The sequence below is a fragment of the Mya arenaria genome, chromosome 17 (assembly GCF_026914265.1).
Source record: "Mya arenaria isolate MELC-2E11 chromosome 17, ASM2691426v1".
NCBI lineage: Eukaryota > Metazoa > Mollusca > Bivalvia > Myida > Myidae > Mya > Mya arenaria.
In genome coordinates this window covers 6329431-6401519 of record NC_069138.1, presented here as the reverse complement: position 1 = coordinate 6401519, position 72089 = coordinate 6329431, and the positions used below count along the sequence as shown (strand labels likewise).

At 32.4% G+C, this 72089-nt stretch overlaps 2 protein-coding genes across 5 annotated transcripts in view; one reads left to right on the top strand and one right to left on the bottom strand.

Annotated features, from left to right (window-relative positions):
• Nucleotides 1-24890: 24890 nt before the first annotated feature.
• Nucleotides 24891-68318, bottom strand: LOC128222935 (uncharacterized). 4 transcript variants are annotated; one of them, XM_052932119.1, is made up of 20 exons: nucleotides 68252-68318; nucleotides 59848-59903; nucleotides 58484-58517; nucleotides 58286-58311; nucleotides 57280-57313; nucleotides 57080-57105; nucleotides 54147-54209; nucleotides 52633-52945; nucleotides 51361-51476; nucleotides 49540-49631; nucleotides 43917-43947; nucleotides 40748-40767; nucleotides 39770-39853; nucleotides 34961-35256; nucleotides 34035-34177; nucleotides 32960-33093; nucleotides 32553-32597; nucleotides 31908-31952; nucleotides 30540-30569; nucleotides 24891-27796 (listed from the first exon to the last, which is right to left on the bottom strand). In XM_052932119.1, exons 9-20 carry the CDS (start codon nucleotides 51369-51371, stop codon nucleotides 27708-27710), a joined length of 1020 nt encoding a protein of 339 aa, XP_052788079.1. In that variant the 5' UTR covers nucleotides 51372-51476; nucleotides 52633-52945; nucleotides 54147-54209; nucleotides 57080-57105; nucleotides 57280-57313; nucleotides 58286-58311; nucleotides 58484-58517; nucleotides 59848-59903; nucleotides 68252-68318; the 3' UTR covers nucleotides 24891-27707. The 4 variants fall into 4 exon arrangements, with proteins under 4 accessions (XP_052788079.1, XP_052788082.1, XP_052788080.1 ...); XM_052932122.1 differs by lacking the exon at nucleotides 30540-30569; XM_052932120.1 differs by lacking the exon at nucleotides 54147-54209.
• A 3621-nt stretch (nucleotides 68319-71939) lies between these two features.
• LOC128224401 (uncharacterized) overlaps nucleotides 71940-72089 on the top strand; it is a 1420-nt gene continuing 1270 nt past the window's right edge. The window contains exon 1 of the mRNA XM_052934226.1: nucleotides 71940-72089. This exon is cut by the window's right edge and continues 478 nt beyond it. Coding sequence (XP_052790186.1) covers nucleotides 71940-72089 — 150 coding nt within the window.

Sequence of the window (72089 nt, the reverse complement as noted above, 5' to 3'; positions counted from 1 at the left end):
TAATAGAATTAGGTACAGATAAAGAGTATTTCATAGAGTTGCCACACATTTCCAAGTGAAAAAGCGCCAAAATATCGCTAATATTGTTTTATTTTTAGTCAAATGCCTTTTTGGTTTTGATATTTAAAGTCGAATGAATTCAACAAGAGAATGGATATACATTTAGAGAAAAATGCATCAAGTTATTTAGTTCGACTTCATTGATTAATTGATATCATTCGAAATTATGCGATTAAATATGTCGCAACCTCGTGGTGCCTTTGTTTATGCAAACTTCAAACATAAGTGCTAATAATAATTGTCATGATTGTCAATCTCGATACTGTGTTGTTTATTGAAGTCGGTCGAAGTGAAGAACCAATAAACATAGCGTTCAGGCAATACAAAGTTCTCGAGAGTATGCGCAAGAAAATAATATATCCAAGCTAGGTAGACTTCTAACGGAAAACCTGAAGCTAAACTCAGTAATGTGTCACCATGCGGACGACGACCAAGGATAACACGATCAATATACATATTCTATGCTACGCATATACTTTGTCACTCTAGCAATAACATTCTCAAACATCGACCACGGCAAAGCGTTTTCATCTACACCAACATGATTATATAAGAACATGTATTACTAATAACAACAAACATTTACAATAGTGTGCGTGTAGACCCCACTTCATGAAACTATGTTTGATGAAATTCGAACATAATCACTTAAACTGTTATATAGTTTAAAAACCGTCTCATCGATAGTAGAATGACGAAAGTTGAATCAAATATTGTAACAAGGTAAATTTGTTGACAAACGTGTAGTAAATGTAAAGAGACCATTACATCAATAACATTGCAATTTAAATTTCAAGAAGCAGTAAACTTTCTCGTATCGCAAATGGGAGGGTAAAATATAGACTAAATAAACAATGATCAATATATCAACGGGTTTCTCGTTTCAAGATATACCAATGCAAGGCAGTATAATACATAAGATAATGCTATAAACATTATATTATTTTAGATTGCCTTTTATATGTCTGTGAATTAGAAGTGTTTGCACTTCAGAAATTCAAACATACGGTAAAATCGTCAACATGTCAGTTTAAGACCACTCGAATAACGTTTAAACTCAATATAAATCAGTTCTTGTATCACATTTACTAATGTCATGTATTGAAATGTATGAAAAAAATTACTATACTAAATGTATCAGAACATGTCATATTTTGGAAAACAAAAGAACAAAAAAGCGAAATAAAATTGAGTTCAGAAATATTTAAATATAACCTAACGTTTTTATTTTACGTTTTGTATGCATATTTGCAAATTGTCAGGAAACAAAGTGTAACTGAAACATGTTTGATTTAACTTTAAACATAGAATTTAATATAATTTAAAGAAAATACTAATCAGCGATGCATAATCATGTGTTAATGTCTACTCAAAGTATTCTTTGCTTCTTTAAAACAATTCTAACAAAACAATAAATAACGATTCAATATAATGTAACTAAGCACTGCTCAAAAGTTATTAATGGTTTTATTTTACGCACACGTAAACAAGAGTCTTTCTTAACCGGTTATTGGGATTTAATCGTTGAAGACTCGTAAAACCATCATTCGCTATTAACAATGTCTTTTCGTAACAAACAGTAGATTGGCTGGTATTCAATATCAGTCGTAAATGACTCTTAAAACGATGTGGCTAGTCGTATTACGTGTTACTTGTAACTTGGCAATAGAGTGAATGAAGTAAGTGATGTATGATCATACGATTTATTTAGTTGGCCATCATTGATACTGAAAATGCGATGGTCGTTTTAAGTATACCCATCAAGTGTTTTACTATCAGCAAAGAAACGATAAATTGTTTCGTGTTATGTCGATCCATATTTTGTTTTGTGGTGTATTGTTCATCTTACGTTTGTTAAACACATTCGGTTTTTTAAAACAAATCCAATATTTGAATCTTGACCAGGTTTAATACTATCAATTTATAGTTAACTTGGGATGCAGAGATAGAACATAATGGTACCTATTTATTGGATGCACCTATCACAAAAGATGAAATTAAAAAAAGCTATTGGCCAACTAGGTTCTAATAAGGCAGCCTCTATTGACAATGTTTTATACCAGTATTTTAAAGTATCAATTTCACTAATCTTTGGGTCATTATATTCTTTTTTTTAATAATATATTGGACATTAAGTCATTTCCAAGTTCTTTGGCATCTGATGTTATTATCCCAATCCATCATAAGGGTGATCAATCAGATCCAAATAATTATAGGTCATAACACTTTCTATATGTTTTTCAAAATTAATCACTGTTATTTTGAATGAAAGACTAAAATCGTGGGCGGAGGAAAACAGTATATTAACAGATGCGCAGTTTGGGTTTACAAATAAGTACAGTACTGTGGATCCTATTTTTAACTTGCCCTTATTGATTCAAAAGAAATAAGCTGTAGTTGTGTCCCTAGTAAGATAATTGTATAATGAGGTGAACCTATGTGTGAAACACTTGGAAACGTTATCGTTTTATCAATAGTGATATTGGCCTGCTTCAAGGAGAGATAACATCGCCGATTTGTTTTTCTCTTGTCTTTAATTATATTGAAATGCATTTAAGCAGAACACCTTGACGTCGGAATAAACATTGACCATAATTCAACTACATTTTGCCGACGATGCGGTAATTGTTTCAGAGACAAAGGCAGGATTACATAGTTCTCTCTATAGTTTACATTCTTACTGTCGCAATTGGAACCTCACTGTGAACATAAATAAAACTAAAGTAATGCTGTTCAGGAAGGGTAGAAGACTAGATAGTAATGATAAATGGTTTAATGAGAACAAGAAAGTGGAAATTGATAGCTCGTTTAAATATCTAGGAATTGTATTTAGTAGTCGCGGTGCATTTATGCAAGCTGCAAAACATTTAGCTGGAAAGGGATTGAGATCTCTTCACTCTTTGATGGCGCTAGTCCGTAATATTAAAGTTCCAAAAACTATAACATTTAATATTTTTTATGCATACCTATTATTAGTCCTTAACTATGGTTCTGAAGTCTGGGGTTATATTAATTCGGACGTGGTAGAAAGAGTTTTGTTACTGGGTATTAAATGTGAAACAGTCAACCAATACTTTGGCTTTGTATAGAGAGTTGGGTAGGTTTCCATTGTATATCGAAAGACATGTAAAAATGGTTAAGTATTTCTGAAAACTTCATTTAATCAAGCATGGTAATTGCATTCTAATTTTGTATTACAGGAACAATTTTATAGTGTTGAAAATCAATTTTCTACGAACTGGGCATCAACAGATAAGAAGATACTCCAATAATCTGGTCTTTATGAAGAATGGTTACACCCTGAGTCAACAAATAAATGTCATTTTTGTTCCCGTATTAAAAAGCAGACTCATAGATATTTATATCAGCAATTAGAGGTCGGGGTTAGACTTGTCTTCGTCTCTAGATATGTTCAAAGTAATTATGACAAATTTTGAACAATCCTAATATCTCAGTCTTGTTGAAAATACAAAATATAGACGTATTTTATCTAAATTACGCTTATCATACCATAAACTAAATATAGAATCAGGTCGACACAATAAGGTTCGTATAAATGAAAGAAAATGTACACTCTGTTATTGAAATGATAATGAGGACGAGTTCCATTTTGCCCTCAAATGTCCAGCAACTCTTTTGTACCATGTTGACAAGGGAATTGATAGCGTGCGGTATAGTTAAACAGTTTTGCATTAATCCGCACGCAAGTTTCTGAACAGTTAAGTTTCGCCTACTTGTTATCGCTCCGATATGGAAGTTAATATACATACTTAAACAACAGAAACATTCTCTAACATGGTGAAATATTTATATTATGATATAAGAATATTTCGAAAAAGCAGTAAATAATCTACTTAAATGTATATACGTTTACCCCTTTCAGTTATTTATCAATTTGGTACCTAGGTCATCATATTCATAAGGACAATTGGAAAAAGTTTAAATCGAAGATAAAGCAGTTTTTATTTGCACAAAACACACGTCTTTAAGTGTAAACCCATACATTGTCTGTAAGATGATGATGACTCATATGACCTTTTCATAGTTTACTACAAAGATGTGAACACTATTATTTCATTTGGTATTAACACCGTGTCATAAATCATTTTGAAACGATCAATAATTGCACGATAAGAAGTTCATAATCATTTTCAGTAAAACGCCGGAGGAATTGAGTAAACCCTTCAGAAGGGGAAATGTGTTTGCCCTTCGAGAGTTTTTCTATAACTTCAAAAAAGAGCTGATTATTATGCCGCTCTTTAGAATACAAATAGATTGTCATAAATCATTTTTAAATAATTTTCAGCCAAACTCTGGGGAGAATATTTATATCACTCCTCCAACGGAAAGGACGCAACGTCATTAGTCCAGGACTAGTCGCGAGGAACCCCATCTTTTTCCATAAAGGGTCACAAAATTTATATTGCACAAAAATGTCGTATATTTTTCAAGTCCGATGAATAAATGAAACTTTTGAACGTGTAAACTGGTTGTCGACGTGATATAGTCGTTACGGGGTAAGCAGGTGACCCGATATGGGATATAAAGAGCGCAGGAAACCTTGTTTTGGTTTGAGCTTCGCTCTCAACCGAAATGGTTTCCTTTGCCCCGTATATCCCATATCGGGTCGACTACTCACTCCGTAACATATATTACTCTTTAAGTGTTCAACTATCACTTCAAACATACCAAGAGCAGAGAAGTGTTCTGAACCTTAGAAAAATGTGACAATAATTTGTTTTGTGATAACGTTTTGTCGATCCATATTTTGTTTTGTGGTGTATTGTTTATCTTACGTTTGTTAAACATGTTCGGTTTTATAAACAAAAATATTATTTTAATCTTGACCAGGTCTCAATCTATACTAAGTTATAGTTAACTCTTTACAAAAAGTCTCCATTATGACTTAAATCCAGAAAAGCAAGTGCGTAAATGTAAATTTAAACACTACAAATTTACGTTTTCTCACATCGACTGCGTAAATGAAAGTAAAATTTTCGAATCATAGCAATATCTGCATTTTCACGCTTAAAAGTTACTATAAACATTTACAGTCTTGAGGCTCAAATCAGGCTTGGTACTGTGGTTTATCATTTCTCAAATTGGTGAAAAGTATTAATTTAGTAATAAGGGCAAACTGAAGAACAATATCCTTAATAGGTGATGTAATTCTTTGTCATAAAATGAGAATATAAATAAATGCAAAATTTGGTGAGTTATTACCAACAATGTGTTATACATATAAAATAGATGATGGTGTTATCAAACATGACAAAAGGTATAGCATGTAATACATTTAATTAACATGTACGTAAATCGGCCTTTGAGATTTATTTATTTTGTAAATTTGTGTTATAGAATCTAATATCTGTTTGAATGATCATGAATGTGTAACCCACTAATGTCATAAATATTAATTTAACTATTTACTGCGCTATTTACATAAAATGTGGCTTTAGAGTGCGGATATTTGCAACGCTTTTCATTGATGACGTCACGTTCAAAAATATTTCCCAGGTTATACATTATATAAATCATATAACGACGTTATTTCAGACGCGAATTCATTTATTAATAAAGAATATGATTGCTACGGGTTTAAGCCCAGAGACAGTTAACAGTAATGTTTAAAGGCTGAGTTTGCGATTGAGACTCAGAAATAGAAATATTCAAGCGTAAAATGCAAAAGGTTTATAACACTTCACCATAGTTGAATTTGTTAGATTTACATCATTGTTCGTTTTAAGTTCTTCAAAAATAATCTTCAATGTGACTAAATATTTGCACTGCAAGTAGAACACAACTATGAAGATAGCGTCCTTGTTTGTGTAAACGATATTACTTTTCTACCATATCAACACAGTGCTTACGTAATATATGATCATCAATACCAAATGGTAATAAAACATAAATAAGAAAAATATAATAAAATACTGAACATGTTCCGTCGTTTGAAAATATTAGCATCATGTTGTACATGTATTATGGCGTATGTCAGGATTACTCGTAATACCGATTTGATTTTAAAGCAAAACAATTGGAAAACACAAAGTTCAGATTTATCTGTTTAGTCACATGTTCTTGCGTTCCACAGTATTTGCGGTACTGACTGATTACACAGTCGGACACGTTTTAAATTAAAACGAATCTATTGATAGTGAAACCTTCAGAAGTAATATTTATAGTCATGCCCGTGAATATGCGTATCATGTTTAAAAGATAAGATTCAAAACAAATATAAGTGGTGTATATCATACATAGAAGCATACTACTTTTTATCTCTAGATCTGTTTACAACGAACATTTACAATTTATGAATAGCAATAAACACAAATCGCGACACAGACAGAAATACATGTAGGCATGATATTTCTATGGTGTAAATACCTCAAACGTTATCTTTATGGAATCTATTTACGATTTGAAACGGAACAGTTATTTATTGTGTTTTTTTATATAATGTCCTGTAGTTAGACTGAGGTTTTTGAAAGCAAACTTGTACATTGATGTTTCGGTCAATACCTAGGTTTTCCTACATTTCAGAAAGTATTTTTTTAACCCGGAGAGATATTTAACCATGATCATTCATGCCAAAAGATCGTTATCGTATTTCAATTGTTTAGCCATGTTATGCAGATTGATCAATGTCGACATGATAAAATTGATAGAGACGTTTATGTTACGTATTGATTATAGCGAGATGACAATCTTATAGAAGAGGAAGGCCACTTCTATACCCTTTCCATTGTATGGTGATATAAAACGAAAATACATGCGTACTAAAACAATCATAACTCTTTTCTTGTTCAATGAATTAGTATCAGATAACATTTGTTTAATGAAAACTTAATAATGTCAGTCTTGTGTTATTCGTTATGAATACATGTGCTACCGATATACAAAAGGGACTACTATATAATACATTTGTGATTATAATTTATATGGAGTGTATATGTCATCATTATTGTAGAAGTCATCTTGATCATCATCTTGGTAGGGAGGCTTTGCTCTACAATACACATTATGGAATAACATGGATCAACATTTAGCACAGGAGAATGAGGTTTTAAAAACAAAAACAAAACATACGTAGTTTTAAATCATGGCATACTGTTAAGCGAGACAATAAATTGAGATTAAAATGACTTGGCTATTTTCGTATTATTGGGATCTGGTACGACAGAGCTTATGTTGGGACGATGATGAATACTTAAGACTTGAAAAAACTAATATGCAGTGAAATATCATAAATAAAAACATTATAGTTTTTAAGCTAACGCCTCGGGTTACATTTTGCTATCGGGTTGACAATACCAATGTCACACATACTGTCATATGTTATCTATATAATATATTGAAATGTGCATATATGAACACCTCATTCTAACGTAAGGTATAAAAACCAACTCAGCATTAACCGAATAACTTCATTTGTTTGAAAAAGCTTATTTATTACCAAATGTGACATCTACCTACAGGGACACATGCTAATAAATGTTTCAATTTCAAAAAGGCAATACATTCTGTACTTGCGTACACTTATCTCCGTACACTGATTATGATATTATAGGGCAATATGGACCCGAACATTAACCCTGTCAAGGCAACACCGTTCATTAAAGCCTCAATGCTTAGGATCAATAAATTAGAAAAAATACAAGTTAGCATATAACTATGATTAAATCTCCTTATATCCTTATTTTATTATATCTCGTATTGTCTGATAATGAATATGATATGCTTTTTATGTAACATCTATCTGTAGTCATACTTAGATATTTCGTAATGTCTTAAATGATACGTGTTAGTATTTGTTGAGTGTACATGTAATAAGAAAATATGAACGCCTCGATTCATATCACCATTTTCGGGTTTACCTGTAATGCTATCATTCTCCGTGGGATATGATATTTATAGGATGTCATGAATACTTATTCTATTATTTACAGCGTTAAATGCATACGATGACGCTAAATAGTAAAACTAAAAACTAGAACATGACAGCGTTTAAAGACAACATATATCAAACATTTACAGAAAAGTCGTTATTGGTAACCGTTTTCGTTTTAACCCATCCTGTCAAGTATAGTTTGTCCAACGTTATCAACAATGTTATTGCACCATATCAGAAAGTGAACGTGTTCCATTAATTATGACACGTTTCGATCTCATTTGTCATTATGGTTTCTCTCTCCGGGAGTCCACTATATGCTAAAATTCAACAGACGATTAAGATGCGATGATGATGAGATGTTGAACTAAATGGAATATTCATCACTAATTTTGTCCAAGTCAGTAAGTCTATTTTTACATTGAAATAGTATTTAACAACACTAAACGAACGTCTTTTATGCAACACCCATAATCATCAATAATAATGGCCCTAGTTTCTATAGTTTACCGACTTACAATGTTCAACGACTTTCAGAATAATTATTAACAAAGATAATTATGATTTACTTTGTTGTAAAAAAAACACACAAAAACAAGTTATCATGGGGCAAAGAATGTGCAATTCAGATCACCAAATGATCTTAAATGGGCAGTTAAGGCATACGGATTTGTTAAATGTTTACGATTAATAATACTGATTTTTGTTTATAGTTATTACCAATTAGTACAGTCTTGAATTTTGTACTAAGTGTAATAGAACTTGAGAATATTTCTAAGAACCGAAACCTGACCGCAATGTGATAAAAAGATAACAACTTTGGTCAATCCTCAGACTCAATCTTAACGCATATATTTGATAAATATTTTATTTGGAAATTTAACTGTGGAGTAAAACTTGAACTTCAATAGATTTAATTACTTTTTGCAAGAGTTATTTAATACATGTTTGGCTGTGGAATATATTCTTAATGCATTGAAAACTGATGTTAACCAACACAATTAACAAGCAATTGTGCTTTCAAATGGGTAAAACATTACGAATTTAAAATGTAACAATGCTATAACGTGGGATATCGATATTAACTTAAAATACACTTGAGTAGTTTAGTGATTTAGGGGCTTCTTAAAGCTTGAGACGATGTTGAATACTTACGTCTGTGCAAAGCAAATACTCATCTTGATATATGATATGAGAGGTTTAAATATCAAATACGAAAGAGAACTAGACACCACTTTGCATGTAGTTTTATTGAAAATATAATCTTATAAATTATGATTCAGAAAGCTAGATGTAACGTGCGATAAATAATCTTAAATTCTATTTAACTAAGTACAGAAAAAGATTGTTAAACCCATAGATAGGTTGCCGCAAATGACCCAGACAAAAGCGCCAAAATATCGATACTATTGTATAACCTTAAGCTGTTCCAAAGGCCGTTTTGGTTTTTATCATTAAAGCCTAATTAATTAAACAAGATAATTAATATAAATTTAGAAAGAAAAGTATTTAGTTCGACTTAGTTGATTATTCGATTGAATGTGTCGCAAGCTCTGGGTGCCTAAGTTAATGGAAAAATCCAACATATTGTGCTTATAGACATCATAGTGATACGGGGTTGTTTATTCTAAGTCGGTCGAAGTTAGATGCCAATCAACAATTCAGACAATTCAAAGTTGTCGAGAGTGTCTACAAGAAAATAATATATCTAAATTTGGTAGTCACTAATGGAAAACCTGAAGCTATGGAGAACACGATCAATATATATAGTCTACGCTACGCTCTAGCAATTCTCAAATATCGACCACGGCAACCCTTTTTCATCTACATCAACATGATTATAAGAGAACATTTATTTAAAATAACAAACATTTACAATATTGTACGTGTAGACCCCGCTAGATTGAAACATGTTTGATGAAATTTAACATAATCACTTGAAATGTTATTTGGCTTTACAACCGTTTTATTGATAGTAGAATGGCAAAAAATATATCAAAATATTGTTAAAAGGTTAATCTGTTGACAAACTTGATGTAAATGTAAAGAGACGCATTACATCATTAACATTTCAATTTCAAAAAATCAGTTAATTACCTACTGGTATACTCGGACTGCAAATAGGAGGGTAAAATACAGACTAAAAAACAATGATTAATATATCAACGGGTTTTCTAAATGTCAAGATATACCATTGGAAGGTAACACAATACAGAGGTAAATACTATACACATTATATTTGTGTAAATTGTCTTTTATATTTATATGAAAAACTAGAGAAACACGCTCAGTAACCCCGTATAATGGCACAGGGTGAAAGCCAAAGGCATAGACCACAAAAACAAAACTCGACAAACTGCACAGTGAATACATAATGTATAAAACAAAGGCCAAATATTTTATGTACCGCCTTCGAACGGTCAGTAAAATGTAAATTGACTGGGGATTTAAACCTGTTTGAATGCACAACCTCACTCTTATCCCAACTCTCCTGTATAAAGTATAAACGTAAACGGTAAATATGATCAAACTATGCATTAATTTGAGAAAACTTAATACTAAAAATTAAAAAAATAATAATAAACTGATAGGTAAATCCCAAGTACTTCAATGATTAAAGATCCCACCTCTATCTTCAGACAAATAAAAACAATTCAGAGTTCCTAATGCAAAACCTTTTCAAAAATACGATGCACTTATTGTTTGAAAATATGAGCATCACACACAGTCTGACTTAACAAATAGAAAAAAGGTTCAAAACTGTGTGATCATAGAGTTTCATAATAAAAAGCATCAATGTATTTAATCTGGGAACAAACAAAATATACATTATTTAAATAATTACGAAATGCATTAGCTAAACATTTCTTCCAAATGATAACCTAGGTACGATTTTAAAAGAAATGGAAGTTACACACTTGAACATTCCTAGCCGGCCAAAATAGTTTGAACAATAATATGAAAATGCAAGATTTTCATAATATCAAAGCACTGAAAGTTAGTTATGTAAGGATGTCATATTCAACCTTATATTTTGTATGTAGAATTCATCATCAAAAACAATAAGGCTAGTATTCTTCATGTATTGACGTTGTATTCACGGTTTAAATACAATCCAATCAATTCATTGAGACTCTCAGCCCAAAAAGCTGCTGAAAACATTTTAAATTTACGAATTTTCTTTAAAACATCACCATAAAAACCGGGATGAGAAATACTATTAGCAATCAGCTATTTAAGACTACTATTGTACTTTGATATAGTATTATAATGACCATTAACAAATTTAGGGAAAGTTTTTCTTAATTGATGATATCTGAATCTCTGCTATAGAACTTTTTCCGCGAAAGGTTTACTGCGAGAGCAGAATTTTTTTGCTATCTGTACATATTCAAGCGAATCTTATCAAATGTGCAATAAACACCATAACACTAGGAACATCTAAATAAATAATATATCTTAACATTACATGTGTAATTTCACCTCTTTCGGAAAATGAAACTAGTGTTATATAAGTGTTTGCATTTCCGATATGAATCAGTACGGTATCATCGTCAACATATCTGTTTAAGACAATTCGAATGACGTTAAATCTCAAATAAATCAGTCTTTGATATCACATTTACAAATGTCATGTTTTGAAATGTCAGGAAAATTAACTATAATAAATGTATCATGGATATGTCGAAAAAAAGGAAGAAAAGCGAAACAAGTTGGTTTCAAATACATAAAAAATATATCGTTTCTACTATACGTTCATGCATTCATATAAGCATACTGTTAAGTATCAATATGTAACTCAAACTTTTCTATTTTAATTTCAAACATAGAATTGAACAAAATTCAAAAAAAATACTAATAAACGATGCATACTCATGTGTTAATGTCTACTCAACGTATTCTTTACTTTTTTAACAAAATTCAAACAAAACAGTAATTAACGATTCATGACAATGTATGAAGGTCTACTCAAAGGTATTCAATTGTTTTGATTTTATAAAATCATAAACGTATGAGGTATTCACGTTAACGAGAATCTTGCTTGCCCGGTAATTGGGATATTTACGATGACGACGCGTAGGGCCATTGTTCGTTATTAGCAATGTGTCTTGCATAATTGTTGAAACAAACAATTACTAAGCTGGTATGCAATATTAGTCTTAAATGGATCTAAGAACGATGTAGGTAATCGGATAACATGTTATTTATAACTGACAAATAACGTGAATGTAGTCAATGATGTATGACCATACGATATATTTAGTTTCCTATTAAATACCATCATTGATCCTAAAAATTGCGTTGGTCGATATATGTATACCCTTCAAGGGTTTACTATCAGTACAAATGTCATCAAGAGCTGAGGACTATTCATCGCCTTAGATAAACATACGATCAATTGCTTTTTAAAGATGTTCAATTTGTAAATCCGTTTTATTTGTGTGGTAAATTGATTTGTTTTACAAATAACATGGCACACACGCTGTTTTGATGAAATTAAAATCTGATTGTTGACCATGTTTAATTCAATTTAGGAAGAATATTGGTGGTCTGACTTTTAAAAAATGTTTATAAGATGTGGATTTTAAATACTATTTTATACAGTTCGACTAATTATGATTTTTTTAAGCATTCATCGTCAAGGTTAACAAAATGCTTTTCTACAATCAAGCACACATATTTTGTCAAAATTAGTTATATCATTATATCAAGTTTTTTTTTAAATATTTAAGAAAGAAATGTCCCGAGTTTGTAAGTCAGACTCAATACGTTAGTGAATACCAACATTATTTATATGTATTTCCAGTTATATTATACCATGTGGACAAGGCCAATAATTAAATACAAAGCGCGCAGTATATTAATTAACTTTGCATTTATCCGCATGAAAGTTTCTGAACAGTTAAATTCCGCATACTTGTTTCCGTTTCGATATCAGACTTAATGTAAAGACGAATACAACGGTAACACTCTCAATCATTGTACACTATTCAAAAAATAGATTTAACGAAAAACAATGTTAACAATATTTGGGGGTAATTTTAACCCGAACATTGAAAGACAAACACATAATTATATGGTTATAAGTATTTTTAATACGAATGTTTTTGGAGGTGACTTTTGCAAATATTCAATACACATGTACACTTTTACCACTTTCAGTAATTTATCAATATGGCCCTATTCGACTAGGACTGTTGTTACAACGTTTAAATCTAAGATAAATCAGTTTTAAATTACAAATAGCACACGCTTTAAAACGGAAAACTATGAAATGTCTCTAAGAAATAAATCGCATATGATTAACTCGTTTCCCTTTATTTCAAGTATATAATAGAACATAATATAACACAAAACAATGGTCATCGGTACATATTCATGTGCATATGTCTAAAAAATAATCCATGCTGTTTGTTTTATTTAATAATAACTAACTAGTGACTTTCTCGAATGTATTGGTTTAAATCGGTGACGACTCGAAAGGCCTTATTATAGTTGACTGTAAGCTTGTAAACAATATTATTTCATTTAAGGAATGAACTGCGGGGTTGATGCCATTATCGAGGTATGAACGCAATTGCGTTTATATCCCCGATAATGACATCAACCCCGCAATTCATTACTTAAATGTACACCAATAGTCCATTAGTTCATTCAATAAATGTTTAAAAAATACTTCATTTCATTTAAGAAATCTTTTCAGTAATCCTTTCTTACCCATTCTGTAAATAGAACGACCCGACTGAAACCGGAAACATTTTTATTTCAAATAACGTCACAATAACGCGGGAAAATATCAACCACTTGAAATCACTTTAAAAGGTAAAATTGAAACACTTATGGCAACAATACATGAAAAATGTTATACAATAACACTTTCTAAAATGTTTATTTATATTTTAAGGGACCTGCTGACACAATACAAACAATAACAAGATCAATAGTTTTCATGTATATTGTTATGCGATGAATTGCGATCCCAACATATCCGAAGATGTTGCGTTCATCGATTCATCAACGCAATTGCCGAAAGGCAGTTCATTTAAGGAATGGAAGTTTAAGTGTAAATATTTACTAATGCCTTGCCGGCGTGTCGTAAATCATTTTTTAAACGATCAATACTTGCAAAGGAAGACGATAGTCGACAAGTTCAGTCAAACGCCAGAGGAAATTATTATACCCTTCAAGTGTTTAACTATCACTTCAAAGATAACAAAATAAATTGTCTGCGCGTTAGAAAATCAAAAAACAAATGTGTTGTGAATATATATTAACGATCAGTATTTTGTTTTGTGGTTTATTGTTTTTCTAACTTTTGTTAAGCACGCTCGGTTTTTAAATCAAATCTAATATTCGAATCTTGAACAGGTTTAAAAAAGACAATCGTTAACTAGGGTTGCTGGACTTTATATAGCATGTGTTTTAATTTGTTACATTTTTTTGCTGTCATATGGTTAAAATAGATATGTACTGTTAAAATTTAACACAACTATCAAGATAGCGTCCTTAGTAAGTAATTGTAAGTAACAATTAAAAAACACATCATTTGTAAATTAATATGTATTTAACATTTTTTAATCACATGTTCTTGTATTTCACATCATTTGTTGCACTGACTGATTACACAGTCGAACACGTTTTAAATTGAAACGAAAGAATTTACAGAGACATTGTATTTGTAAGGCTTATAAGCCTGCTAGTGTGTCTACGATTCGTTTTTAAATGACGAGATTCAATTCAAGTAGAGGATGTATTCATCTTTTATATTTTCATAATATATCGTTTATCTTGAGAGTGGTTTAAAGTTGCACTTTTACAGATTAAGCTTTTTCGTGTCTTGGAACGAAACAGTATATGCGAACATGCAAGGAAACAAGTGATATAATACTACTGAAAAAAATTCGGATCACATATTTTCATATTGAAGTTCAAAAAATGATGTTTCATGCACTTTTCTTTAACAGTTAGTAACTTGTTTAGCCATTATTATTTTTTTTTGGAACGGAAATATAAAATCTGCTATCTGATATTTTGTCAGATGAATTCAATCACTGGTTTGCAGACATTTACGCAGAAAATGACTCATTCCAAGACAAAAAATAAAAAAGAAATGTCAAAACGGTAAATCTGTTGGAGTGCAGCTTTAAACGCTGTCTGATTACAACGACCTTAAATAATTTTCGTACAGCAATAAAAACAAACCGCGACATGGACAGAAATACATGTTGACATGTCTTTCTTATTGTGAACATTCCCGAAACCTTTCACTATCGTACTTATTTTCATTTCAAAACGGAGTTTTTATTAGATTTTCATAAAATGTCTTGTAGTGTGACTGAGGTTATTTAAAGCAAACATGTACATCCTGATAGATGTTTCGGTCAATTTCTACGTTCGGCCAACTTACAACACGTCGGCCATGTTACTCCTTAATAAACCAAACAGCAAAGTAGTGAAACATGTTTCAAATGCAGTCAAATGTAAATACGACGATATTCACAGTATATAGATGGACGTGGCACGTTATGGCGATATTTGTCAAAACGAAATGCAAATGAGGCAAGTGCCGTGAACTTGTTTTAACTAGGTATTTTAATTAGCATATTATTTATTCAAAATGAAACTTTAACGTTTGTCTTAATTTTCATAAGAACACTTCTGACCATTTCAATTTAAAGGTCACATAATACGTTATTAATGTCTATATAACGATATTATAGGCAGGAAAAGAAGAACATTAATATAATGGTCTGTATCAAAGAAAATAATACAACTAAATCCATCAGAAAATAAAAATGCATGTAAATAAAGAGTTTAATAATATGTTCTGCATTCGCAAGCCAAGCGTATTAATAATCCGCGCGATTGTATCATTTAAAGCATATTCCGTAGTAGGTAACGTCACGTGACTGTTTAGTACCTTGTTGACAGGGACAAGGATTCACTAAATAGCCTGCAATATGGTTGAATAACGTTGCATTTCCGTCTGCTAGTTAATGAACGTTAAAGCTACCGCTTACTTACTTTTTCGGTTACCGTTCCAATAAGGGAGTTAATGTATTGACAAAAACAATTCATTTCTTAACATTTTCAAACATGGTGCGAGTAGAGATCAATTTTCGCCGAAAATGGAGGGTTTTATTGAAATACTTAATATTGTTGAATACAATCTTACAGAAAGAAAGTAAGGTTCCTGAATTAAATCAGTAAAATAACATGGAAAGTCTATGGTCGTTTTTGGGCCAAAATGTCATGGCCACAATTTTAAATTATGTATATGTTATCGAGATAGTATGCCGAAACATATTCTATCCAAATATGGTAAAACTTGTTAAGTTATAATATTGAATATGTGACGACGCGGGTAACGACTCTGGAGAGCGCCATCCTACTAGTACACGCATATAATCTCTCTAGAAAAACATTCTAAAACATCGTCCATGCATAACACCTTTTTATAGACCCCATTACTCTTAAACTTAAACGTAATAATTTATTATCGACACCAAACACTCAAACATTGACTATACTCAGCCCCTTTTTTCATCGACACAAACAGTCTCAAACATCGACGATGGATATTAGTTTTAAATCGACAACAACATCCTCAAACAGCAATTAACATGTGTTCATCAACATCAACAAAATTCTTAGAAAAACACGAATTAAATGGAATAAAAGATACAAAGCAAAAGTATACATGGCGACCTCCTGTTATACGCTAATAGATATACAAAATACATACGCATTTCCTCTTTTCAGTGAATTAACTTCTGAAATGCATACGTATTGTATCTTGATCAGCCTATTTGTGTATGTATTTTGTAATAACGTATGAATTAAAACATTATAAAATCACAACAATGCACGAATTTTAGTTGAAATCATTAAATGTCGGTTTTACTTAACGTTTTTCTGAACATGTCCCATGAGTTGGCCAGATCACAGATCTCTAATATTTCGGAATAAAAGGAAACGAAACAGGATATATTGATATCGACTTTAACCTATAGTGTATACTTTACTTTAATTCATGCACATTTGATTATGAGATTAGCATACGTAAACCTGAAACTTTTCGCATGTGTTTCCAAGCATAAAATAAAACACAATTCAACACGAAACGATAACCTACGATATATGATGATGTAGTGATGTCGAATGTCTAGTAAAGTATAGTATGCTTATTTAATTTTACAAATCATTAAAATATATGAACACAACACCCGTACAGGTATTCAACGTTAGAAGTAATTTGGGATGAAATAGATAACGATTCCTACTTCCTAAACATAATGTACCTGCTAGAATGTAAGAATATAAATGCATTCGCTATAACTAGTGTGAATAAATCACTTATATTATATTCTGTACTTCCCAATCGTAACAATAATTGCTTTTTTTCACGCTAGGAAAAGAACATCAGGATTGGCACTGTTCGTTATCATGGTACCAGTTGGTGAATGATGAACAAAAGTTGAATATGATAATAAAATGATGAATTCATATTTGTATCGATGGTTAGTGAATATGTTCTTCCGTTTATGTTGTGTGTAGGGCACGGCAACAAATTCCATGAAGCGCGCATAAGAATGGTTTGATGAAATCAATTGGCATTATTAAGCAATTATTTCCCTCTTATGGTTTATATTGAAAACAAGTAATTTATTCAAATACATATTGATCATAAATCATGATAATAAAACCAAAAGGAAATCAAATGTTTGACATGTTCGAATATTACCAATTTAGTACGTGTAATACAGACACTAAAACGACGAAAACAAAATTACGGCCATTGTAATATCGAACCGTAAACAGGGTTGAGTATGTGATCAATTGAATAGAGTTGTATTCAAATCGCATGTGCGAGTATTTATTAAGTAAATGAAATATATTACGTATTGAAAAATAACGATTGTGATATTCTTATTGTATAGTTAATATTTGATTGTTTAAAGTGATACCATTTAAAGGGAAGGTATACAGCGCGTACGTTTTCAACACTTTTTATCAATGAAGTCACGTCAAATGTTATTACGCTAGATAAATATTGCAAAATATACACTGACATTATTTCAGGAAGGAGACGTCATTTCTGAATATAAAATGCTTAATGCGAGCAACAGGCACAAATTAACGTCGTGAGTTTAACAATTCTTCAACATTTTAGTTGTCTTAACTTATAAAAAACTTTCTTACGACGTATCCGAACATAATTTCTCAAATCTTGAACCTGTTCGTTTCGATTCTTTTTAAAAATGTATAATGGCATATGTCTTAATTAATACAGAGTTTATTCTAATCCATAAACATTGTATAGCACATAATATTAAATGTTAATAAATTAAATGTTTTTTTTTTAATTTATTACAAAATCACATAATCTTTACCTGTGTTTTATCACATGATATTGCCTTCACATTCATCGAGGTACTGACTGATAACACAGTTGAACAACTGTAACGTCTATTCATATCAAAAAGGGAAGTTTTTGCTATCGGAATGTTTTTGATTCACAAACGTAGTAGTCGTATATATCTTATATGTACATATCCTTTATTTCAGCCCGAGAGTAAGTTAAATGTTATCTGTTTGAAACGGCTATATAAAAATCGCAAAGGCATTACTATCAAATCATGAGACTTATTTAAGTTTATTGATGTGAACCAAAAAAAAACATTTGGACACAGATATAAAAAGATACAAAAAATGTTAATGCTATTTTGGCGCTTTTTATCTGGGGCCTTTTTTTTGTGTGGGGGGGGGGGGACACGTTGATAATCAAAAAAATATATAAAGGTTTATATTTTTTCATCTGTACAATGATACTTTCATTATTCGACTCACGAAAACATAAACCTTGTTTATAAGGGATAGGCATGAAACTTGTCTGTGAATGACTTTATCGTACCAATGAATAGCTAGCACTTTTGCTCCGGATTGATTCCTTCGTTACCATATGTTGTTGGTATTTGGACGTGGGGTTCTTAAACATAATGCATCAGTTTATACAATTCATGTGTTCTGTGTCAAAACTGAAACAGTATGTGTTGTCTGTTTCGGAGGTGAGGCGTTTGGCGGAAGAATATTGACGGAAACACACATGGTCTACGTTCAGTCCTATATAAAAAAAGGTTAAAAGCGTGGTTCGCCGCTCGATGCTTTTATTTGGCAGCGGTAACACTCAGTTATTTAGTCAGTATGTCTATACTCATACCCTTGTTGTTTTTAATTATTTGTATATCGAAATATGTTGTTTTGTTTTGTTTATATTAGGAACAAACACGTATAGGAAACTCTTATGGCAATAGTAAAAATCAATCCAATTGCTTTCTAATAATTGTAGTGCATAAGACTACCACACTAAGACCGTTGTCAATAGCAACCCAAAATCCTGGGTGTGTTGTAGTTAATGTTCAACAAGACTAATGTTAAGTTTATTGCGTAGGCAATTTTGGATAAGGACATGGTTATTTTACCTACGATTTTATCATTTTATACTTTGCTATAACATTCATTGTTTTCAAGTTGATTCGTGCTCTAATGAGGCATGTATATTTTGATTAATTATCATTGATACAAAGTTGGGCAAGGGTGGTGTTTTAGTCATGCTAAAACGTTTAAACCTCCAGGAGGTTCGAGCTCCAGTGAAATATTGATTCCAGGGTGGAATTTCTATCATTCGTTTTACAATCCTTTGAAGGGTAGGACTGTAAGAATTATCGTTAACAGCATGTATGTACGCGAGAATCATAATGCCACCATTGATAAGGTGTTTTTTTAAAGAAATTGTTTTGTCCTCCAAAACATGATCCTATTACGTCAGCAGTAGCGTCACAATGTTATATATTGTCAAAAGTGTCACTCGAGTTCCTTCGGACTCCACACACATTGACCAACCCAATTGCGTTCATACCCCGATAATGACATCAACCCCGCAATTCATTCCTTAATTAATTCCGTGGGCGAATGGAATGACACACTATCGGTTTAATGAAAATGAATAAAGTAGGGGACCCATCTTGTTACTATGACTTCGCATGTTGCAATTACATATACTAAAAGTAGCCTCCTTCACCTAGTGGAATTGACTACTAACAATGTTTGTACTATAAAGGGGAACCGGTTCAGTGCTGGCATTTTTCAACTGGATAGCATCTGGGACCCTGTGGAACCGATGAAACTGCCTGAATAACTATTAATAAATAAGAGATTTTCCCACGGTACACAACCAAACATAGCGTAGAAGTGTTTCGGGGATATCTAACGATGAAAGAAACTATACGATCAATTGGTATTCAGAAAATCACATATATCATTAAATTGTAACATCATTGCTCAATTGTGTTTAACATGTATCTGTTTCATAATTTAGTTATCACTTGAATCCGCGTATTATTTAGTGTTACAAACATCGGCTCATCCGGTAAATTCCTCCGTCTTGCCATATTAACTTTCTCAATAGTCTTACAACCACAACTCTATTATCTTGCAAAATATGGTCAAATTATTGTGAGACGTTAAGCTTGTGTTGCTTGCTTAGGGAAAACCTGCACCGGTGCTGCTTTCGTACTATATTTCGCTTAGTCTGTCGTTTTGCAACACACAAGTTGAACTGTGACATATGTTTCTGCTTACTGGAAATTGCCACAAATATGCCATGTCATGCGCAGCTGAAGCAGATTGATATCTCTAGTACTAGTGTAATAACATTTAAGAGAAATATTGTTTGCTTACTCAATAGAACCAAGGGGGTGGGGGTGCCGAACACGAACAGCTTAACACAAAAAAGAGACAAATGATCACGTACAGATGTTCTTTCAAAATTCAGGCCAGTTAGAACCAAAACCAGCAAATCATTAAAAGAGGCGACTATTATAACTAAGCCATAGCTAAATGATATAAAATATCTGAGAGTCTACTAAATCAGTGCTTAACCTTTTCAACTTTAGTTTCAAAATTTATTAAAAAGGAAATAACTCCTTGTTAAGTAATACGTTTAAGACATCCCAATTCAATTCATCCTACCAAACACTTCAACTGTGTTGGTATAAAGTGTGTGCCGAAAGGGCAGTGGTTTTGTACCGACTGCAGGATACTCAGCAATGTGAAGCGCACCAGACCCGGGACAAAACCTACTTGAAGTGTCCAAAGATCCAGCTGTTGATTTTGTTTAGTGTTGTTATGTTTAGGGATAAACTCACCATGTGTATGTCCTAGCGTGTATAATGGCAATATGCATTTCATTGATGTATTTTTTTTTCTGTTCTCTGTTATTATCAACACTAGAATGACTTACTGTGTCTGGCTGAACATACTTGTATACAACTTTCACCAAAGTTACGTCTGGTTAACCAGTATAGTATTTAACAACTCATACGCTTGTACGAGGGGTGATCGCGAAGTTCGTGTAAATTTTAAACATTTGTATTTTTATTCTTATGCATCTGAAACTGTATTATCCACATAATCAATTTATTTAGAGATAAAATATTGAGCGAACTTTTTAATCGACAAACAAAAGCAAAAATAAACGGTATCCGCAACGCAACAGGCGCTAGTTATGTATACGTTTTGTCATTTCTTTACCTAAAATAATGTTTGCAGTATGTTTACTAGTCTTTACATCAGATATCCGCGCAAATTTTGCACGTTCACTGTCAACGTCATGAGGTCATTTCCGTAAAATTCAACATCTATGAGGGTTATACTCATTAAGGTATGACACAGGCGGATGTAAAGTTTAATAAAAGTGTATCTTCATTTACTATTTACGGCAGTTTATATCATTGCTGCTATTTTTTGGAAGCAAGAAACTTATTAAGCGGGAATGAAAAAACCCAACTGCTTATCTCATTGAGATTCAGTTAAATAATATAATAGTTGCCAATATATTATTTATTGTAATAGTTTCACTTTGGACGCCAGGTTTGAAACATATCAGTTATATAGTTATAACAAACGAAACATTAATATAAACACATTAAGTATGCGACCGTTGAAATATGAAGACATCAAAAAGAGCGTTGTATAATACAATTATTGATTTTATTTTTTGAAAGCATTTTCGGGGATATGTTAGTATTGCAATGAATTATTTAACGCTATTATACAGTTAATTTACAGACAAGATAATTAAGTAGGCATTTGAAGGCAGGGGAAAAAACACAACGATTTTCTCAGATTTTACTTTGATTTTTTTATTCAACATTATTAAAAGCCTAGTTAGATATTTAAGAGTTTTGTATATATGAAGATCGTGACAATAATTTTAAACGACAAACTGGAAACCCCAAATTATTTAACAACTATTCCATATCCAAATTAACCTCATTTCAGTGTCTTTGTGTAACCGGAATGAGGCCATTGTTTATTCCGTTAATGAAACAGATTTGCGATAGGTACCAAAGTAAATTCGATAGCGGGCTTCGATCTACCACGTGTATAGTTTTTACAAAGCTTTCTTATACATCATTTCAATCAATCGCGATCAATTAGTGTACTTGATAGTCTGGGACGGGTCGATGTTAAAAAAACGACCCATGTTTTAAACACAAAATAACCAATCACATCATTTTTGTGCATATTGATCAAGTCAGAAGACACTGAAGTAAAGTAAGTCGTTGTGGATTCAGAATAATTGGAGGTAGGAGACAACGGTCGATGGAGGCATCTTTGGAAAACCTTGTTCTTTGGCCCTCGCCTCCTCGACAATTAGCTCCTTACGTCGAGTAATGTCTACATTCTACCTACCAGCAAAGTTCTTGGAAACACATCATTTAAGAGTGTGGCAGCAAACACAATCTTCACTGGATGTTTGATTGAAAAACATGGGCTTGCGCAATATTTGAGAGTCAATTCGTTGCTTTCGTTCATTCATATATTCTCATTTCATAATGGTAACCAGTACGCATTCAATACCGTGTGGAGAAATAACAGCGATATTTCAATATACCTTCTCGATGTATTGAGTGCTGCCCTAGACACTATGGTACAAACAAGGATTACCTATCTAACCGCCATCATAATTATAAATCAAACTACGCACCTTGCGTTCAATATGTATAATTTCACCAAGTCGGCTAAATGTTTAGTAGATTACACTTAACATGTCTGAATTATTATATTGTCTTGTTAAACTTATCTAATTGAGAAATAATTTAAAGAAAAATCTTTAAAATCTGTAAATACAAAGTTTTGAAGTTAATTGCAAAAGAAAGTCTTGGATTATCTGTTTATTTAGTATTAAGGTACACTTTAAGGCAGTATATTTCATTTCAAATCATTTTTAAAATCCCCATTCAAACTCAGGTATTGAATTTAAAGGCGCACAATTTAGATTGTTTCATGGAATTATATTTTCTTCTTTGCATCATAAAAGTCAAAGGAGAAAAGCATGCCCTATTATGTAAAAAATATCAACATCTCCATTTCGTTTATGAACAACGTTTTAGTCGTCGCAACTGTTTAACGATGAACGCAATATCTTCTGATCGTGCATCATCGCGCATTTATAGAAACAGCGAACTATAGTTTGTATTGTGTCAGCAGCCCATTCATTTTTTTTTAAATCAAAATAATGAAAAGTCTTAGATTATTACTTGACAAATGTATTGTCGTCATTAGCGTTTCATTTTTACGTTAAAAAGAGTTTTTGTTTTATTACTATTCAGCATCTCAAAGGATCCCAGAACACGTTGACCTTTCAAAAAAAAAACGAACAGGGGTTAGAGCATGGGAAGGAGTTTGATCAGCAAATAAAATAATATTCCAAAGCGGCGATCATTTGTTTACCCCATTATAGGGATGATTTTCGGCTTTATTGGAATAAACCGTAAACCTCGCATGTAATGGAAAATGAGGATGCATCATCATCATCATCATCATCATCATCATCATCATCATCATCATCATCATCATCATCATCATCATCATCATCATCATCATCATCATCATCACCACCAGCAGCAGCAGCAGCAGTAGCAGCAACATTTATCATACATCATGTATCATCGTCATCATCTTAATTGTAATTGCCTCCGTCAAGACTTCTCTATATGTGGATAAACACTAGTGTTGGGAATCGGTTCCAATTTTAAAATCGATAATCGGTTCCACTCAAGTAACCGATTATCGATAGTACAATCGTTTTTTTTTTTTAAATACTAGATAAAATCTAAAGTGAAGTTTTATTCATGCACATTATTAAACTCTTAATCATTATATGCATATACGTTATGTCTATGATTGAAGTTATTAAGTGTTATATAAAAATATTTCATTTTTACTTGCTCATTGTGGCTTCCATCTGCCATTTTGTAACAGATAACATCTGAACACTTACTTATATTATTTTCATTTTTTTTCGATGATCGATTATAACCAAATACAATTGATTGTCGCCGATTTCAGGCCCAACCAATTCATTTTCGTTTATAATCGATTATCGGAACATTACTAATAAACACTAACGCATTCAGCATGATGCTGTTGTCGGTGACGTGCAAGAACCTTGGCCATGAATCTATAATCTTTCACTTTATTCAAATGACAAGTTTGTATGTATTAAATTTACACATGTAAAGCAATGTACAGTGTCCTGACTTAAATATGTCTTGTTAAAATAAATAATGTTTCATTTCGTCGTAAATTTTGTATGATTATTCTGTATTTTCAGTGTCAAAAAAGTACCTGCTCAGTTATTACTGAGCTTTATGAAAGAAATAATAACAACTGTTTTCAGTATGTCTATGAACAATTAGTTAGACGGGTTTCCTAAATGTTAGAAATACGGCTAGGGTCTACTTCAGGAAACAACAACCGTGCATATGTTGTACTGCTGTAAATACCAAAGCTATAAACATTCGTAAATCCAAGCTTAGAAATCATCGTTGATAAACTGTTTGCTCTGAAGAAAGTAAGTAAGCAAGTAAAATACTAGATGTAGGTTTTATTAGGTATATAGTTCACTACATTTTCTACCAAAACACACACCATCATAATTATATAAAATCTAGTATATATTAAGATCAAATCAATGTAATAATCAGCCAAATAATAAACGATAGAAAGCATCATCTTACTGCCAAACAGAGTAAAAAGTAATCAAACATGATTAAATGAGTTTAAGTTTCATTTTTTTTCATTTTAACGTTGATTTATGAAAATAGTAAAATGCCAATTCGTTCGATCAATGATCACACAGCTTGTGTGTAACTAAACACGGGATATGACCTTCTGAGATTTATGCATCTATCATTAAAGATTTTGTTTCAGTCCTTCCATTAAATAAGCACGTTCGTGATATGTCGGTATTTTTATATTAAACAACACATAGAATAAAAATGTTAAACTCTTAAGGACACAGCAATTGTATATATTGTCGGATTCACCGAACCCAAATATGAAGTATTAATCCAAATATCAATAAAATATCTTATTGTACAACAATTCATAATTTTTCAAATACATATCTATGCGAACAGCTACAGAAACAAGCTCAGTAGAAAAACGTTTAAACAAAAACCCGGTTTATTGGCACTAGGTAAACGCCAAAGACATATAACATAAAATCACAAACTAGAAACATGGACGAACAGCACAAAACTCCACAAGCAGCACAGTGCATACATACTATATAAAAATACTAGATATGTTTATCAAGCATTGTTAGGTACCGCTTTGGAACGGTCAGTAAAATGTAAATTTACTGGGGGTTTAAACCAGTTTATGTACACAAGCCTCACTTTTATCCCGACAATCCTTAATAGAGATAAAACGCAAAAGGTAAATCTTATCAAAGTATGCATTAACTTAAGGAAACTTAACAATAAAACAAATAATAATAAACTTATAGGTAAACCCCAAGTCCTTCTATGATTAGAGATCTACAATTCAGAGCACCAAATGCAAAAACTTTTCAAAGATAACCCGAAGTGATTGTTTGAAACTATGAACATCACACACACTGCCTTATTAAAAGGTTTTAAACTGTGTGATCGTAGAGTTTCATAATAAAAAGCATCATTGTACAAAAACTTGAAACAAATACAGAAAACATTATTAAAAATAAAAACGACATGCATTATCTTATCTTTTCTTCCAAATGATTTGAAAATGTAAAATATTTGAAGAAAATGAAGTCACATGCCAAAACACTCCGAGTCAGACATAAAAGGTTTTAAAGATAACATTAATTAGCAAATTAGCAAAATCTTCATAAAATCAAAGGACTGAGAATTTGTTATATAAGGATTCAACCCTATATTTTGTTTCAGAAATTCATCTTCAAAAACTAGAAGGCAAGTGCTCTTCAAAATATTGCCATTATATCCAAGGTTTAAATAAAGTCCAAGTAGTTAATTGAGTCTATCTGCCCAACAACCTCCTGGTAACATTTTAATTTTACGAATTTTCTTTAAAACATCGTCATAAAGATCGGGAATACGATTAGCAAACAGCGATTTAAGACTACTATTGTACTTTGAGATGAAAGATATAAGTATTGTAGGCTCAACTGGCAAAATATATATATCATTACATGTTCGCTCCTCGCTCCTATTTTGGCAGGCCCAATTCAATCGAAGAAAACAAATTGTGGCATTAAATGTAATGATTATTTACGTACAAAGAATATCATATGAACAATATAGCTAATGTTTATGACCTCAACATAAATGAAACACTACTTCGTTTATGTTATATATTTTCTTTATTTGTTATTACCGTGTTTAATAATCAATATAATACGTGTAATTAGAATTCTACAGAAAAACAAAAAGGTAGGACTGTGTGTCCTGATATAAACAATGTTTTGTGATGATTTCTAGTATAACCCGATGTTCATGGGATATTAACATTAGTATTGCATTCGTTACGTGTACGCACGAGTATGCTGTACTGCAGTGTTTCAGTTTTGGTGATTACATATAATAATACATATATATAAACATAACGTATCAAATGTCTTGATTATGTATATAGTTTTAAAATAGTATTCTGGCTATATAATCGATGCATGAAAAAACAGCCTGTAACATTCAGCATAGAAAACAATGATCGTAGATTTAAACGTAGGTTTTGGTAATTACATATGCTAATATATATAAAAACATATCGTATCAAATGTCTTGAGTATATATATAGTTTAAAAAAATAGTATTCTTGCTATATAATCGATGCATGAAAACACAGTCTGAAACATTCAGCATTAGGAAACAATGGTCGTAGATTTAACCACGAGTGTCAGTTGCATTACACATTGAGTGTCCATTGTAAATGCTGCAAAAATCAACAACAAAATAAAAATTTAAAATAACATTCAAGTGACATAAATGATAATGTATTACAATACGTACATTTCATAATGTTAGAGCGTACGCACACGATTAAGGCAAAACTAATTTATTGTTAATGTTATGCGATAACGTTGTTATACGTTATACATATAAAAACCGTGAATTCAAAACTGTTTTTTAGTGTTCTATTGCAATTAATGCTGTTGCAATCATGCATTTGGTAGCTTTTGTCCTCAAACTGGTAGTTCTGCATATAGATTCATTTTTATCGGAAACATACGTTGTAAATGTATTTCTTATTTAAATTGTGAATCATGTACGGAGTGAAGCAATATAAATTTAGTTACAGGACATCACTATCAATCAACAATTTACACACTTTTGTTCAATCTTGATAACACTGTTTAAAACACGTCTGGAGATATGAAAACAACAACAAAAATAGGTATTGCTATTCAAACTGAACGCCTCCTTTTTATCTGCCCTGGTTGCATGACCAAACCTTGCACTCCTATATTGATAGGTTCATCTTCTTGTCTAGGTTCTGTAAATTAAATAGGAAAAAAAGGTGAAACATGAATAACCAGTATCGTTTCTTTTATTGACGGCCTCACTGCGACTTTCAACGCCTACTATCACACGCTTTAGATGCCCGATCAATAGAAAAATTAGCTCTCTGTAAGACCATTAATTAAATTTGATGCCTGGTTAAGTACCATTTAAAATGGAATTGCTTGCTTATTTCTAATCTGTCCAATCAATGAATGACCAAAGGTACATCATACCTTTTTTGTACCATTGATGTCGGAATAAAACACATTTTTGACATCTTTGAAGGCCAGAAAATCTAGTTTGAACATTAATTTCCGTAACATTTTTTTTCAGGGCAATACCCTTCAAAGGATATCAAAATAATACGGAGTCACCAGTCTCCCGATATTGAAGTAGTTGTTGGTAGGATTTACTTAGCGATTGTACGTTGTTGTTTTTTTCCAAGGAGTTTATAAGCGGTATAAAGTTTCAACATTAAAAAAAAAATACACTGTAGAGGATCTGTATGCACTAATCATTTTTCAGAAACACTGAATCGACAGATAAAGCATTTTTGAAAACTGATAATTATGAGAAAGTGTTCATGCAAATGTGTACACATCATTTTTCGTTTGATTTGAACTTTCTATTAACGTCAATATTGATGTAAAACGCATTTTAACATCAGATTCCGGCTGATTTTACTAAATTAACTGTGCGTATAAATCGATTTACATTTGATCTTTGAACATAAATGAGCAAACTATAATAAATACGCAAACGATAATATTGATCTAAATACGAAGAGAATATTATGAAAGGACGTTTTTCTAGTGACTTGTACCACGTGTCGAATTCGTAGCGAACCAAAATAAACAACAACAGAAATAATAATGTCCACCTAATGTTGCTTGTTGCAGAATGCACTTTATTCAGCTCATTACGAATAACGTTAATTATTTTAGCAAAGTATACACATTGCTTATTCGAAAAGAACTATTAAATCTATCATCACAACAAATACAGCCATAAACAATTTGTTTTTAATAGTATAAACATGTGCCGTTTTCAATAGACGTGACGCGGCCATGTAAAAACATGGTCAAAGGAGATCGTTTGTAGTTTTCTTTTTGACGATTAGTATATGCAGAACATATTTCTTTTGTATTAGCGAGTTTCTCAAAATCATAATAAAAAACATTGATCTTCGAATCGGCAAAATTATAAATTGTATATATAAATCTTAAGTGTTCTCTGCTTAAGAATAATCCTAATATGTATTTGAATATCATGTTTCTTGATATATTTATGCTACTGGTAGTGTGTTCAGGATGAGGTAGATCTAAAGGTTTAGTTATGTATCTATAATTTGCTTGTTTTTTTAGCTATGCGAAAGCAATTCCTAAACTACACATGCTATTATCAAAATACTGAATCAGAAAACGACAGTAAAGTAATATTGATTTTTAAAAACGGCTTGCTGTATATTTACTGTTGGACATAGAAAAGGAAATTGTAATAATAAAATTTGAGATTTGTACACTTCTATAATTAATGAAATGGATCTTTATACAGTTAAAAACTATTTAAACGAAGCAGATTGATAAAAGATTTCAGTTAACATATTTTCCTAGCCAAATCCTGAACTTTTATAAGATAGCTCTATGACAAACGGAATTATATTGGCTAAAAATTACAGTTATTAACTAAATGGAAACCCTTTTTAAAATGATTATTGTCTTTAAATAAAGATAATCTCGTCTTAAAACTTCATGTATTAGTATGTGTTTTCATAATAATCAAGCGATGACTTCTTACCGTGACAAGTTTTCCCATTTTTGTTAGTATTGTTAATGAAAAAATACATGCTTTTCAATACTCATTTCCATGTTATCTTAACTTCCAATGAAGGTTTACTTAACATTCACATAATCTAAATTTGACAATTACCTAATACATATACAAACTAGTGAATATTGCTCCTCGAAACCACACACATACATTCACTCTACGGATATATCTCTCAATCCAAGTAACTGGCCTTGGAACTGTCAGTAAAACGTTAATTTACTCGGGGTTAAAACCAGTTTTTGTGCACAGCCAATTCCAACATTTGAATAAAGTAATAACGTTCATGGTTGAATGTCATCAACAATCCAGGCGTTTTGTAGGCATTTGCTTATGTAGTTTTGGCCATAATATCGTTTAAAATAGGACTTCTTCATTTTGTCATTCATATATAAAAACACAAGGTGTAATTGTCAAAAATCACAAGGTACCGCCTTTGAACGGTCAGTACAGTTACATTTTACTCTGTTGATGTTTGGTTTTAATGCGTGAAAACGTTGACGTACTTTGTCAAAGATATTCTAGTATATGGTGCTTCTCCAAACAAAACACAGATTCACCCTACCAAAACTTCTCTCATTCAAAACTGTTTTGTGCAAATTGAAAGGCCAATAAAACATACATATTCGAACAAGTGTAATCATTAACAAGTGACCTAATTGTATTTTACTTTTGTCATTGTTTATTTGTATGAAAGGTCACCGTTTCAGAAATATTTAGGTATATATTTGCAGGTATATTATATCTTGATTGAAGTTACTGCAAATATTCTGTGCGTACGTTAAACAAAATCGTGCAGATCTATTTTAAAACCCTAGACCTGCCGAACTTGGATTAAAAACATCAGTACGTGCGTTTTGGTCACACTTTATCACATCATCGTTATATGTTAGAAATAATCATCTTACTGTTTAGTCCTGGTGCTTGAGCCTTAGTTTCTGTAAACATAGGAAACACATGTATTTTGGAATAGAAGCATGGACACGTCAATCTTGGTGTTTTCATGAAAACATTGATAGCATTGGTTATAACAAAAAGTAGAAAACGCTTATTTCCGGTTAAAATATGTTTCAATTATCACTAGGAAATATTTTGTTATCTCTAAAGATTAGACAGCAACATACACGTTTTAAACAGTTGCCAAAAACACAGGTCGTAATTATATACAATAACTTGAAGGCCTTTTCAATAAATCGTGCCACAAGCACTGACCGTAGTTAATGAAACACACATGCGAGATTTAACCGATTATAAATGTGTGAAAAACGTGTTCAATATAATATAAACAAATACATAAGGTAGCAAAGACCAGTGGAATAGGGCGTTATAACGCGTAAAACTGTTGACTTCCTTTGTAAAGGATTAACATATAATGGTATTTAGTGCTAAGTGAAATGTCTTTGAGTACCATGTCTCTAAAATAAGATATTTTAATGTATCTACAATGTTTACCAATTATATTTGTCATGAAATCTTAGCGACGCGAAAGTAGTTTCTAGACGATACACCGTTCAAGCATGATACGGAATCAGAAAGAGACAGAATGGCGATACGGGTTTTTCAATACGGCGTGCTTTATTTTTAATGTTGGGTATAGAAATGAAATTCATAGGCATAATGCATTTGATATTAAGCTTGTAGAAAATATTGTAATACACACACTCGTTATACAGTTATGAAACGTTTTGGGCGAACTTTAATGAAATTAAATTGTAAAGCTGAAAGATAAATAAATGCTCATAAAAAACATTGAAATATCATATCCGATTTAAAGAGAATCCATGTTTTTTTATAATATAGTTCTTAGACAAACGGCATAACATTGCATAGAATAGTACAATTCCAAATCAAAGTGGAAAACAGTTTAGGCGAAGACGTTTAACTTAACATTAATGTCATTTTGTGTGAGTCTTTTACACAAAAATGTATGTTTTTTCTTTACGTTTGCATCAGCACACAAAAAAAAGCCTCTCATATTATCTTTCAATGAGGGTTACGTAACGTTCAATTAACTTAAAGTTGACATTAATCTAAAGAAAGAATGATAATCATATACAAACTCCTCAAAGACGGTGCACTTTAAAACCAAACGCACATTCACTCTATTCATAAAGCTCTGAATTAAGATAACTACAAATATTTAGTGCATACATTGTCGAAAATTGCACAGATTTAATTCGAAACCCTGGACAAAACAACCGAGGATAAAAAAGGTAAAATGGTAAAATCCATCTTAATCACACACTTAAATAAATATTATGAAGTAATATTCTCACCTTGTTGTCCTGTTGCCTGTGCATAGAAGGCGACCGTCTCCGTTTCTGAAATAAATGTTCTTTAAATAGAAACATTGTTTATTAACAGAATGAGAGCAATGGTAATTGCAGGAACGTGAACTCCCCTTATTTCCGGTTTATTCTTTTTGCAATTGTCATAAGAAAAGATTCCATTATCTCTAAAGACTAGACAACAACAGAAAACTTTAGATCATCTAGATGAACCAGTTGACTTTAAAGAGTTGCAACGAGCACAGGCTTTATTAAAATATATCATCTTGAATGAGTAGAAAATATATAAATATACTTTATTTATATACCACAAGCACTGATCGAAGTTAAAGAACAGCAAGTGCGTGACTAAGATCAATTAAGTCGAATATAAATTTATAAAACTTATTTTTTATGTAGTGAATGTTATATCTCTGATATAATGGTGTCAAATTAGTTACAAAAAAAACTCTACGTAGCAGGTAGATTATAATGCGTAAAATGTTGACTTACTTTGTTCAAGAATAAAATATAATAATATAATGTGCTCCACAAAAAGTTTTTTTTCATTTGTGAGAGTGTTTTGCAAACTGAAAGCCGGTTGAATTACACTTCGTTACACCAGTATTACATGTAATGACTTGATCAGTTTACCCTTTTGTTCTTGTTCATTTGCATTGATGGTCGCTGTTTCCGTTTCTGTAAACAAAATGTTAACAGTTGTTTTAAGTACTAGTTGTCCTAAGAAAGCATAACTTCAAGCATAAACAAAGCAATTTCGAATTTGTTTATTAAAAGCTTGATGGCAATGCTATCTGCAACATTGTTATCAACCTCTGTCATCGCTAAAAGGGAAATTCGTTTCAAAAAGATCCATTACATAATCAATTATCTCGACAGATAAGAGCGTAAATGATTTCACTGTTGACCACTTTAATGTTCAATTCCCTTAATTGGATCTGTAGATCAAATCCAGCGTAGAAGAGAGCATTTCTAAAATATGCGTCTCCTTAATACGATGGTGGGTGAAGTAATGTAAAACACACATAAATTAAATATACCGAAAAGGAAAAGCTTCTTTTCCAGCTGACTGTCTATTTCAACACAAGTCTGTAGGTTCCAACCAGTATAGTCATTCTCGCACGGCTCGCAAATCGTTCTGTTAACACATTCCATCATTGTTAGGAAGTCGGATCTGAAGAACATAAAAACCATAGTTTCCGTAACGAGATCAATCGGTGTTAACTCATTTTAAAAAAGAGCATTGGAATTATTATTTTATAGCTAAACAGGATCATGCATTAGTCAGTGCGTAGTAGGAAACCATCATACGCATACTTCCAGTAATATAATGGACGCTGGAACGTGTTGCATTAGTAAGTTCGACATGAAATTAAGTTGTCCTTGTTGACACAGAATAAAAGACAAAATTGAGGGCAAAGCCCGTGTGTAAAATAGACGTAACGGATGATTATTCTGTGCAATCCTTAAGCAAATGATGCTCTAAATTGGAAGGGCCTTTAGAATATAAACAGGCCTTTATTTTAGTATGAATGTGATAAATGCGTTCGTTCACATTTTGACTCTGGTGTTTCTTGTACTGATTACAGAATAATATATAGTGGTCTTACACAATTATCATTGAATATACCTATTAGTTTGATGATGGCATTACGTTCTTTTGTTTCATACTCCTTAACGCTATGGGGGAAAAGTACCACACGTGAAGTAGGCATTAAACACAATGAGAATATAAAAAGATACATTTTTATCAGAAAAAAGTAATTGATCGTCAACACTGTTTACGATAAAGAGAATAGTCCTATGTATGTGTGAAAACAATGATAATAGATGGGGAAATTTAAACTTTGATTCACTGTCATGTGAAGGAACAAGGAAAGTGAAATTTTATAACATATATCCAAATATTGATGGGACAGGCTTTTTACAGTATTATGAGGACTCAATATTTTTACATCATAATAATCAGAGACAGTAGTTTTTTCTCCTTTAAACAGAAAATCGTAAGCATGTTTTTCATCTAGAACAAAATTTAAACCTGAACGTTCCTTGATCTTGTCTTATGGACTAGGTAATGGCAAAATCGGACATTGGTAACTGTATCATTAAACTTACTTAAGTCGATGTTTTTCGATGACTTCGAACATCGTTTTGATTAAAACGGAACCAGTTGTTTCAAACATGGTCGACGTGTAGCCCTCGACAGCTGCGTATACAACTATGATGTTTCTCATTTGCAGTAGTTTATTCGAAACGCTCTTGAATGATACAAGCGATAAAAAATAATATAATTGCTTTCTAGCTCATTTAACGAACGTATAACGTGTGTAGTCAACATTTACAAACAATATTATCTAGTTTCCTTAAGAAACTAATTTTACAAGAGCTTTAATACTGATTCATTTGTATGTCAGAGACATGTTTTATAGGTAAGCACTTATTATTTATATAACAAAATGATCATGAACTATTCCTACCTCTTCGTCGGTTATATATGATTGCCGTATTCCAATAATTTACTTAGTGACATACTTTGAGAAGTACGTTCGCCAAAATAAGAGTTCGAAACGCCGTTTAGCGTCTTTTAGATTATACATAAAAATGCTCTGAGGATGATATCAGATCTAGAAAATGAATAATACTGAGCCGATATAAAATGTTTTCTATATTAGTTATAATTGTGAAAGAACAATGTTATCTACAGGTTCAAGTGTGGTTTGTTGAAAAATATGTCTAAACGACCTGATGTTTCCAAAGAAAAGGATCCGTTTAAACAAATTTCATTGAGGTAAAAACAAAAACGATCAGTAGTTATTTCGTTAACAAAATATTGACAATAGAACGACGCACACCGAACAGTTGCAATAGCTTATTATAAGCACGTTTTACTCGGTTTTACTTACAATGGAAAAAAAACTTAATACTTGATGAACATGATGTCAGTACATAACTTGTTTCTTAACAATGAACATGATATTAGTATTGTTGATAAGATATAGTTGAAACGTTAGCTTGATCATACGTAAAGAAAATGTGCTTACCAAACTTTTTCCAAAATAACCTTTGTTTTCAATCCTACAGCAATCAAAAACGAGTACAACTGGAAGGTTCTTCTCCAATGCACGCACTATCTTTATCAAATCAATGAACTTTACTTTGTTATCTGTTTGCGATGTGAAAAGCCCTTCGGAATCGCCATGCGACGAAAATACAAACATATGGCACCCAGTATCCTCTTTTTTTGTCAACTGAAATTTGAAAGCCTCTTTCGCTTTTCGGTCATTATCCAGTGGGTATGAAGTGTAAACAAATTCATTGCTCATTTCATGAACATGTGCTGAAATTTTCAAAATTGAAAGTTAGAAATTAGTATGAATATATATATATATATATATATATATATATATACATATATGCATTAATAGAACATTTGTACGACCAAGTTATTGTACGCAGTATCATTTAAATTTCAATATGTGGTCGGATTAAAAAACGAAATATTGATGTTTATTAAACAAGAAACATTTTTTATCATGCTGAACAAAATTGAGTGTGCTGAATTATTTGCCCAGTCTATTCACACAACTGCACAACTGTGTTTCTTACCGTATACATATGTTATGTACATATTCTCTAATTAGTTCATTGTCTCATATGGAAGTGTCACAAAACTTGATAATGATAAAAAGGTATACATTATAATTGCAAACTATATTGTAGTGTACGATATGAGAATATGTACATACGGTTACGACAATTAGAGCAAACGGGTGGATGCTATAGTGATATTACATTAATAAAAATAATTGCAATTTAATTGAACACACACAGTTATCGTCTATCTCGGTTTGTTAGTCTTTAGCATTATACTTATTGTCTTAAAATATTGTTGTTGTTGTTTGTTTTTCAATTTTAAGATTCATTTTTACTACGTAAATATTTCGCTATAGAAGCTTTCAAAATTTAAAGTTGCATATTTTAAGATAAACAAAATAGATGGAGTTTTAAAACATGGAAATATCTTGTTATTTAAGATACAAAAAAGGAACAAACGGAATGACCTTTAGGTGTAAGTATAATCGTGTGTTAGATTTATAAATTATTTTGCAGTTGTTTCATATAAAGATATAATTGAATCGTAAACTGGGTAACATAGTGTTAACGTCCTGTTGTCAAAATTGTATTGAATGAGGTGTTTGTCAGCAAACTATAAAAAGCAACTGTATTACGATAAAAAGGTCACAGCATACATTTATGAAACAAACACAATTGATATGTCAATGTTTCACACAGGCAAGTGGACAGAGCAAAACTTAACTATAACGGAACGGTGGATTTTTTTCCTAAACGATGGCGTATTGTCTTTATTCGCCAGTGGGTGTTGTGTGTACACGTGCATTAAAAAAGTAGAGCGAGCATGCGAATATTTGCCAAGAGGAGGGGCAATCTGTTTTGCATCAGGAAACACGATATGGCAGCAATCAAAATCCAAATAAAGCATACGGAAACTCGAATACCGCCTGGATTCAGAGACTTATAAACATGTTCATGCACTAACATTAGCTCAGTTACTCCGTCTGTAATTCGAATTCGTAATGCTCTCCCTCTCAAGATCCAAACAGCAGACACGATTTTGTACACATTAAAGTGCATTCGCATATAATATCTTTGTCCTCGAATCAAGTGCAAAGCAGTTCATTACCTGCATTTTTCTGGCTCCTTCAAATGGATGAAAGCCGAGACAGCCTTAAGTTCAGGTATTTCATTAAATCTGTATTAGCCGATAAGAAGTACCTTAATTAAGACAAAAAATATGTCAATAGCTTGACGAAAGTAAGCACAGGTTTATAATACCTCCACTCCTGCAAACTGATCAAGAAACGGTTAACACTAAATTTGCAATGTACCTAAAGTGTCAATATTATGAACGCATATGATGGCATGCCTTTCCCCGATCTACTTGCAAGTGATTTAATGGCCAATATGCTCCAATATAAATTCAATTAAACAATTTAAAATTTCAGAAATAAATACAAAGTAGAAATTCATTGTGGTATAAAATTGTTAAAAGCGTAAAAATGTATCCAACGAAGGATAACTTTATACAAGAAAAATGCCAACCTCACATCGGTCTCGTTTAAAATCTACAAAAAAGTCAAAATAATCGCAAAGAAGAATGGGATTGAATGTGAACCAACTGCAGCTGCTGCATATGCCAACTCTAAAGACTATGAAGTCAAACTGTATCCTTGTGGGGTTGTTGTGATCATACCAATGCAATGGCTTGCAGCAAGTCTTGTCAGAAAGTTACTTTCCGTCACTTGGGTTGTTAGAAATCAAGTCCCTCTGAGCAAAAAGTGTTCTAAGAGTGCACTATTTGACCAGAGATGACACTGGGAATATGCATATTAAAAAAAATCGTACTTATTATTATTAAGGTTTGACACAGTAATAATCACCATTGTGAATCATACTTTATTATAAATGCTTGGCAATATGTAAGTATCAAAGTTGTTGTTTTTCAACAACTACTTATAAAGCCATGCATTTGCCAATTGACTTTTAAAGTGAGCAAAACGTTTAAACATAAACGCGGTTTAATGGCACTGGGTAAACGCCAATGACATAGAACACAAAAGCAAACACGTGCAACCGTCCATAACTGATAGAAAAAAAAATAAACAAATGATCATATAATTGGAGAATCAAACAAATTGTTTTATTTAATATGCCTCATCATTTTTATGTGGTTTCGAAGACTTTTTGCTGTCTTCTCTACTTCTACGACATCATTTTAGAGCGGAATCTTGAATTCTTAAAATTATACCAATTATAGTAAAATAATTGTTTAACGTGAAACCTTTATCTTCCATTACATCAACATTAGCATATTACATGTCCAGTAGCAAACAACATTGTGTTATTTCAACATCAGACATAGATAGAGTATAAAGACTGTAAATAAATGTAACAGCACCATGTGTCGCTTTATCTTAAATCACTTGGCTTTTGGTGATCCTTTGTAGCTAGAAAATGTTCGGGAATTGACAACAAGAGAAAATTTGTTTTTTAATTGTGTACAATCAATAGCAGTTCTTGTTCGAGTTGATTTAAACGTAATGACATCTGTTTGTCAATCTCATCTATAAAAAGCTATATAGGTACTGAACCAAGCATTAAGTAGAGCAAATTATCCCATGTTGTAATATGCCTGCTAACAAGTGAAAAACAGCAATTAAGTCTGTCATTTAAGATTTTGCGTAAGAGTTTCGCTTTTAAACGACATAAAAACATAGACGTTTTGTCAATTTACAGCAAATTTCGTTTACCTGCAGCTGTACCTTTAGTGTCACTTTTTCTGTAACAGACAGACTGTATTGTCTGAGCTGTGAGTTGTACTATATAAAATATGTTGCAATTGCAAAGTATGATAAAAATAATGTGAAAAATAATAATAATGAAATTTATTGTTGAAACCTATTGATGTCAATTCTTTCAAGTTGCTGAATAAGATTTTCATTTTCAACTTTCTGGTCAGCCAGCTATTCGTGCTGTTCAACTCTACTATTGTCTTGTATTTGTTGCGCTGTGATCTAAGCAATTGAATTTGATGTTATTAGAAATAAACTGTCGTCACCAGTTGGCTCTTGAGCACTGCAAAAAACAATAAATATATAAAGTGTGTTTACTTCAAACATTACAATTTATAGTACCGCATTTTAATGTGTTTTATATGCTTATAAAATAGTATACTTCCACTTGTTTTATTTTACTGGTTGACATACATATTATCTTTTAAGATCTTCCTCTCAAATGCTCGCCTCGAATCAAACACAGACGGTACAGAAGGGAACCCGAGATACTTCCGTACTGGTGTCCCCGCCCGATAACATTCTTGCTTGAATTGTTCTGAACAAACAACTGTTATCTTGTTGATCTTAAACAGTACCATATACCTTGTCATCAATGCTTTTATTATAACTACGGTTTTGCTAAGAGCATGCACCGACCTACATAATTATATTGATCAGCACATTTTATGTTACCTTTTGATTTTTTATTACTTAAATCTAATTTGACCATTTTAGCTCTCATTAGTATTACAAGAAAATCGCTGCACCCAACCGTTCGTAAAATCGTTGTAACAGTATGACTCATGTTTTAATATTTAATGACAAAATGAAATGAAACAAAGCAGAAGCCCACACTTTTTAAAATGACATGCTTTTAAACCCGGTGTCCTCTTTATTGTACTATTGGTCTACATATAGTGTGTTGATAGTATGAATACGAAATCATGTTCGAAAATATGTGTTGTCTAATTGGATGGTAGTCAATTTTCTAGAGTTAATTATTTTTTTAGTAAATCAGCAGTGAGTCGTTATTGATTTGTATCAGGTGTATCAGTAAATTGAAGCAGAGGCTGGGCTTGAAGATGAAGCATAATTGTAAATATTAAGCAGCTTAATGTTGCTGATAATATTTTATCAAAATGAAATAGTCGCCCGGCATGCGAAAAATGCATATTCACGAAATGTATTCAAAATATTTATATTACTAAACACAATGTATATATAATTTTTAAGTGAGTGGAGAGGCTCATGTCTACATTAAAACGGGATCGGGATATTCTGCACTAACATCGGTAATTGAACATCGACGTTATTGCAAGTCTCGCGCTGGTGCACGCCGTTTTCTGCATATGCTTCAGTATATAACATTAGTGTACTTTTTCAATTCTTATTCAAGCAAGACCATTCTTTGGATGAAAATAGGATTTCGGTACGCACATGACATAAGGAATGCAAAATGTATTCCAACGTTTACAGAAACTCCCTACTGAGTTTTACCTCTGTCCTTTTCAATTCCGTGCAAATCATCTGCATCTGCATCGTCAAAATGCTTGCTTCCGAAGAAACAACATCTAATGATCCCTACAATGTGACCGCAATTATAAGCTAAATTACATATATACAAATATCATACCGTCGATTTAGCAGTCGGCACTAATAGTTGAGGGCTGGTGAAGCTCCAAAACATTGCTACACTTGATAGGAATCAAATATTATTGATGGAAGTATTGACAAATTGAGAAGAAAACAATGTTCAAGTTAAAGTCACTTTTTCCTAGCTCATTAAGTGACAAAGTAACACCCTTTATATTCATAATAAACAATTATTGTAAGAGGATCCATATAGAGGTATAAAATATGTATTGGCGTGGAGATCTTTTTCTCGGTAAAAGACACAGCGACCTATCAAACTTCGAAACAACTCACCGTAAGCATCGTGTATATAACGTTGGAAGACACAATACTCATTCACAAGTTTTTTTACCCCAGTTCTTTTAAGATAATGTTCCAACGACCTTAAACTTAAATTCACCTTCTTACCAAAAAACAATCAAAATCATGAAATGTCCATATTCGATGTGGTCAACAAGTGGGAACTTATTTAAAGCGTGTGACGTCGACGACGACAATGCAGATTACATCGACGACGCCTTACTACCACAATGGTCCAGGGGTAACTGCCAAGCTTAACAGGCAATCCTTATTCAAATGGTGACTTCATTGTATAGAAAACGGATTCATTCTTGGTAAAACATAAATTAAATATTACATAATGAACAATACGACGAGCTTTGGAGAAACTCGACGCATGAGTGAGATACTGTAATATTTCATAATGCCTCTAAATATGTTATCTTCAAATTGTAAAAACCATGAAAATGAGATGTGTACAGTTTATTGAAATATATGTAATAATTCATAAATGTATTATAATTGTGCTCAAGCATTTATAAAAAGAAAAAGAGACCTACTTACCATTTATGTCGAAATATGACCTGAAACCACGAGTTGTTAAACTAAATGACAGGCAAAATACATGAACTACAACAACATCCTTTTAAAGGTATCAAATATATCAAATATAACAAATATAGTTATGACGTCTTGTATTGGAAATACTTGACAGGGACAATAAAAACTCATTGATCAGATATATAAGAAATACACTGAAGAACATTTCAAACTATCTAACTTATCCTTTGAAACACTGTTAATTATTCTGAATATCTATGACTGCGAAAGGGCGATACAGTATGTATTTTTGGAACTTTTCGAATAACTTTGCAATATAACATTACACATAAATTGATAAGTTCGTACATGTTTAACTAGCATATATAGATAGAAGGATTATTTTATTTCCCTAACATTGAAGAGAAGGACTTATATTCAACATTATAGACAGTAAATACACATTGATGAATACAAACTATATCATTCAGCCAGTTTAACAAACCGAGAATACGAAACTATTAGTAAATAATCATACAATTAACACACTGAATACACAAATACCATTATAAATTCTTCAAGAGTCTCAAACAGAAAAATAATTGTTAGACCAGATTACAGCAGACAGCTTTATATTATTCACAAACAACAACAACATCAAAAAATGACAGACAGCGCGCTCGACTACACCGCTGTGACTTACATGTAAATACAATAATGATGCATGTGCCTGTCAAAAGCAATACAAATGAAATTAAAAAGTAAACAGTGACCATAACTCTTTGAGGCCCTAATCACAATCTCATGAAAGGTATCTATAAAATATTTATATATACCAAGTAATATGTCTACCTTTACTTTAGTTATTCAATACCAACCATTTTCCTATTAATAGTAGATTTGACCTTGACCTTGATGCTATGGGCCTCAAACGCAATCCCATGAAAGGTCTGCAATACATCTTCCTTTATAACACGTTTGGTCACTATAAATCTGGTTAAGAAGTTGAAAATGTGCTTGTCAAAATAAATCAAAAGATAAAATGTCAATCAAGGGACAAAACTTGTATTTAGGGTTTAAATGGAGTACTTTATATATTTTAAGATGGTCGTAAGTCAATCAGGGGCCATAACTTGTATAAAGGATAATATAGAAGTATTTATCCTCATTGTGTGATTGTCCTGAATAACTGCGTGAAATATTAAGTCAATTGAATGAAGGGTATAGAAGTTGTTAATAAACATCCCAACCTGCCCTTAAACTTTAACATAACCTAAAACTTAAACCTTAGTTTTTAAGCCAATCAAGAGCCAGAACTTTATTTAGGATCATATGGAGTTATGTAACCTCAGTGTGTGATAACCATAAACAACTGTGTGAAGTATCAAGTCAATTGAATAAAGGGTATAGAAGTTATTAATAAATATCCCAACCTGCCCTAAAATTTAAGTTCCATAGTCAATCAGGGGCTATAATTTGTATAAAGGATAATATGGTGTTATCTCACTTCATTATGTGATGGATCTGAACAACTGTGTGAAGTATTATGTGAATTGAATGAAGAGTATTGAACTTATAATTGAAAATCCAAATTTGCACTAAAACTTTAACCGGACGTCGACGCAGACGCCGACGCAAAGGCCGACAATTGGGGCGAGGAGTATAGCCCTCCTTATTCTTCGAAAAGTCGAGCTGACAAGTGCAAGTTTTCGCAACATTTGAAGTACATCGATCGTTCTTATTATTAATTACTTTTGCAGCCGTTATAATTTTCTGTACTGATATCAAACAAGTGAGCACATTTGACAGAACAAGTCATTATCATAATCACCTTATATTTCTCGAGGCCACATGGTCGTTTATCGTATCCCAAAGAAATTGACAATATTTGTTTTTCTTTTTCGAAACAAAACAGAAGAAGATGAACACACATATTATCAGTCAACAATTGACAGTAGTTTCATACCTGGTTATATTAGCGTGATATAAACAGTCCTAGTTCATTCAAGATTAATTACCAAACAAAACAAAGCCTTGGTGTTGTTTTTGAAATGTCCCATAGTGGCAACTATTACACATATAACATTTATAACAGCTTGGTTTTCGATAGTTCTTTCACTGTAGCTCATGCGTTTAACGTTACGATTCAATGATCTGTTCCATGCGTACTTTGATTGAAACATTCTAGAATCAATCTACTTAATACGGAATTAAACGCTAGGTTTGTTTATCATAGTGTATATATCATTTTAACCTGTTGAAACACTTATGGCAACAATACATATAACATATCATTAATTAACACTTTCAGAAATGTGGATTTATATTTCACGCCAAAACAATACCAAAAAAATAAAAGATAAACAGAACAGAACCTCGTTTCCGCAAAACACCCTACGCTCGGGTCGGAATGAACCTATCTTACACTCTCGGCCATGGAAGATACTTATAATCTGAGGTGGGAGAAAGGTTCATTCCGACCCGAACGTAGCGAGGGTCGGGATAAACCTATCTTCCACGAGCGGCTATGGTAGATACTTTTTTTCCCACCTCAGTTTAACAAATTTAAGTAAAAATGTATTTTTTGCTGGAACTCTTTTGTGCTTAGTGAAAATAATTGCGTATGGCTATGCGATAATTCGTGGTTGTCATGGATATGCGCAAAGTGATTTAGATTATGTTAATAGTCAAATACATCTTAACATAAGGATAGTGAAGCATTTATTCTTGAAAGGTTCGTGGAAACTGTTTAATGGTGACATTTGAAGCGAGGAATAATTAATTAGCGTTCTAAATATTGCCACAAGACAAGGTTTCCATGATGCTACAGACGACAGCCTTCAACAAGGGAGGTAATAACAATGTGGTGACCATTAAAAAGGAGTTCCATACTAGCATTTTATCTTCGCCCGTGGGCAACATAAGCATTGCTAGCATGGTTGGATCTACCTATCTGAGGTGGAAGAAAAATGTTTTCTCTCTGAACAATCGACATTGTCCCATAAACCCTGACCTCACAATAGATTTATAAATAGGCATAATTGTATGGTCAAATTATTATAATAGTTAAAACAATGAGTAAGTTAAGATTACTCATTATTTCATATAAGAGGTGCATAGTTTTACTGTTTGTTCTGCTAGTTTCAGTTATACAGACTAACGTTGATACACTTCAGCAACAGTAAGTACTTACATATTATTTGTTTCTATCGACTCCAATTCATCTGAAAAGTAAATATGTTAGAAATTATGTATATTTTCGATAAACAAATTTACAGGTTTGAGAAATGGCTGGTATTGTACTCGATATTTTAGACAGTGAGGGACTGTGGAAGGTTAACAACAAGAATAAGCAATGGACACACTTGTTGGAATACTTTGCTCATTTAATGAAATAGCACTCATCACTTTTCATCAATGTTTCACCTGTTTTTGATTAATTTCTTGAGTTATTTGAACAAAGATCCATTTTTATTTGTCCAGCAAATCAATACACATGCATATATCACAGACACCATACGTTTTCTTTAATACTGTTCCACAATGCAAAATTGGATGCGTAAGACTAACATTTTCGTATGTGACAATTGAATTCCTATAGGTACAATTATTGAAAACTCCAAAATATGTATTCTGTATTTAATGTGTATACTTTCTTGTGTGGGTGTGTGTGCATGTGTTTGTGTGTGTTTGTTTTTGTTTTACATTGTTATGTTGCTGTCGTTTTTAAATAATGGAGTTAATAAGAAGAACACTACAGCAATATCGATAATTTTCAAAATATGCGGTATATTACTTATCCATCCCTTTGGAGGGATAGAAACCTGCACGGTCATGTTTGTCTATATGTTTGAAGCTTCGAATCTGAACACATTTATCCTAATTTTTGCTGATTTATATACATTCATAATATCTAGACTGGCGCCACCGGCAATGAAAATGTATAAAATAATATCTAATTCGAATTTATTTATCTGTCGCGGTTATCACATTTAAGCATATCTATATATTTCAAATATTCCAATTTTATTTGGTCCAGAATGTTAACCAATAAATTTTCTTTTCCAATATCCATTGGTATGGTATATTGTGATTCCTTTTTACACATATGTATTTTGCTTTCAGAGATTCTTGTACCGATGTAAATTTAAACAAATAATATTAACAGTACATTTAATTATAAATATGTTCCATTCTAATATTACATCTAAATTGTTTCCAACACAAGTTCTTAAATGTTTTCTTTCGTGTGAGAACTTTAGACTTATCGGACATATTTTAAGGCATATATCTATATTGCTTTATGTTCTTGTTGTTTTTTCTTCAGTTGTTGATGTTCATGTTTATACTATATAATGATAAAGAGTAATGTTTATATGTTCATGATTTATTATAAAAAAACATGTAAGTGATTCATTCCTGACATGAACGTATATAATGGAATTTCAATCTTCTCATTTCATTCCACTTTTATCATTTGCCTTTTATTTACATTAATGCTATATTTAGTAAGTTGTTAGAGGTTAATCACTCAAAATGTATGTCAAAATGTATGTTTGTTATACATGTGTATGTATTGATTTTAAATAAAAGTGTCATTTCAAATTCAAATGATAGCAACTAGGGCAAAGTAAACTCCAAATGACGTTCAATGAGATTTGATAATTCAGCGAAAAACAACCTTTACCATGTAAATATTGCAGCTTGCTATTATCAACATTTATGAATATTTCAGATATAACTGAAACAAATACAAAACAACCATAATTTATTTGTTATTAAGTTTTCTAATGCTCAAACAGTCTCCTTTAAGCCAAATATCATGGAACTTATGATTTCGAAGGGCCATCGAAAGTCTATAGGTATATCAATATGTTAACTAAGACATTGTTATAACTAAAGGCAACATAAGTAAACTATGTTATACGAACATAAACCGTTCACGCTATTCGCTTCTAACAAATCTATGTCAAGTTAAAGTTATATTATATGCTGGTTTAAAATGAACGTCACTAATTTAAATATGATAAAAATGTTTTAACATTATAGCATGATAATTCTTTCTTTAAAAAGGGCAATACCAAAATATCTACCTATAAATATATCTGCATAACATACGTTACAACATAAATATACTTCGAACAAATATATTAAGAAAACAGTATTTTTTTCCATTTTAGTAACATACAAAATTGACCTTCACCAACGGTGCATGACTTTTAATGAAGAATAACATCAAATGAATACAAATCTCTCAGGCACCCGATGGTTTATTTGTGTAGGGAATATGGTCCCTTAAGGACCAAATAAAGTCCTAGAAGCTTCGATGGTTGAATTTAGTAAGGAATAGGGTTCCTTTATCGACGAAACTGGTCAAACTAACGCAAGTGCAGGTTACCTATCTATTTCATACACATGTGACGAAGTTTGGCAAGAATGCATCGCTCTGATTGGGCGCTGCTGAATCACCGCACGTAGTGATCTTACTGCGATCTACTTTAATGCTAAATATAGCAGGACACATGTTCTGTTCAATGCCGACTTGTTTCTTTTGTTGTTTTACGTATACTTTAAATGAAAGATATTATTTTCTAGAACTATCATTTGAAAAATGCTGGATTTTGCATTTGATAACAAAAGAATACGCATTCAACTAATAACAAAAACAGATTAAAACTGACGCGGTTTTTACTACGGTTCGTCTGCAACACAATTAAAACAAACATGGCTGATGATTCTGAGTTTGGTGATTTCTTTCTAGAACAATTGTATGATCCATTATCGGATTCTGACAATGAATATTTTTCTACGATAGAATTTGGCGATAAAATTGTCTACATTAAAAACATGAAATGATTGGAGACTGTCAAATTGTTATGTATTTTCGCGAATTCGAACAACATCTGAATGTCGACAATTTGAGAAGAATATCTCATCACAATTCTTCAATATCTTCGTAAAATATGAAAGACAACAAAACAAAAATTTAATGTTAATTTTTTTTTGAACTGGAAGTAATCTATTAAATCACCATGAACCCTTTTTATACCCACTCACATAGGTCATGTAAAACAGGAGTCAAAATGTATCGAAAATTCTCTTAATTAAAATGAATATTTTACAACAAAAATCATTATTACCTCCACATTTTTTTAAAAACCACCATATGATTAAAACAAATATTTGATTATTTATTTCTTTTGCAAATTACTTATGGACTATTTATTTTGCGGAGGATAAAAAGAACGCCCGGCTAAAACATCAGGGGCGACAAGTGCTATGACCATTTACATTCGCTCTACACGTTGTTCCCCATTTTTGTTTTAAAGACTTGTTCTTAAACGCTATTAGTCGAAAAAAAAAAAAAGGGAACATGTAAATATAAGTACTGATTTGTATTTTTTGTGCGTTCATGCAGTTTGAATGCTCGCTCGCGATTTTGCATAGTCGCGGCCGAACGCACACAAAAATAAGAATCAATCCTTTAATGAAATTGTCATTTAAGATGTTAAAACACGTATACATTCGTGTTTTTTTTTTTTAAATTCTGTCGACATTGAGTATTTACTTATTAGTTCTATACACCATTGTTTCTTATTTACACAATCGTTCATGTTTCTATTTTCTATATATGTGTGTAAAAGTCTTTCCAAACCAGTGTTTTCAGATTCAGAATAAATATTGCAGTCCGCCATCTAGAAAAAGGAATGTTTTGATAAAAAGATGTATTACGGGACAAGCCAGTTAAGCGTTAAAAACTAGTGTTAATAAACTTACCTCATATTTAACGACGCGTTAACGTACGCTCTGTACTAATCAGGTTAAAAGCGTTATATTGTATGCTTTCAGGTGGTTCATAAATATTTATCAGTGAAATTGACTTGATTTTTGACTGTTTTAAAACTGTGAATTAAGATTTAGATATGTAAATGTTTTTAAAAATGAAAAATTCCTTTTTCGGAGTTGTCTCCCTTGTTCTTTAGTCATTCTTCAATTGAAGTTACTCCCCTTGTGGTAACGTAACTAAAGCCCCATTGATAATTAATAATTAACTATTTATAATATTAGTAACTTTGAATAGAACATTTTTACTATACATATTTTAGAGGTCTGCTACAAACAAAATACAGAAACGAATACGTTGACGAGACTTGGTTGTCAAGAAACATCATTGAAATTTAACTAATTTACATACTTTTTTTAATTGAAGAATATAATCGGCAAACACAGCACTAACAATCTGTAATGTAGACGAAAAGTAAAAATAATTTTAACACCTAGACACAAAAGCCTACCATTTTTTATTAGGTGCGATAATCGTCATTCTTCCAAAAGAGCTCGTTCACGGGTAAATGTCATTATATGATTAATCCGGAAGGTAAGACAAGCTGATCGGAACACGCATATATTTATGTCCATTAGTTTACTTCATGCACACCAAATGTTTCACAATAATTCGAACATTTATTTATGATTAACAGCATCAGCAATCAATGCAAATTAAGCCTTTAACAAAGCAAAACAAATGTTCCGGTCATCAAAATTCGCCATTCCCAAGTCTCTTAGGTCGATCACTCTTAAAAGAAACGCCAATACAAAAGATTCAAACAGCAGTGACAGTGACAAGTTAAAACGTGTTTACTTGCACGTATATAACCAGGAGACACTTCGAAACATGAATGTTTTATTTTTATTCCAAAAAGTTTGGTATTAACACGGATTGCGAGTTTGTCTATGGCTCACTTAATAAAATATTAATTTATTGATTGCAATCACTTTTTCAAGCTTTGTGCCCAAATTGCATAAAAACTGTGTTGTTCAAAGAGCAGATTGTATTGTTCATGTTCATTGTTCGGTATGTGTGTATTTATAAAATGGAATGCTTTAAAAATGACAAATGCTTAAACCTACGTCGGAGGCATAAAATGAATTATCACCGAAATCTCATATTTATATTAAACATGCCACTCGTTAAAATATAACTTTAGACGCTCACTGAATGAAATAAAATCGACATGTCACTGATATAAACAAGTATTCTCTAAACACTTAACGGATTTTTTTGAGCGAATGACACCTGGTATATAACTTCAAATACTTGTACACACCCCTATAAGTTTCATTACTCTGGCTAACATATCTTTGTACATCCACGTGTCACAAAAGTGCATGCTTTAAATGCTAAGTTTAACATTATCAAGGGCCATGACTCGGCACTCATAGGGTGACATAACACACACACTAAAGATACCCAGCTGCGTTATAGTCCAAAAAGGTGTATCTACGCCTGCTAATATAAATTTGGAGATACGTGTAGCATATATACTGAAGAAGCAACCCATTCCTAATTCACATTGACTACTTTCTTCATTATGGCAAAAATTGAACATGTATACATCTTGTAAGGTACATGAACATACTAGCGAAAGTTTTACTTCGTTTAGATTTTGCTGAAACGGTTTTTGCTAATTATTAGTGCACAGTGTCATGTTATTATCTGGACCAAACCCCTATAATTACCTGCAATATTTTGTAACATATGTGTTAACACTTTATATTAAAACTTTGTTTAAAAAGGAACAATTTAGGTTGATGCCAATAAAATTATTTATGCACTTTAATGTTTAACTCATAAATGATCAAAACAAAAACAGCCATATGATTTGTGTACAGATAATAACAAATTAGCGTATTTTAGCGCTTTTTCAATTTGGGCATGTGTGGCCATGCAGCCAATTTTCTTTGCATCAACCTATATTGTAGCGCTTAAAAACTGTGGTTTACGTAACTCAATGATTTATAGTGCTTGTATATACCGCTTAAGAAGAACTTTCGTGGCATCCGATGGATTATTTTCATTTTTTCATTTCTACATCTGACTCTTTCTAGTATTGAAACAAGGTCGAGTCTGAAAGAAAGAAAGAAATAGTTAACATTAGTTTTAATAATTACAATCGTCAATGCTAACTTACTTAACTCCGTGCCTTGAAACACGGGTCAATTGTCTGGCATAAATAGACGCATGGTGTGAGGGGGAAGGGTAACACTTTGTATGAAAAGTAAGCCCGAGAGAAAAATATTTCTCCCACCTCAGATAAGTAGATCCAATAATTTAACCATGCTATAAATTCTTATCTTGCCTAAGGGCGCGTATGGAACGTCCTTTTAATGGTCACCACATTGTATTTACCTCCCTTATAAAAGACTGTTGTCTGTAGCATCATGGAAACATTTTCTTGTGACAATATATAGAAGGCTAATTAATTATTTTCTCGCTTCAAATGTCACCATAAAACAGTTTTCATGCACCTTTTCAGAAATAATGATTCACTCTCCTTAGAAATATTTAGAGACCGATTTGACTATTAACATCATTTGAATCACTGCGCGCATATATATGACAACCACGAATTATCGCATATTCATGCGCATTTATTTTCGCTAAGCACAAAAGAGTTCCAGCTAAAAATAATTTTTTACTTACTTTTGTTAAACTGAGGAGGGAGAAAAAGCATCTACCATAGCCGCTCGTTTAAGATTATAAGTATCTTCCATGGCCGAGAGTGAAAGATGAAAGTGACGCAATATTTCTTGAAAGGTGTGAGAAAAATGTTGTATGGCGACATATGAAGCGAGAAATAGTTAACTAGCTTTCTAAATATTGCCACAAGACAAAGTTCCTATTACGACAGACTTCTACAAGGGAAGTAATAACAGTGCGGCGACCATTAAAAAGGAGTTCCATACGGGCATTTTATCTTCGCCCGTGGACAAGATAATAATTTCTAGCCTGGTTAAATTATTGGATCTACTTATCTGTGGTGGGAGAAAAGTTCATCCCGACCTTCGCGCAGGGTGTTTTGCGGAAACTTGGTAAACCTCGTTTCCCCAAAACACCATACGCTTGGATTGGGGTCTTACACTCTCGGCCAAGGATTATACTTATAAACAACCATTAAAGTAATGCAAGCCGGATTCACCGGAAAATCTCCTTTACTACAGCTATTTTACTCTTAAAATTAATTTGTATTCATTTTTAATGTTTTATTGTTTTAACTCCTTAGTGACCGCCTCAATATTTACAAGAAAAACACGTTGTATATAAAGACGCATACTTCTTTACGTTAAAATACCATTTATCAGATATTCTTTGTAAATTTGATGTTGCTTTATATGACAGATAAAAGAGAATGTGTAATTAAGCATGAGACAGAGGACAAATAATTTGCCGTATCCTATTAGTACTTAACAACACAATCACAGTTACAGAGCTTTCCCTCAACTACAAGATACTATCAATATATTTTATATTACAAACAACAAGTTTTTGAACGTTTTTACTCACTGTGCAACGTTTTTTTTATTTCATTTATTTTTTAATTCGTCTGATTGTTATCATAATACTTATCATACAGACACATTAAATTAAAAACGTTGTGATCCGAACAAAAGGAGGTAATTAATATCATGAGTATCCAGTGGACTAGTAATCTTCAGTTGTCGAATACGGCGATACTGTTATTTTTTTATTCCTTGATTTGTAATCCGTTCAATTAATAAAACAATAAAACAGCCCTGCTTCATCGTGTTTAAATGGCAGTGTGTTTTTTTATGAAATTGATTCAAAAGATACTTACTTGTCATGCATTTCACCAATTTCGTTCTTCAATGTTTCTATGAAGAACGTACTCTCTTCATGCCTGACCAAGACAATCAGCCAGTCCTTGTGGACTTTGAACACGTCACTGTCGCTCTACGAAATGATCAACGTACATATATATGTCAACTCCTATGTCATGTTGTTCATATTGTTCACATGGGTTGTAGAGATAATAAACGAAAAGGGGCAGACAAGCTAACTATTTTAGTGGTCAAAGATAGCTCATTGGTAGCTAAAATGTCTAAATTTATTGTAAGGAATCTACTATATGAATGTATTTGAAGAGCGTTTAATCAAAGCACTATTGAAAACACATGATAAGAATCTTATGCATCATATAACCTAAATAGGTATTATTACAATATGTGGAGATACAAAAATAGTCACAAGAGTCAAACACCTAGAAATGATTTAACATTATTACTGTGCTATTTTGGTCGGCACATTGACTTGAACAAACACGCATCCCATCAAAACCATCACAAACTTAAAAACCTAGTGCCTAGTAAAACCAACCTATGAAGTGTGAAGATTATAAGTGTCTTCCATGGCCGATAGTGTAAGATGAGTTCATTTGGACCCGATCGTAGGATGTTTTGCGGAAACGAGGTTTGAGGCCATGGAAGATACTTATATTCTAGCATGGTTAAATTATTGAATCTACTTATCTGAAGTGGGAGAAAATTCATTCTAGTATGTCTTGTTTTGTTTTTTTTTTGAAATCTACTGAATCATAGTTACAAAACAAAAACAAAAAACAAATCAGTTAAAATGGATTACTGCAATTACTTAATTAAACGAAAGGGGCGACACTAAACATGTATTTGGGACAATTGATACAGTTAATGTACACTTGTACAACACAATCATGTACACTTGATAGTTGAAACAGGAATAAAAAATGTATTAAAGAGCGAAGTCTTAAATATCAAAAGTTAACAATCCAGTAGCGTAGTAAGAACACTAAAGTCAGCCATTTTTGAAAACCTTAAGAAAAACTGTAATGACTTGTCGGACAATTTTCTTATGCTAGTTCAAGGGATTGAACTATTTGTTTAAAATATAAATTATGACAAAAGTCTTGTACGGATATGACATTGAGTTTCTTTTTATTGTCAGTTTAGACAGAGACATTTCAGTGCTATGATTATAATTACGGCATAATTCGATTTGTTTTATTTTTACAGTGTTCCTTTTTGTACATGTACCTAATGTAAAACTAGTTCTTTTTACAAAATTGATTACGTACCAAACTTTTTTTTGACCTTTCTGGTACAAATCGAGAATCAAAATCTTCGGCTTGTTTTCCAGCTTCGCATTGATGCCCGGAAGGTTGTTGTCAATATCTACCAGTGTACTGATACTTTCCTCGTCCCGATCCGGTTTTCCTTCATAGCAAATATTGTAATAATTGCCGTACGAGGAAACTATGCAAATGAAGCAATCGGTGTTGTCTGTTTTTGTTAATTCAGACTCTATCTGATATTTGCAGGATTTGCCCGGATAAGTCCCCATCATGTGATGCTGTTTCTTGAATGCTGGTTTACATGGAGCAAACATATCTGTAAATAAAAGCGTTGCACTTAAACTTATTATCTGTAAAAATACATAAATATATCAAATTGTATGACAACCAGGCTACTTTCAAAAGCAACTGGAATTCGTTGGCTTAACAGTTGGCGAAATTACACATCATTTTCTGGAATGTTAATCATATTTTGTCAACTGTTGGTCATTTAAATCCTTTTTAGACTTTGCAACGTAGTAAATACAAACTTTTATCAACATTGTCCAAAATGAAGACACTGCTCTGTTAAGGAAAGATATTTTTCAAAAGACTATATGGTTAAACAATTAAACATAAAAAAACCGTAATGTCCAACTTTTTCTTTTCTTCGTTTTCAGGCATAAAATATAAACATCGACATCCTATGCAAAGTTCATAATGATTGAATACACACAATTAAAACAATTGCTTATTAAGGACCACATGAGATACACTGATCTTTTCCTAAGTATTATAACTGGTTAACGACTAAGATAAGATAAGTTGTGTTCTGTTCCGTTTATTATAAAACTAACAATGACAGATATTATTAGAACATCATTAAGTTTTAAAATTCGAAGCTTCATTTATAAGAATTGCCACAAAGAATGACTGTTACCTGTCAATCACGTACGTTTTGGTGAGTACACCACCAACTGTTTCTTATAAGGGCAAACAAAAATGTGATGCCACCGAATATGTAAACGACCACATCCATATGGATTTGTTTCACAGTTTACATAAGTGTTAAGTCATCGTTGCTGTGATGCCATCGAATATGTAAACGACCACATCCATATGGATTTGTTTCACAGTTTACATCAGTGTTAAGTCATCGTTGCTATCAAATGAGTTTGTTAACGCCTTCAAACTCTATGTTAAGACAAAAGAGCACTGAGTGGTAACTCTTTGAAACGAGAACGCAACAAAAATCGTATCCTAACATTAAATACCTAGGGCGATTATTGATTCACGATCAGTAGAAATGAGTTTGAAATTATAGAATAGTATTTTTAATTATTATCTTGGTATACAATTGGTAAAAATTGGAATTATATTGAAAGCACTTTACTGATGCTTGTTTTTGACAAAATAACATGCAAGCACTCGTGAAAGGAATTGAAAGGCATGCCTTATTCAGTTCAGAATATAACATAAATTATGTAAAGCTCTGGCTTAATTTTGTTATATGAACAAGAAAAAAGTGTATCACATACTTTCTATCATGGCTTTTAACGATTTGGGTGCTTGCTCGAAATTGCATATCCACACGAGTTTGCCTACAATATAAAATTTACTATCAAATAAAATATAGTATAATAAGGTATATGATAACAGCAAATATTTAATCTAAAATAAATAGTGTAGTATGAAAAATCTAGTTAATACATATACTTGCAACTCCACTTGTACGGGTTTTATAGCCACCTGTTCGCGTTTATCCAGGCGCAGGGCATAATTTGGTTGGATGCAAACATTAGGTGAGAAAAGCATTCGGTTGCAAACAAATATCATATTTCCATGTATAATTGTTTCGAGTTGTATTTGCATGCGACCAAAACAATCTGAGCGCTAATGAACAAAATTCATCTCTAAAATAATTATCATGAAACATGAAAACATTGTAGTTAATGAAATATGCACAATGCGAACATATGTTGTCATTAATCAATACTTAATTAGTAATTAAAAGAATGAAAATTATAATGGCTTAATTATTTGTTATATTCTCGTGTAAAAGTTATCGTGTTACAAAAGCTTTCATGCTGATGTTTCTTGCATCAATACAATTATTCCGAAGTTCTGAGGAAAAGTCATTCAATTTGCTGAAATCGATCAAGTCTATCAATCCCTTTATTTATCACATTATTATATGACATGGTAGTACCATAATAAAATATTGTGTTTCCATAATTAATTGTATTATGTAAACTGTTTGGGGAATTAAACTGATAGCCTAAATACAAAAACATTGTCACTTTTATGTAAGGCATAATTATGAATTATGCAGTATCAAATAAGTCGATGAACAAGGTGTACCTAAACATCATATTGATTATAATGTTAAATTACAAGTTGTGTTGAATGATAATAATAAACACATTCCTACAACTAACTGCATAAAATGCATAACAAAATGTTTAAATCACGGTTTAAATTTAATTACATTTCTTTTTCTTCTAAACAGGTCTCGATTTTTACTCACATCCTGCTTAACTGCTATTAAGTTTCATGTGAAAACATACAGTAGCAAAGTTTTCTGAGAATTCTCAATAATAATATCAAACAATTTAGACATCATATGTATCACTATTGCAAACAACCGTGGGTTCATGGAATCGATGTATGAATGTATTGATAATGATGATTCTTATACCGATACTTGTTTATTAAAGGTTTTTGGAACTAACTCATATAATAGTATAATACTATTTTGTATATTTCCTTCGACATTGAATAAGACATCAACGGGCCATCATTAGTAACACGGTAAGTGTGTCACAATTATTCAATTGCAGATAGGCTAGATTTGTTTATTTTTTTATGCCATTGCGTTTGTTAACAACGGGATGCTGAGGTAAAACATTCACACGGAAACTACAAGTTTAACCTGAGTTAAGTGCACAAGAGACATTTTCAAACCAATTGCCGGGACACCTCAAAATGGAATGCAATTACATATTGAAATTTTATTGCTTCAAATACAATTTTAGTCATAAAATAACACATACTATCCTTAATTTGACTCAAAATTTGTATTGAACTGCTATATAATACAATACAGAATAATAAACTTATCAAAGGTATACAACTTTATAACAATGAAATAAAACAATTTCCTTTTGCTGGCGATGCTACATAAACTTCTAGATTTTCGATAAACATTGCCCATAACAAAGGTGAGCACATTTCTCCCTGCTTCAAGCCGGTAGCTATATCAAAGAAATCGTAGAAAAGGTTGCAGAATCGTACCTGTACTCGTATATTTTCATACATGTTTTTAATAAATCTAAACAGTTTGCCCCGTAAACCAAGTTTTTTTTATAAATCTTCCACAGACAATTTCTATATACACTGTCAAAACATTTGGGCATATAAATAAAGGCTGCATATAGGCGTTTTCCTTTAAACAATGTTATGGAACAATTCCAACATAAAGGTTAGTGAACAAAGTGTATACTATCATAAATTGTATACAAAAGGTATCATATTTGTCCAACATATCTTTGATTACAGATCAAAGGAATTATATAGATTTGTAGAGATAAAACATATTGATACCATAGACAACTCTGATTTCCTAGACTTACAAACACAGATACCTTTATCAATACAAGTTCACAAATTCCAGCTTATGCCAATTCTGTTTAGAATATAAAAAGAGACAATGGCACATTTTTTTTGGTATTTAAGACTTGTACAAAATTTGTAAAACAATTTTAATAACCTATTATTGTCAATAAATATCCCAATTTGTCAAAATATTAAAAACAAAAGTTTTTTTTATTTTTTTCAAAAATCAAATTTTAGTCGTCCTATCATTTTCTTGGTTGTGTTGTTGAAATCTTTTATATACTTTATGAAGTTAAGAGATATTACTTCAATGTTTACAGCTTTCCAAATCTACGTAGGATTGCGATACAAAATCGAACATGAAATTGCATTGATTTCATGAATGACATATTAACAGTCCACGAGCAAAAATGGCATGTATTGAAATAAAAATTACATTTATTATAAGCAACACCCCCTTTTATAGTCTTTTTTTTTCCTTTCCACTTTTTCGTATTCTTTAAATGCTTTATTCAATTGTTAATATTTGTTTATTTTTTTAAGTTTACAATTGATCTCTCCTATTTGTGTTTTCTTTTCTTTTTTATCAGTTTGTTAAACAATATAAAAATGTATATTATTTTCTGCATGGGCACCATTCTCACTTCTTAAATAAACATTACATAATAAACATCGTTTGTTTTATACTACGTATGTATGTGATTAATTGTGTTGTGTTATGCGAAATTATTTTATTCGGCACAATATAAAGTTACAACCAGCCATACACAGTTAATGGACGGTCGTAAACTTGCGCACGTATCTTAATGCTATGATGTTATTTTATGTTATAAGTAATTAATCGGTTAAAACTGACCTTGCTGAATATTGCTGTATTTCTCACTGAAATAAGATCATAGGAATGTATTTGTATTTGATTAACTAAAATAATACCATGTGAAGAATATATATATATATATTTTTAAATTTCCTTGATACTGACGCGTGTTTCATTCTATTCAAAAGTAAAAAAAGCCGTTTACAATTAGGACAACGACGAATGCTTTGCATACTTACTATTCCTTAATCCTAGGAGGAATCTCATGCGGCACTGGAATCAAAACAATGGCATTATAAATTATAAATAAAGAAGAATATCAAGTGAAAAACTGTCACATGTTAGAATAATAATTGTCCGTTTGATGACAGGTTTTCTAGCGATAAAATTGTATTTATTTTAACAGCACAATACTATTTAAATGAAAGCGATCACAAGATGCAAGCATAACCGAGCATTTTACGATTGTTAATAAGCATAACAATATGACCGATGGAATGGAAAAATGACGCTTTTTTCAAGTAATATTCCACCCGAACAATCTTAAAAACCTATTATTGTCAATAAATATCCCAATTTATCTAAATATTAAAAACAAAAGTTTTTTTTTGTTTTTTTCAAAAATCGACTTTTAGTCGTCCTATCAATTTCTTGATTGTGTTGTTGAAATATTTTATATACTTTATGAAGTTAGGAAATATTACTTCAACGTTTACAGCTTTCAAAATCTACGTAGGATTGCGATACAAAGTCGAACATGAAATTGCATTGATTTCATGAATGACATATTAACAGTCCACGAGCAAAAATGGCATGTATTGAAAGAAAAATTACATTGAAGCAACACCCCCTTTTATAGTATTTTTTTTTCTTTCCACTTTTTCGTATTCTATAAATGCTCTATTTAATTGTTAATATTTTTTTTTTTAAGTTAAACATTGATCTCTCCTTTTGGTGTTTTCTTTTCTTTTTTATCAGTTTGTTAAACAATATAAAAATGTATATTATTTTCTGCATGGGCACCATTCTCACTTCTTAAATAAACATTACATAATTAACATCGTTTGTTTTATATTACGTATGTGTGTGATTAATTGTGTTGTGTAATGAGAATTTTTTTTTATTCGGCACAATATAAAGTTACAACCAGCCATACACAGTTTTTGGATGGTCGTAAACTTGCGCACGTATCTTAATGCTATGATGTTATTTTATGTTATAAGTAAGTAATCGGTTAAAACTAACCTTGCTGAATACTGCTGTATTTCACACTGAAATAAAATCATAGGAATGTATTTGGTTTTTACAAACTAAAATAATACCATGTGAATTATACAATTTTTTTTTAAATTTTCTATACACTGACGCGTGTTTCATTCTATTAAAAAGTAAAAAAAAACGCCGTTTACAATTAGGACAACGACGATTGCTTTGCATACTTACTTTTCCTTAATCCTAGGAGGAATCTTATGTGGCCCTGGAATGATAACAATGGCTTTATAAGTTATAAATGAAGAAGAATATCAAGTGAAAATACTATTTAAATGAAAGCGATCACAAGATGCAAGCATAACCGAGCATTTTACGATTGTTTATAAGCATAACGATATGACCGATGGAATGGAAAAATGACGTTTTTTTCAAGAAATATACCACCCAAAGATTGGTACAAAAGCGCCAAGGATCGAAAGCTAGAGTCAGAGGCCGTATTACATAAATGAGCATTGCAACTTGCAACTTCCGTATCAAGTTAATGACGAAAATGTTGAACGGGTTATGAAGCCCGTTTTCTCCGAAAAAGAACCAGACAAGATAAAAGCAAATAAAGATGCTAATATAAGATATGTGTTTTGCTCAACATTTGTTAGTTGATTGACTACAATTTGATTTGCATTATTGTGAACAAATTGTATTATTTTATAAAAAACTACTAACACCTTCTTGATGACTATTCTCATTACATTTACCCCAGTCGTCAAATTAAATGGCTATGGATAAACTAAAGGCAGAACGACATTGTATTGTTTATTTGTGCCGGATTCACAGTTTATAGATACTATCAGCCCTAGTTCGCGGCAAATTATGACCCCAACGTCACTATTTGAACAAACAGTTTTATATCATAGACGTTCAGCTACTTAACCAAATATGTTTCATATTATCTGTGAACAGACAAAAATATTTCGTTTCTCTTGTATAATAAAAATACTATAGAAAGGTATGCCAAAGGGCGGCCGATCCATCCACCTCAACAACTGTTTGAGTTGAGCAAACATTGAAAATAGCTCCTAGCGGATGCTACATAACAAACATGTTAGATATTATGTGGCTTTTGTTTGATATAAAGGACCTTCGAACTTTCTAAACGATAAGGCAAAGTTGTTCATAAACATATTAATGCTATTCCGTAACAGAACATTCAGAACGAAACAAGCCACTGTTTATAAATATCACTACGTATATATTTATATGTGTTTCTCTGTTGTCTGTTTTTATTTATGTTATAGCGTACTTATATATGCAATATGTTGTTTTTTGTAACAAAAAGGGTAAATCCATAGTGTTCCAAAACTAGCACAACTCGTAAATGGGAATGAGGACATTTTGACGAGCAGATTACCCGTTGTGGAACATTATTCAATTTTATTTTTTTTAATTTTGAATATTACTGTATAACTGTGTTTAATTATGGCAAGAAAAACAACAATTTATATTGTTTTCACTCCGGTGCTTTATATTTAACTAGACACGATTTCATGGTATCGCATAGTTCATCTTAGTAAAAAAAGTAATAAGCGCATACACACCTGGTTCACTAACAGCAGTCCTCGAGGATGTTTTTGTAATTACCTATTCCATCAGACTAAAAACAAAAACACAATTAATATCAATCATTTCGAATTATATTGTTTTGATAAATGTACTTGTGCATATGGTGTTTGAGTTGGGTTGAAGGATCGGTAAACATTTGCGTACACTTGATTTAACTTGAAACACACATACACACACGCACGCACGCAAGCAAGCACGCACACACGCACACACTGCACACACACGGTTAATAATTTTACTAACGTTTCTTCTGTTATTTTGTGGAAAATAAAATATGTTGATTATGTATTCATATCTATAGCGATGCTGCATCATGTGTTACTTGTCAAATGGAATAATTAATTAAGTCCTTCCTACGGTTTATAGCACAGAGAAATGTAAATAATTGAAAGGAAAACTCTCAACAAATACAATTACACTTACATTGCTTTGATATAACAAAAATGCTAAAATATTCGAATTGTTGTCTTCTGTTCACTATTAGTTTTAACGACTTTTTCGTTGATGTAGGCTAGAATAGAATTTCGGCAATCGTTCTGCCTACAATAATAACAATTGACATCTTTATTCATACTTTTATTCATTGTTGAACTTGTTTGCATGTATTGTGTGTAATTACATAAAATAAAAGGACAAACAACTCAACACCAACAATAAAAATTGATATCTTTATACAATGTTAAATTTGTTTGCATGTATCAAGATGAAATAAAAAGACAAAAAAAACTCAAAACTATATAATTCGCCGTAATTCTTTGTCGTTTTTTTTCTGGTCATTTTTGACGTTTTCACTATCATTTTAACATTTCAAATTTGAGTATTGATTTGAGCCTTAATGAATCGTTTGTTTCTTTTGAGAGTGAAGATTAAAAAAACGTTTTATTAATCTCATATCGTTTTTGACGTTAGATGATTGTATGCTTAAACATAAGCAGTGCATTGTAAAGAAAATAAATAAAGTCGTTCCTTAGTACGCTTTAAGATAACACACTCGCACTCTAACATTGCATTTTAAACCGTTTTTTCCCGTGTTAGTTACCTTCAGAAAAGGGCTGCATATTTCATCGATAAAACAAAAATCATTGCATAAAAAATCTTGCAGCTGTTTTAGCGTAACGGTATGTTTTATTATGAGGCTGTTACTCCCCTTTGAAAATTTGGCGATTTGGTTAAACCTTTTATATTTGCTTATGATTAATAGTTTTCTAAACGAAAGGCAATGGCAGATATACTATAAATAAAGCCTAGAAATAATTAAAGCCAAAACTTGATTCGATCATAATCATATAAATGTGTTGTTATAGTGCGTCCTTCCGTTCAAAGTGCGTTCCTATTTGTACTGCATGGTAACCTTAAACAACTGGATTATTGATCCTCTGTTGGCAACAAAGTAATAACAATACTAATAAATTTTGTACAAACCTGCAATTGACATACACATGTTTTAATATGATACAGATAAATAAGTGTCCAGTGATAAAGAAAAAATATTTATTGTGCAGTATACAAACACGTCATTCTTTCCGATATTTCTGCAATAGCTTTTATACTACAGTATAGTGTGTTGTTTGAGGAATTTGTGCGTTTATTCCATGTTTCTGGGTTTGTATGTGTTCGTTTTGCTGTTCGTTTTGCTGTTCTGTGCTATTGGCACTAACCCTGTGCCTTTGAATGAGGTTTATATTTTGACTCCTGGTCTTGTCTCTGTACTAATTTATATAATTATTGAAGAAAAGAAAATAAGTCATACAATTAATCAAAATTTATAGCAATATATCTTGATACAGGTCTAAGGTATTGTAAAATATATCGGGATTCGTATCGCATATTGTTATACCCCTTGAAACAGATAAAATAATAGTAAAAACAATCCTATAGTTATATGTCGTTTATCATAGTGTATTTGCATGGCATTGGTTAAAATGTTTAATACTTACACCACAACTTCCAAATTTACTAAACTGCTTTTCGGCAAATCCAATTAACGTAACATCTTCGGATGCGTATTATTGTTTATAATAATTTGACCCTTTACTTAAGTTATTTAATACCAACTTTTGTTCTACAAATAGAAACATTGATCTTGACATTGATCCGAGGGGCCTCAAACGCATTTCCATGAAAAGTATCGATACACTCTTCCTATGTACCAAGTTTGGTCACTATATGTCAAATCTTGCTAAATAAATCGATTTATAAGGTGTCTTTGACGCTGCCCTCTCACCAGCCCAACCACGCAATTAATTCTAATAACTATCTATCCCTTTTTAAAAATCTGGCTAATTATGCAAAAGTATTCCTGTCAAAACAAAATAAATAAGAAATAAAAATATAAAATAAAAGAAGAAGTAAATCAAGGGCCAGCATTTGTATTCGGGGTGAAGATGGAGTTATGCAATCTTATTGTAAGATGGTCGTCACTAATTGTGCAAAGCATTAAGTCAATTAAATGAAGGGTACTCAAGTTTTTATTAAAATTCCCTACTTTCCTTAAAACTATAACCTGCCCTTAAACATTATATAACCTGCCCATAAACATTTACCAAACGTCGTAGGTCAATCAGGGGTCATAAATTGTAATTAGGGAAATATGGAGTTACGTTAGCTCATTTTGAGATGGTAATGAACGATTGTGTGAAGTATTAAGTGAATCAAATTATTTATATAGAACTTATTAATAAAAATCCCAACTTGCCCCAAAAAAAATCTGTTTCTGGGTCAAATTGAGGCCATTTTTGTATAAAGGATACTATGGGGTTATCTAACCTCATTGTATGATAGTCCTGAACAACTGTAAAAAGTATTAAGTGAATTGAATGATGTTTTTTTAAGAAAAGTGAAAATTTAAAATTGCCCTATAACTTTAACCAGGCTCCGACGCAGGCGCATTCTGGCCCTCTTGTAACTCAAGGGTTTAATCAAGGGAAATGAACTGTTATTTAAATGAACACATATTAGTTCAAATGGCCTTGTTACTTTATAGATATTATTCTGCCCTAGTTCAATTTTTTATCAGTATCAGCCCTCCATATCAGTCAATTATTCCATGCTAAATGTAAATCGTCAATCGTAATTGTCATTTTTCATCATCACCTTAGGTCGGCTGATGTTAAATACCGATCTATAGTCATATTTCACCGCAAATGTTGTGGGACAATTTAAAACATAACTTTCTGGAAACATAATTAATCAAATTTCATGAGTCCGATCAGTTCAGAACATATTCCAGTGAAAGAAAAGTATCGGGAATAGAGTACCTGTTGCAACCGAAAAGGTAGGTATACAAGCAATGTGCCGCATTTGAAAACATTTCAAGAATAACAATGCAAATCTTATGTTCTTTCAATGAACTATTTAATATATCGTTCTGATTAACAGATATCCAATGATGGTGGTTCAAATATTGTTTTTAGTACAGAATTCTGAAGATGACGACCTTTTATACGCCTGTTTTTTTTATCAAAGTGAGTGTCGATTGCTGTTTAGATATTGGTAACTGTTCAAGAATGGTGTAAAACACAACTAATTTAAGGATTGCTTATAATTTGTTTTGATTTTTCTTTCTTATTTAATTGTTTAATTTAGAAACTTTATCGACGATTTAACGGAAATTGACGTTTTCTAAAGTAGAAATAGACATCAAATAACCGGTGATCACTGTTACATCTTATTCATTGCTTTGCAAACTGATTTAACAATTTATGGATAACCAATACCTGAGACATTTGCAAAAAGCTAGGTTCTAAATGACCTGAATGTCATACTCTAAGACTTTGATTACTCAATATTTATTTATAGTTCTATCCGATAGTATAAGAATGTTCGAAAATCATAAAAAAGTCCAAAACACACTCCAGTAATAAGTTTACGATGCACACTGAACGAATATTGGCCGTTTATCATACGAACCACTACCATTTTACTAAGCAAATTATACTAGCGTTGTCTAATCTGAACTGATATTAAGCATGCCTTGTTGTAAAACATAATTATATTGATTCATTAATTTCATTGGACATCTGTTTGTTTGTGCCTTATACAGGAGGAGTGTTATCAGGTATGCTTGTTGTTTGAAAGTTATTACTAATTACTTTATAATTGCGATTAATATTGTCATATTTCTACAATCGTAGGCAAAACGCAGTTTCTATGTATTACTTTAAATGATCTACACGGCTTCCACTTGAAAATAGAACAGGTAAACCAAAAACTGACTTGAATTGAATTAGCGTAAAGTCATAAAGCCGTATACCCTTATGCCAAAAAAGCAGACTTGAATGTGCTTTTTCTGTTTAATATTTCAATGAAGTATCATATCGAATACCTTTGGTATCAACTGCCTCAAACGCATTCCTAAGATCCGGTATCAGTATAAGTCAAACGTTTGATAAAAGCCAGTCAGGCTGAGCAATGCGAATGTGTTTGGTATGCCATAAAATACAATAATAAAATATTTGTCTAAGTCATTAACTAAATTACTACTTCTTTAAATACGATTAAAGAAACATCTTAACCTACGCAAATATCTTGATGCGAGATTAGCCAACGAACCGTCATTGAAATATCACAACTGCTAATTAGGAATTAAAAATGTTCGATGTCATGTCAAATTGTCACAAATATTTTAAAGAAATGACGTTATCATCCTCAATTTGTTTTTAACTTCTAAATAAGTTAATTGCATCTTTTGTCTATTTATTTTTTCCCTGTGTGTTTTTTTTTTAATATATGCTTGTTTTTTTGTTCTTTTGAGATCTGACAAGAGGAAAAGCGGTTACTAATTCCAATGTCAGTAGAATGTTTTGTTTTGTCATCCAACTCCTGCATCGTTTATGATTGCGTGTTTTCCACTCGTGTTCGACATAAATTAAGAGCTGAAAACGTTCTAGATTACATAATGTTTTCATTTTGTTTCGAATTTGATACCTATCATAAACGCGCAGATGTTGCATACTAAAGAAAGATTTTTGGCAGTTAAGTTATATATTCCTGGTTGATTTCGCTCCGTATTAAGTTTTTAAGAAGTCATTTATAATATTATTTATTTTCGTTTATAGACAAAATATATTTGCAAATACACGTTATTTGTTGTTGTTTTTCATCGTTATTGTGTATCATTTCTTGAGTTATATACGATTTTGATGAATTAGTGTAAATAGTTTTGCCGAAATGATAGTGGCTATGTTGTCTGTATGCATTGTATAATGCTAAGTCGCATTGAAAGAAATTATACTGTCAATGAGTGTTTGTCTGTATACAGGTCTCGTGGACAAGACAACAGCAGCTGTTGAAAATGATGGACTTTAACCACATTTCCACTGGTTAAAACAACATCAAACATATGACATAATTGATGGCAACTGCGCTGATATTCGACTCGATCAGCCAATCAGAAACAAGGTGTTTATACGAGCTGCCACTCAATTTTATTCTCACTGTAGTTAGGAGTTGATAATAGGATGAATTTTTGAGTTACTGTGCCGGTTTTAAGGTGTTGATAATACGACCTTTAAACTTTGGTGATACTTCCATGGTAATATGGCATGGATCATACGAACTGTCAACTTCAAAACTTTTTCACTCGTGACAAGGCGTGGTATATACGGACTGCCAACTTCCTAAATTTTTCACACGTGAAATGGCGTGCAATATACGGACTGCCAACTTCCGAAATTGTTCACACGTGAAATGGCGTGCAATATACAGACTGCCATTTTCTGAAATTGTTCACACGTGACGAGGCGTGGTATATACGGACTGCCAACCTCCGAAATTGTTCACACGTGAAATGGCGTGCAATATACGGACTGCCAACTTCCGAAATTCTTCACACGTGACGAGGCGTGGTATATACGGACTGCCAATTTCAGAGTTTCTTCACTGGTGACAAGACGAGGGATATACGGACTGCCAACTGTCGGGTTTCTTTACTGGTGGCAAGGCGAGGGATATGCGAACTGCAAACTTCCAACATTATTCAATGTTGACAAGGCTAAGATTACCCGAACTGCCATCTTCTGAACCACTTCACTGGTGAAAAGGGGTGGGTGATACAAACAGCCAACTTTAAACTACCTTCAATGTCGACAATGCGAAAGAACCCGAACTGCCATCTTCCGAGCCTCTTCACTAGTGCCGCTGCGTGGGTGATACGAACTGCCATCTCCGAGATTGTTCACTAATGATATTGTGTGGATAATAATGACTAGAAACTTCAAAGCTTCTGTACTAGTGACAAGGCATGTGCGATACGGACTGCCAACTTCCAAGCTCCACTTTTAACAGGAGGCGGGTGAAATGAACTGCCAATTTCCGAGCTCCTTGACTACAACAATGTGTGGGTGATGCGAACTGCAAACTTCCGAGCCTCCCCACTAGTCACAAGTCATGGATGATACGAATTGCCAACTACCGAGAATCTTCACAAGTGACAAGGCGTGGGATAAATGGACTGCCAACTTCCGAGATTCTTCACTGCCGACAAGGCGTGATTGATACGAACTGCCAACTTCCGAGCTTCTACACACGTGTCAAGGCGTGGATGATACGAACTGCCAACTACCGAGCCTCTTGAAACGAGAAAAGCTGTGGGAAAAACGGACTGCCATCTTCCGAGATGTTTCACTTATGACAAGGCGTGGGATGTACGAACTGCCACTTTCCGAGATTCTTAACTGGTGCCAAGGCGCGGATGAAACGAATTACCAATTCTGAGCTTATTCGGTGGTGAAAATGCTTAAGTGATACGAACTGCCAACTTCCGAAGTTCTTTACAGGTGACAAGGCGTGGATGATACGAACTGCAAACTTCCAAACTTCTGTACTGGTAACAAGGCATGTGTGATACGGACTGCCAAATTTGACTTTCAACAAGGCGTGGATGAAACGAACTGCCAATTTCCAAGCTTCTTCACCGTCGAGAAGGCGTGGATGATACGAGCAGCCAACTTCCAAGCTTCTTAACCGTCGACAAGGCGTCGACGATACAAACTGCCAACTTCTGAGCTACTTTACTGGTGATAAGGCGTGGATGATACGATCTGCTAACTTCCAAACTTCTTCACTGGTGAAAAGGCATGGATGATTTGGACTGCCAACTTCAAACTATCTTCACTGGTAGCATGGCGTGGGTGATATGAACTGCCTAGTCCCGAACTTCTTCACTTTCGACAAAGCGTGGATGTTACAACCCTTCCGAGCGTCTTCACTATCTACAAGGCGTGGATGATACGAACTGCCAACTTCCAAGTTTCAATAGTGCCAAAGTGTTTGTGACATGAACCGCCAACAACCGAGCTACTTCACTGGTAACAAGGTGAGGATACTACGAACTGCAAACATTCACGCTACTTAAATGGTGTTAAGTAATGCGTAGGTAAATCGAGTGTCAATTTTCCAAGTTCAATCAATGGTGATAAGGTTAAGATTATACGAAGAGACAAATCTCGACTTAATTCATTGATGATAAGTTGAAAATACTACGATTTTGTGAGCTTCCAATTTCAATCACTTTTGGAAAAATACTAACTGCAAATCCCCTAGCTACATTCCACAAGTGATTAGGCGTTTATAATTTGAAATTTCAAATTCCGATGTGCTTGCCTGGTGTTAGGACGCAGATTTTACGAAACGAAAACTTCATTTTAGAATAAGTTTAGAACAATAACAACATTTTCCTTCCTTACTTTAATTCAAAATTACTATTTTGATTGGTGAGGCTGTAAAACGTCTGGATGTGAACAGAAGTATGACGATCAATAAATTGTCAACGCACTTAAAAACATTCTTGTTCATGGACAATGCTTAGTAAAGATATATAAACAAGTTCAGTTTTCTGTCTACCAGTTCGTATATTACTTGCATGTGTTTATTTTTTTTTAACCTGATGGTGCATCATGAAAAAATAAGATATGATTTTATAATTACATATTGAAAAAACTATACGCCATTATTCTGTTTAAAGATTGGAGCTAAATGGTGTTTCTAAATTCAACTGTACACAAAGTATTTCTACAAAATTTATCCTAGATAAATATGTAATAATTTGAAACTCTCTAATATTGCGATTGCGTTCTTTGTTTTCACTTCACCTGCAAGACTCAGTTTTTTTCCTCAAAATGTTCAATTAATTATGGATCCCAAAAATACGTTCCAGATTGGATGAATTCACATTTTTTTTCGAATCACACTCTTAAATGATACATTAGCAAATCCACATACATATTCGTAAGAGTTTCTATGAGTTGAAAGCATGTATGCAAAAAGCTTTCAGATATTTTTGATAAGCCTATTAGCCAACTTTTTAGTTATTTATAAACAAAAATAAAACAAATATTCTGTTGAATCTTTAAAATAAAACAATGAAAAAAACAAACTTACGAATAATCCTCTAAGATCCTCTACATTATGTGAAAGCCGATCAACATTTGATCGCACTTAGTGTTTGCAACTGTATGCATAAACGAAACAGGATATATTTTAATATAACCTGCATTTAGCTATACAACGGACCAGGTATATATGAAAATACCCTTGAAAATAGTCTTTTGAAATGACATTCCAATGATATTATTTGGTTCATGTGCGAAAACGATCAATATAGGCCATCAAATATAAACATATGCTTTCGATATTAGAAAAAAAGTGAATTAATTGGTTTAGTTCTCTGTAGTCAGTGAAAACTGATTAAAAAATCAACAATATAATGTCCAATCTTGCCTAAATGTACTTGATTTGTCCGCTTTGCCAAAATGTTCTTACTTCGTTTGCTTTGCCCAAATCTCCTTGCTTTGTCCGCTTTGCCAAAATGTACTTGCTTTGTCCGCTTTGCCAATATGTACTTGTTTTGTCCGCTTTGTCAAAATGTACTTGCTTTGTCCGCTTTGCCAAAATGTACTTGCTTTGTCCGCTTTGTCAAAATGTACTTGCTTTGTCCGCTTTGTCAATATGTACTTGCTTTGTCCGCTTTGCCAATATGTACTTGCTTTGACCGCTTTGTCAATATGTACTTGCTTTGTCCGCTTTGCCAATATGTACTTGCTTTGTCCGCTTTGCCAATATGTACTTGCTTTGTCCGCTTTGTCAAAATGTACTTGCTTTGTCCGCTTTGTCAATATGAACTTGCTTTGTCCGCTTTGTCAAATTGAACTTGCATTGTCCGCTTAGCCAATATGTACTTGCTTTGACCGCTTTGTCAATATGTACTTGCTTTTACGCTTTGTCAATTTGTACTTGCTTTGTCCGCTTTTCTGAAATGTCCTTGGTTTGTCCGCTTTGCAAAAATGTTCTTGCGCTTTCTTCTTTGCCCAAATGTCCTTGCTTAATCCTGTTAAACGAAATATCCTTGTTTTGTCCGCTTTGCCAAAATGTATTTGCTGTGTCCTCTTTGCCAAAATGTTCTTGCTGTGTCCGCTTTGCCAAAATGTACTTGCTGTGTCCTCTTTGCCAATTTTTTCTTGCTTTGCTCGCTTTGTCAAAATGTACTTGCTATGTCTACTATGCAAAAATGTACTTGCTTTTTCTGCTTTGTCAAAATGAACTTTCTTTGTCCGCTTTTCAAAAATGTTCTTGCTCTTTCTTCTCTGCCAAAATGGCATTGCTTCATCCGGTTAAACGAAATGTCCTTGTCTTGTCCGCTTTATCAAAATGTACTTGTTTTGTCCGCTTTGCCAAAATGTACTTGCTGTGTCCGCTTTGCCAAAATGTACTTGCTGTGTCCTCTTTGCCAAAATGTACTTGCTGTGTCCTCTTTGTCAATATTTTCTTGCTATGTCTGCTTTGCCAAAATGTACTTGCTGTGTCCTCTTTGCCAAAATGTTCTTGCTTTGTTCGCTTTGTCAAAATGTACTTGCTTTGTCTGCTTTGCTAGAATGTACTTGCTTTGTCTGCTTTGTCAAAATGAACTTTCTTTGTCCGCTTTGCCAAAATGTACCAACTTTGTCCGCTTTGCCAACACGTACTTGCTTTGTCCGCTTTGCCATTTTTTTTGCTTTGTCCGCTTTGCGAAAATGTACTTGTATTGTGCGCTTAGACAAAATGTCCTTGATTTGTCCTCTTTTCCAAAATGCACTTGCTTTTTTCGCTTTGCCAAATTGTCTGCAATGTCCAATCTCAACAGACATATCCATCACTTACGACAAAATAAATCAACCCGCCGCAGCAGATTTCATTTGTTTGGCGAACAGTCATGTACATACATCGGAACTTCATATGAATGCCTTTGTGATTGTTATTTATCGCTGAAGTGAATATCGTCGTTTCAAGTGTTTTATGCAAGAAAAGCTTAATGCGGCATAATTCAACGGCCAACTACGTACAAACTTCTCATTTGGTTTTCAGATGTAAATAGCTCGTCGTTTTATGCAAGCGTGTCCAATCGATTTTATATGTCACCCCGTAGTTGTCCTTGGTTTTCGTTAATACATCCCCTGTTCAAACTGCCCCGTAAATACGTCTCAGGTAGAACACTCGCAAGCTGTAGTACATACTCAAATACACTCGAACTAATGTCGTGGTGGAAATTCCCGCACTCCGTATCGCACCAAGCCGTATGTTATATGTCCGTTGTCGTGTGTTTTTGTAATTAGTCACCAACATGTTTTGGCCATGAAAACAGGCGATACCATGTAGCAATACACAGATATGTGTATAGCTGTTGAACGATAAAGCACGACTGAATTGCGAGATTTGTACAACTTCTTTGTCGTTAAGAACGTTTAAGAATTATTATTTTTTTGTGTCTTTTCAAACATACAATACGACAATATTAGTTTTCCTTCGTTTGACATAAACCTTAAATATTAACCTTTTGCTCCTCAGGATAAAATCGCCGCGACTCAGAGGTTGACACAGGAATCTCAGAAAACTAATAATGATAGCACTAAAGAGCTTCATTAGATTAGCCGCATGATAACCAGATATTTCCTCAAACTGCTATAAATCTTTGTACGATTTGTTTGAATACAACTCGTGTCGGTTACAATATCCAAGTCGCACGGCCCTTTATGGATTGAGCTGTTTAAACTATAGTTTCGCGTACATCAATGCGTTCTTCAAATACATATTACAATTGAGTAAATGCAGTTTTTATTATAATTATGTACATTTATTCATCAAAAATCTCTCGCTTAACTTGAATGTGTATGTAAATAGAACGCGTAATGGTTGCAGTTTAACTTATGATACTGCATGCTTGTTATTGCCAACATGCTACACAAAAGAGTACAACACTGTCCCGTCACCCATCGGCTGCACTCGATTGTATTAATTGTATTGATTGGGTTTTGGCTGCAGTTACAGTTACTATAACTTAATACATATGTTACTATACATAGTAACAAATTTGAACAGGAAATAGCGAATAATTACATGACTCATCGATTATCAGTATTGCGGCCCAGGCCGACTTTCGATTCTTTTTTTGCGACCCGTAGAACGTTCGCACGCGAATTCAATTTTCGTCTTAAAATCAATTTTGGCTACTGCAAAATAATGTCTTGACTAAATAAATACAATTTTATTGATCTGCTTGAACATATTTATTATTAAAATTCTAAAGGGAGGGAAACGCGAACTCAGTTTATGAAGATATGCTAAGAAAATAAGAACATTGGCCCTCGTGCTCATAATGACCTTCGACTACGTCAGGACAATTATATCTCAACGGCCCGGCTATGCCATGAATTAACCTCTAAATATACATTGCATAAAACTACCATAGGATGATAATTATTAATATTTTAGCATGGTAACGTGATGTCCAATCAATACAATGCTTAAACATCCAACAACAAGAACAACAACAGCCAAAACAACAACCTTATTGGCGGTAAAAGATCGGTTTAAATCGCAAGACCAAACATTTACTAAATTACAAATATTCAGTGAGCGTTGTAATCAATTATGAATGGCATTGAGCGAAGTAAGGTTTTTGTCACATGCTTACCCTTGTTTTTCGTGTAATTCACCCATTACGAATATTTTTTATTTTACACATGTGTATGATAATTGGCTAGACTAATCAAACGCGACCTAGATATTCGATGGTCGTGGTAAAGGCATAATAACCATGCAGAAAACAACTGGAAATGACGCAATATATACTGTGATACTAGAAGGCTGCGATTTTGAGGTTGATCTTCCCGTGGTCAAACTAAATTTGGTAAAATGCATGAACGCTGGGAACACTGCTCGGTTTCAAAGCGTCACTGACGACGAT

What these genes read in the sequence shown, in the direction of transcription:
- LOC128222935 (XM_052932119.1), bottom strand. An exon ending in ACGAAAGTTCTTCTTAAGCG is followed by an intron (nt 43,948 to 49,539) that starts GTATATACAAGC and finishes TTTACTTTTCAG; the next exon opens with ATGAATTGGAGTCGATAGAA. An exon ending in TCAAGCACCAGGACTAAACA is followed by an intron (nt 27,797 to 30,539) that starts GTAAGATGATTA and finishes TTTAATTTACAG; the next exon opens with AACCTAGACAAGAAGATGAA.